The 72089-nt window shown below is 47.5% G+C and overlaps 2 long non-coding RNA genes and 1 pseudogene across 2 annotated transcripts; all 3 read left to right on the top strand.

Moving 5' to 3' along the window:
- Window positions 1-21545: 21545 nt before the first annotated feature.
- LOC146170745 (uncharacterized) lies at window positions 21546-24592 on the top strand (annotated as a pseudogene).
- Window positions 24593-28165: 3573 nt separating this feature from the next.
- On the top strand, window positions 28166-34675 carry LOC146170746 (uncharacterized). The gene is made up of 3 exons (XR_014703124.1): window positions 28166-28278; window positions 29650-29775; window positions 34353-34675. It is a non-coding gene; the product is annotated as an uncharacterized LOC146170746 (long non-coding RNA).
- A 2153-nt stretch (window positions 34676-36828) lies between these two features.
- LOC146170747 (uncharacterized) lies at window positions 36829-55385 on the top strand. Its single transcript, XR_014703123.1, has 6 exons — window positions 36829-37189; window positions 37847-37959; window positions 40396-40500; window positions 47966-48268; window positions 54233-54413; window positions 55036-55385. It is a non-coding gene; the product is annotated as an uncharacterized LOC146170747 (long non-coding RNA).
- Window positions 55386-72089: the final 16704 nt, after the last annotated feature.

Below are 72089 nucleotides of genomic sequence, written 5' to 3' on the forward strand. Positions count from 1 at the left end.
CAGCCCAACGGCCGTTTCAGCGCATCGGAATGGATTTCTTGGGTCCACTTACAGCATCGTCAGGCGGTAATCGGCATGTGATCGTCATGATCGACTACCACACCAAGTGGGTGGAAGCCGTCGCTACGCCAGAAGCCACTGCAGCGTGTGCAGCCAAAGCTTTCCTGGAGGCGATAGTTCTCCGGCACGGGGCTCCGGAACAGATTATCACGGATAGGGGACGCCACTTCGTAGCCGATATGATGGAGGAACTCTTTCGCTTGACCGAAACGAATCACACCCGGACAACTGCCTACCACCCCCAAACAAATGGCCTCTGCGAGCGTTTTAATCGAACTATAGCGGAAATCATAAGCCAGTACGTCTCCTCCGACCACCGTGACTGGGACCAATTCCTCCCGTTCGCGACGTTTGCTTATAACTCCTCGGTACATGAGACAACAGGCTATTCCCCGTTCTTTCTGCTATATGGGCGCGAGCCGACGCTGCCAATCGACGCAGCGCTCCAGATAAATCCTGAGGTTATCATGGCACCTTCGAACGAAGAGGTTCTGCGCCGATGGAACACTGCAAGGGAGCTGGTGCTAGAACGCGAAATGAGGGCACAGGAGACGAACAAAGAGCGCTATGACAAGACGCGCCGGACGCAGCAACTCACGGCAGGTGATCTCGTTTATGTGCGAAAACCAGTGGCAAAGCGGGGGCGAACTTCAAAGTTCCTTCATCCATACCATGGACCGTACCGGTTAGTGAGACAAACCGCAGAAAACGACTGGGAAGTTGAGAATCGTCGTGGACGCCGTGATGTGATAAACGTAAGCCGGCTTAAACCTTACGTTGACCGCGGCGAGAAGACCGAGACCGAGGTGACCAAGCAAGTTGTCTCCTGCCCCGAAGCCCAGTGCTCGGCCCGACAGGACCCTGCTACACCCGACTCGGATAGCGGCGACGAGTTCTTCGATGCACTAGATACAGTGCCGTGTGACAGTGAAGAACCACCCCAACAGCCAACCCTTCGGACAAGATCACGCCGCAGTGCAGTGCCACCCCGACGAGACGACTTCGTCTATTACTAGCCGTGCAGGCTGGATTCGACAGTGTTGTGCGTGTGTGCGCATGTGTGCCATTTATTGTTTTTTTTCATCATCGGGACCAGCGAGACTCGCTCACCGACAGAAGTGTGCGCGGGTATATGTGTGTGTGCGTGACTAAGACTGCCACAGTGCGAGCCAGGGACAAAAACTCTCAGACCGCGGCGACAGTGTGCTGTGACTAAATTATCCACTGACTCTAGGACATTAATTATGACAGCGACAAGATTGAGTGGACATCAGAACATTTTTACGAACTCCAAACTCTCGCACAGGTGATTTACCTCTGTGCTACATTGTGATGTGTGACTCTAGCTACATTGTGGTGTGTGACTAACTACATTGTGGTATGCGACTTTCTGTACTGTTGAAATGTGATATGAAAATTATTGTAAGGTGAGTGAGGACACTCACCCATCTTTTTCCACCGGGAAGGATTGTAACGTGGCGCACGCCACCTGGGAGTCGTGGAAAGAAATAAAGAAACGCGCTTGCTGCTCATCCCGACAGAGGGGGCAAGGACAGTCGAAAGGGAAGCAAAAATGTAGAAAGGACGAAAGGTTACGCAAGGAAGCAGCGTCCCTCGCTTTGCAGGGAGTACCCCTCCCCACGCCCTCGGCACTGAAGGGGGTATAAAGAGAACCAGAAAACGAGGCCAGAGCAACCTCGTCCGGGAGCGTTCGAGAGCGAGAGTCTTGGTTTGACCCTGACCTCCTCCCGAAGCGCCCGAACGAGCCGTCGGCGAAGACGCCAGCGACAGCTCCCCGCTGTCCTAAGTCTCGTCGTCGGAGTCGCTGCTGCAGACGCCAGTGACAGCTCCTCGCTGTCCTAAGTCTCGTAGCCCTAGCCACGACATCGACCAGTAGCTTTGTCGGGATCGGGAGCAGCTTGCGCTACAAAACGCAGTCTACTGAGTCGTACACTTTCCTCAGGACATCTCCGCGGGTACCCGTACTCGCGACAGAGGGCAACCCCGATCCGGATCATCCGATATTTATATATACCGATATTTATATCAACGTCCAGGATTTCCTGTCTGCAACTCACAAAATAATGAGGAAGATATTCACCACTTGTGGGTTTGCCCGCCACTGAAGCCGACAATATCGGCACCTGACGGCAGTGGGCCTTTCACCGAGCAACCCATCTTCGTACATTGCTTGCACGCAAGGGCCTTATCATCGTTCTCTCTTAAATTTTATTAGAACACAGCCAGTCTATTTTCTTTTATTTATTACGCCTTTTAATTTTTGTTTTACATATTCCTTTATGCCCTAGCTGAGGCAATAAACAATGTTATTGCCTTTGCCGCCGCGCTTAATATGTTGCGCTCCCACTCTTGCCTCTTCCCTGCGTCTTTCGGTGTCCTGAAGAGAGAGCATTTCACCTTGCGCGAGCGCTACCCGGTCTTGCACCCGGGCAAGAAACACGTGCTATCACGCTTACCCCGTTTTCTGGACATGACGCGATAACATATCCATAAAAAAGGCACACTTGCACACATGCTAGCTAATTTGCGCGCATTCCGGTTCGCGAGCGAAAAAAAGTGCACGTGGTGCACGAGCCTTGTCACGGCACCAACGGATCAGCGCGGCGCAGATTCGCAGTACGGAACAACCGCCGCAGCACCACGTACACAACGCGACCACGCTCCGAATGCGTACAGCGCCCCCTGCGCTTTCATCCGGGAAGCGGCCAACCGGTTCCATAGGGAACCCCGCTCGGACGGCAGACTAGCAAATACTTCTAGGGACTCTACTATAATGCCTCCCTCCATGGCCGCCGCCATTGCTGGGTTATCATAACCGCGCAGACCAATGATTTCTTACCATGGGAAGAAAGGGTTTGAAATAAGAAAGCAGTTAGCGCCGTCACGCGGCCGCACGCTTCTGCCCCCATTAGAGATTGTCTCAAGCGTCCTTTATTTCATACGCGCTCATAATTTGCCTTTCTATTGCGTTTAAAAAGCCATGCAAGGTGTATATAAAGTTATCCTTTTACTTTTAATAACAAGCTAAGAAACTACGGTAGGCTAACGGCTGCATAAATCAGCTTACCTGTCGCCATAGTCTCATTAGCATAATTCGGGCACCTCGCCACTTGGCGAAATTATGGCGGCCAAACGTCAGCATTTTCGGTAATGGCGACACATCAGTTACGTCATGACGCGTCAATTTGACGTAAACTAAATATGCTTGCGTATCACGTGTTTCACGTGACATAGCTCCAGCCAATCAAATTTGAGCATCCGCTCCTTCCCAGTATGCCATTATTTTCATCACATTGGTTAATCGAGCGTAAGTGTTCTCCAAACCACCATCAGTAACTTTGCTTCCACTCCAAAATCATTCGTATTTGTCATCCAGGCAATAAGGATAGCTCCGGTTGAAATCAATTTTCACGGCTGCGTCATTTTGACGTAACCGCTAAAAGTGCTTGCCTCAACTGATGGTTTCGCGCCACAAGTTTGATGCACGTGACTCTTTTAAGAGCCAATCAGAAAGACAATATGGCGCCGCCAGGGGAAGGCGAATATTGGGTGATTCTACATTCACACCAAATCGGTCTAGGGGCGGAGCTTCCGCTTTTCACGTGACCGTTGACGTCATGGCATCGGCAAAAAACACATAAAAAAAAAGCTTTGCTCCGGCGCGGCGGCTGCGCGGAAAGCGTCGGCGAGGTAAAGCGTGGCCCGCATGGAGCGTTTTTTGCACGCGAAAACGCGTCGCACGCCCGACGCCCGCGCCGGCGTCGACGATTTCACTCCCGCATGGTCAGCAGCCGAGCGGCGTTTTTTTTGCCGCCCAGTTGCGCGACGCACGCGCCCCCATCCGGCCGTGCGTAGAAGGTCGCGAACATCTTGTTTTCCCTGTCGCCGCAAGCTTCAAGTTGTGGTTTCCTCTCTTTCTTCTGGGTCAGGTGTGTCAAGGCAAGGCATCACTTCCAACAGATATGGATCTAAATGCAGAAGCCATAGCACAAGGGAGGTATCAGAGGTCCGCTGGCAAGGCTAGCAGCTCATACACAACCTCCGAGCTCAGCGTAAACACTCGTGGCCCCAGCGGACGGCCCACCTTTACCGAACTCTAACCTAAAAACCTAAAAAAAAAAGGAAATGCACGGTGCCCGATGCCCGGACCTTGCTGTCGTCGCCTCGTGCGCCCCCGCGACGAAAGACTACATTGCTGCTCGGCCGTTTCGGCCGAGAAACCCGAAACCCTCGGCGCCGTCGGAGCAGGGGTGTGAAACTCCCTATACCTCCCAGCGGCCACGAATTACAGACGCTAGCGCCAAACTCCCCATTATAGGATTATAGCGGGCGGGGGCGCGTAAAAAATGGACTTGACGGGGGAGGCCGTATAGCGGACTGGTCCAAAAAAACGGTGCGCTGAAGGGGGTGTCGGTAGGCTGCTTCAAGCAGCGCGGGTCGCGCGCTCGCGTGCGCCCGCGCCCGGGAAAACGCTCTGCCCGTGGATTTTCTACCGCATCATCGTTCTGCCGCGGCGCGACCATGCGACCGGCTCGCGGCAGGAACAGTGTGATGGAAAGAAAAACCACAAACATAGCGCTCTCGAGGGCGCAGGCGCTCGCGAGCAAGCGTACCCGACCGCAGCAAGAAATAGCACAGAGAACAGCAGATATCGTTTCTCTTTTTTATTAGCTGCACGTGAAACAGAAAATGAAAAGATGCGACAAGGTATCCCTCACACATGCGCACTTTACATAGCTAACAGTTTACAGTAGTGTTATGTGTTCTGCGCTAACATTGTAATCTTGCATGCTTGCTTTATCACTACAAAAGAACCCAGTTTGCCGGCACTGCTTCTGTCAGCACGTGTACAGTTGATATGAAATTAAATAAATGATGCACATATTCATTCTACGCATTCCATACCATCAAAGCAATGTAGAAACATGAGCAAATACCTGCGTTCTAGTTACCTAGTGCTTGGTATTTGATGCAAGTAATCACATGTCACTGCGCTATACATAACCAAAATGCATGATTAAAAATTTACACTACCCTTCCTGGAAGAACCGTCTTCTTCGAAACGCACGTCTCTCCACAGTACATGAAGGTAACAAGTTCAACAACACGAAACACAGCGGATATCGCCGACTGTAATGGCCAGCACAATGAGCAGACGAGATGGGTCCACGGAACTGGAGGTGCACGCAGACAAGTCTCTCGTCTCACGAAGGGGCGAAGAGCCAGCAGGAATGAGATGCACAGAGTAAAAGAACCGCGACGAAAAATCGCGACTTTGGCCGATAAGCCAACACGCAGAGAATTCACAGCGCTAGGCTACGCAGACGACCGGCGCAGACGACAGTTCTAATTCAAAACGAGCGGAGTCGTAACGGTTGCAGCGGTTCACGCGACGACGCAAGCCACGCAGCGCAGTCGGCGGCGCCGTCAGTGCGAGGGGAAAATTTAGGCGCGAGGGAGAAGTCCTCCTCTCAGCTTTTTCTTTCCTCCTTTCGCCCCCGCTTGGGAGAATTAGACGGGACGGAAGTGCCCCTGACTTTCCGCGGCATGGTCGGAGCGCCAAACCCCCGTCGTTCTTTCCGCTCTCGCGAGCTTCTCTCTCTCGGCCGGCGTGGGCGTGGCTCCAACCGGAATCACGTGACGGCTGCTCCGGCTCTCATTGGCCCTCTCCCGCTGCCGACTTCCGGCGTCGGCGCGTCGCCGGCGTTTTTATCTGTTCAGCCAGATCCCGACGATTTGGCAAAATCGTCCTCTCCGGCGGCAAAAAAACGCTCCGCTGCCGTCGACGCCGGCGAATCGCCCGGAAAAACGCTCCATGCGGGTCACGCTTAAGGCGGGGGTCCCACGGTGGCCATCTTGGAATTAGTTCAAATTCTGCCACCAGGCTACGCCACTGATTCAGGACTGAGAAAGTGCCTATCGGCCTTGCCCCCAGTTGGCCGAGGGGCCCAACCATTGCTTTGTAGAGAAGCTTTCTTTTGTTGGAGGGTGGGTTTTCAAATCCCCATTCTTCTCCCAGCCGTGCGCAGGGGGAAGCGTTCACCTGTTCTTAGCTTGACTACTGCGGATAGCAGGACTGTGGGGTGCTAGCTTGCCTTACCACGGCTGAACTTGAGCGGCGACGCGGACCGCCGCCGCTCGATTCGGCCATGACCGAATGTGCGTAACGTAAATGAAAAGTACCACCTCGTTTTGTTGTTCACTGTTCTGGATAGAGTGGAAGCTTGAGCGAGTTGATGATACATAGTCGATATATGTTCAGGATAGCTCAAGTGTATACCAAAAATGGAAAGGTGCGATATGATGGAAGATATTTATGTGGCCTTTGTATACTATACTTTGACTCACAAAAGATTTGCACCACTGCTAAAGGCAGGGGCTCCCTGGCCCATTCAAATGCGCACTGTAATAGGTAATTGTGCTCCGACGCACCCCTCGAATCGGCAAGGGCGACAGTGGGAGCACAATTGCCTATTATAGGTGGTGTGGATAGTGGTTATTCAAACAAAAGGAAGGAAAAGAGTGCTGCCGGCCCCTTCAACTGCTATGTAAAATCTGAAGCGCCCAAGCTGCAGCCGGCGGGAAAGCAAAATTATGGGGAGAGGAAAGCGAGGGGAAGTGCAGAGGGGAGCTATAACAAGAAATCACAGGGGGAGCTTTGTACATTAGTTACAAAGTACAAAAACAAAAAGGGAAACGCGTTTGCCTCGCTCGCGCGCAAGTGTCCAAGTGCTCTTGGTCCATGGCGCCCAGGCCTTTCACAGTACTAAAAACATTTTGTGAGACGAAGTATACATCTTTGGTGGTTTCGTCATGAACTCTGGCTGAAATCGACACCTGTATTGTCTTTCCTTTGATACCCATCTTTTGAGCTGTTATCGCTTTTGAAGTTATGGCATTTATAGTAGGATATTCTTGCGAGCTCTCTGGTGCAGAGCTACTTTTATCAAACGTTATTGCACATAATAAAATTGCAATAAAGTCGGTTTCAATCAACAGTAATCATTTTCTTTTTTCTTTTTTTTTTTTTAGTTCGGGCTTTTCTAACCATAGAAACTGACGTTGGTAACCTAATGAGCTGAGAAAAGGGCGATGGCCAATTTCATTTTACCTTAGAGAGGACAGTCGGCATTGCGAAATAGGTGTGAAATACCTACCAAAAGGGTAAGCACCACGCAGCTGCCGCAATGCATTCAGGCTAAATTTTGGGGGAAATGAATTGGAGAGGGGAGGGTAGCAGACAGTTATGAGGCAACGTCGCCAGTAGAAGCGGGTTAGTTTCGCAAGCGCGTTAGACCGCTCCTTCTCGACCCTTCCCCTTTGAATCTCCTCTGTACGCTTCATTGGTTAGATGTACGTCTTTGCTGCATTGCGAATCCAGTGTACTTTCTATATATTTATTTACTTATTTATTTATTCACTACCAGCATCACCTGCTTTCATAACAAGAATAGAACGGCAATCACTCGTGCTAACCACGGTAAAATGCATAACTGGCTGCCACTGAGGCATTCTTTGGAGTGAAAGGATTCGTTTCTGTGGTTGTATGTGCAACAAAAGAATAATGCAAGACGCCCTTCGGTTACTTACTGCCCCTAGAATTTGTCCGGACATGTACTTCCTCGCGCTGCCCTGATGTGGCCATTTGGCGTGCTCAACAACTTTCTTTTTTTTTTTTTTTTTTAGAGCCCAGCTCTTTGGCGCCCGTTCCTGCGTTTCGCGTCGCCGTCTGCGTTGTCCCTCGTAACCAGCTCCGCAGCCAGGGCAGCGCACGCTCCTGCCACCATTCGCCGCTGCGTGTCCCCCCCCCCCCCCTACCTTTTTCCTTTGTGGCGGCGACGGTGTTTTCCGGTGTAAGTGGATCGCGGTGCATACATCCTAAGCCGAAACGCAGAGCCACGTTGACTTGACTCGCTAGCGGCGTCAGCGGCATCAGTCAGTCGCTGCTATCTCTTCGCTGCGCAACGCTCCTACAGGTCCATACGCTGCATTACGCGAACTCCTGATCCACAAAGCTTCCTTCATGACAGTCAAGCACTGTTAGTGGAGTGTTTCTTGAAGAAATACGTGTGAAAAATAAAATAAAAAGTTGTCTTTGCCTCAATCTATCGAAAAGCTGGAACAGCCAATGAGATATGCTCAAATTTCGCATTAGGAAGTAACGTAATCGTCGGTAATTTTTCTGTTGTAATAAAAGTAGAAAAAAAAACGCGCGCGCTGATATATGTGGTTGTGCGTACTTTCCTTTTCATAACGCGCTGACCGCTTTCTTTTTTCCCTTGTGGGGGTGGGGGGGGGGGGGGTGGGGAGGCATTTCCATTGAAACACACGAGGCTACATAGTGTTGACGGTAAGCTAACCGCCCCTCCCCCTCCCCCATTTTTGTTTTTATTTAGAATAGCAGCTTGGGCGTGTTGCTTATGCATCTTGAGGTGACAGCGCGGAACGTGGACGGGAGCACAAGGTCAGAAGACGACACAACGAATAGATTGATGTTTTAGATTGAGCTCCTTGTGCTATATACAGCAACATGAGCAGGTGGGCTGAAGGCGAATGCACCAGCGCTGGTAGTAAGCGTACATTGGTAATGGTACTCCAGCTACAATAACTACCGCGAGCTCTAGTTTCAAGTCAGTCTGCGCTCTTGTTGCGACATTTTTAGCTATAAGGTGCGTTGAGAAAGCGGACTGCCATACTAGCAGCACTCGAGAGCGTGAGTGCAACATATTTCTGAAATATATTCAAAATATATGTAATGCCTCCCTGAGGGGTAATGTAAATAAAATAAATAAATAAACATATTCTGAGCAATAAGACGACCAGAAAAGTGCGACATCACGAGCAGTTATCTAAATATGCGCCGCTTTGCAACTAGCACATGTGTTTCTTGACAATGATTTCATAATTTGAAATTTGCCAGCCCCGGAATTCTTTTGACATGTCTGGGGATCGTACAATAAGATGCCCTTTTTGGTTCGTCTGCGGTTCCAATGAAGAAGGGGGGGGGGGGGGGGGGGATCGCCCCATTTAGACAAGTACTGGCGAACCTACACCGTTTGCAAACATTGTCCCCACGAATGTGTGAAGGGTTTGTTTCATCATTGATGGAAAAAAGAAAAACAGCCCGAGGAAACAGTACGGAAAATCGAAGAACTGACAAACATGGCTGTCAATCCTCACATTCCTTCTGTAGGTAAACCCTCGTAACTGCCATAAATAAAGCGGGTACTCCAAAGCACTTTCCATGCGCCGCGACGTCAACGCCGCCGTCACGGCAGGCGTCGCAAAAGGGGAATGCACCTGCATGTTCGTGGTGCTGGCTCGCTCACCCTCTCGCGCGGACTGAGAAAATTTGAAAACCGTGAAGAAAACTATTCTGTGAAGAAAAGAAGCAGGGGGAGCTAAGTGGACTTCAGGACGAGAAGAACGGAGTAGGGGACAGCCGCGCGGTCCCAACCCCTCGCTAGTTTTCGACGCGTGTAGCACGCGCCAGATATCTGGCAGGGACAGATCACAGCATCAGAGCTCGCGATGCACGCATGCGCAGACCGACTTTGGCTGACGCGTGCGACGACGTTAGCGCGGCAGTGCATGACGCATGTGTGTTTGGAGTCGGGGCTTATGTATTCCAGTAGTTCCCTTCACCCCACGCCACTTCTACCCCCAACATGACGCAATTTTGGATGTACTTTGGGGAAGTGGTATGCCTTTACACTTTCTTCAATAGCCACACTGAGAGAAAAAACTTGACGAATGCTAAGCAGCACAGGCATCGGAATGTATTCATTTTCATGTTATACAAAACATTTTCCCAGTGCATGCCCAGATTATTTTGGTCAATTTTGGTCAATCTAGTCTGAATTTACTAGCTTTTGTAGGCTTACAAAAAGCGGCTATGAGCTTTAGGCACACTGTCTCTCTGCAATGCTGTTTCTTGGGCTAGTTGGTGGAGTTTGCTCATTTTGACAAAGCGCAAAAAAGAGGCAGGGATGGTCGAGAGACATGGGACAAAGCGCTTTGCCTGTCCCTCGTGCCTGTATATTTTTAGCCCTTGCCCAAAATGACCAGTCCCTGTCCTTCTCTCTTCCTCTATCATGAGATAAATCATGGTGGCAATTCGTTGACCTCACCCCAATGTTTTGTTGTTTCACTATGCCATGCAGCGTTTCAGCAGGATTAGAGTTGAACAATGGCAGAGCTGGTTCAGGGCCCCTTGTTGCACCTAACCCTTATCCTCCTTTTTTTGTCCACACAAGAACTCCTTAGAATGACTTCCCAATCAGTCGGCTGAAGTATGCTCGCGAACGCTCAAGATGCAAGTTGATAGACCCTTGAAGCAATTTCTCTAAACCAAGAAAATGACAGATGCTGCGAATATTTATGCAGTTTCTTCTGCGGCGATGCTGTTTCAAGTCATTTTGTTTTTTGGACATTATGTTTCCATTCCCTCCCATTTATTTCCGATTTTATCATTGCAAAGGAGTGAAATTTGTTTTCCTATCACTAAAAAAAAAAAAGTTGTCTGCAAGGCGTGGTCGCCATTTGTTATCTGTGCACAGCAAAAATGGGTGATGTTCGCTACACGTGGGAACGAAGCTATAGCGATAACTCGGCGCGGTCAACTGTGGGTTTACCGCAAGGTCTCGACATACAGCTGTCTACATCGAATTGACGTGGTATTGTTATCAAAAATCATTTCGAAACGGATTGAACAGGTTCAGCCCAGTTCGTGAATGCACCTTCGTGCAAGACTCAGGCTCCTATCTCCTGAGGGAAGCAACAACTGCTGCCTTGGTAGATATTGCCGCGTGTCTTCTGCGTGTTTGCTTGGAATTGCTTTCGCACTGCTAGCTGTGCTACTATGCTTATATTTCTGAATCTTTTTGAGTAAGACCACGTGGCTCCTTGATGCTAAGCAGTAAGGATTACAACTAGCGTTAGTCTTTCGTTTTATTTTCTTTTACTGCTTTGCATGTTTGTTATCGGAAATGCTTTCAGTAAAAAAAGAAAAATGCCGCTGGTGACCTCGACGTCAAAACTGCGCGCCGAATCAGACTGTCATGTGATTTCCGCTCCACACATCGTCGCATATTTCATTTCGGTGGTGTCAATCGATATTCAGCCATTCGGAGGCAAAAATTCTGAGCCTCCTCTACTTACTTTACTAAAACTAACTGACGTGTTCGAAGGTGTGAAGAAAACGATGTCCTATGTCAAAACCAAACGCGACGTTTATTTACTTTTTTTTTTCCGGTACAAAACCGGAATGAGGTGCAAGAAACACCCAAAAAGCTTGGAATTTCACTGCGATGACTAATCGGGGATGTCCATGTGCGCTTGTAAAGGGAGGCTGTCATTGTGCTAATAAATACGTTCGATTTTTTTCATTGCGGCAGTCTAAAAACAGTGGCGATGTGCGTGTGCCGCGATGGATATCAGTACTCTGTTCTGCACGACCGCCCGATACAGACACGCGCTTCATTCCGTCAACCCACCACATGCACTAAATGTCCGCGAATCGTTTACGGTGCATTGCATAATAATAATAATAATAATAATAATAATAATAATAATAATAATAATAATAATAATAATAACAATAATAATAATAATAATAATAATAATAATATTAAAACAGACCCCTGGCCTTGAAACATGAATCCACGGCTTCGAGGCTTACTATTTTGAGCATAGCGTAGACGCACAGAGAAGTAGAGAGTGCCGGCTGTGCACGCGCATTAGCCCTACTTGGCCCCACTAATGCCACTGCGTGTGCGCCGAAGGAATCCGGTAATTCGGTTTACATGTAGGCAAGCACTTTTCTCTTGTCACAGTGAAATGCGCCCAGCTGCCCTCTCGGCGTCACTTTGTTTATGTTACGCTGTCTGCAGTCGAAACTTCTCTCTTTCCACGCAGCGTAGTGTGGTGAACTGTCCCACCTTTGCGAAGATGTCCATACACGCTTCGTAAGTGACCAAATACAATTAGACAGACGTACAACGGCTGTTACGTTTCATTACGGTGATTATCGGTGATGACGTCTGGTTTTTGATTATCTATGAGCACATATTTGTAATGTTTATAAGCATGAAAAGCACTGAACCAAAACAGTGTACATTCTCATTTCAGCTAACGCTCGACATTCGGTTCAGCAGCGTCGAATTCCTTCGTTTCTTTTTTTTTTCATCTGTACTCCGTATGCGACGTCGTCCTTTTGCAGTTGTATTTCTTGTAGCGGCTGCGAAGCTACATTCAAAACGGTGCTTTCCGAGAGGACGGCTGCACCTAAGCACACGTGTGCCACTGAAAGCTCTAGGGAACAGAGCACGCACCAACGGAGATGTGAAGGAGACAACCAGTCGATACCGCCGGCCGAAACTATTTCTTTTGGTCTACTGCCCTATTCCTTTTTCGACCAATATTTGAGAGTCGCATGACGCACATAGCATCTAAACGGTGGATCATACGCGTGGTATGCCAGCTAGCGTATCGTGATGTCACGTGCGAGCATTTTGCCAGCACACCATGCAGCATAACGTGGCGATATCCGTAGCACTCGCTGTCAAACACATAATGTCTACATTTTGCGAGAAATACCACTGGACCAACTGCGCGCACGGATGAAGAACCTCGTCCAAGCAACCTGCAATCTGTCAAGGCATGTCTTAATTTTGATAAATTTGCACTTTTGTCGCCAGCCGAAAAGCAAGCCCGATACATGTAAATTTACCGGAAGATTCTGCGCATTCTGTTTGGATTTTGCTAGCCGTGTCACTTGCTATCCGAGCCTGAAGCGCCTGGCGAAATACGAATGCGTGAGGGAAAAGTACAGGGCCAGAAGCATATTCAGAAAAGCACAAAATAGCGCAAAGCCCCTCAGCGATTGGGCGTGAAGGTTAGCGGCTTAGCACTGCAGGCGAGCGTCCACTGTTCGCACACAATGCAGGGGTGCAAAGGGCGATGCGGTGACCATTTGCAGGCTCTTCGTGCGAGCGAATAGCCCCCGCATAAACCACAGTGTATGCGCGCAAAACATGTGCACGCACGTAGTGTGCGTGTCATGTCTTGTCACCTAAAAAAAGCTTTCACTCCGTGGTCCTTCCCTAATGAACTGTTTGTGTTTCCACTTTGAGTAGATGCGTCTCCTTGTGCTAGGAACCAGCGGTGTCTCGCACCACGTTCTCAATCGAGTGGTGCCTCCAGGTATCCATTCATTCCTTTCACTCCACTGACACTCCCTGCTTTCCTCTATATCATGAATTGTAGCCTCTGCATCAGGTGAGAGAGTTGTCGAAATTCTTCCTCTATGGGATGTTTGAAACCGGATCTGCTGCAGAAAGAAGTTGTTTCGACAGGCAATGAATTTTTGAAAAGTGTGACACTCGCCTCACAAACAGCAATGCAAATAGCAACAAGCAAGACACTTCACAGCACAAAAGTAGTATAGGTGGGTTGCTGAAACCTAGAAGTCAGCAGAGCAAAACCCCTTCACCATGGCAGCCAAACCTGTTTTGAGGGCAGAAGTTGGGTGCAGCGCAGAATACTTCTATGTCCAGCCTGATGTCATGCGCGAACGTGTTGAGCAGAATTCCTTCACTATTGAGAGCCTGGAGGAGGTAGGGGCAGGGGAGGTGTTATGAATGGCACTCACAAACGGAGGGGTTCTTAATCCCATAATTGCGACAAGAAGAAGAGGGGTGCAGGAAATGTACGTGGCCATTATTACCACAATAGACGTCTCCTGCACTGCACCTGTTTTGTGCCCCCAAAACAGGTTTGGCCGCCATGGTGAAGGGGTTTTTGCACTGCAGAGAAGCTGACTTCTAGGTTTCTTGACTAGCTTCAGTACTTTGAAGGAGTGTAGTCACGCGCGCCTCTCCTGGCAATTGAATGAACTCACACTTTTGCTGCTTTTACCTAGATGGCGCTAGCAGTGAAAAACCTTTAATGACCGAATACAGGTGCAAATACTAATTATCACCATGGTTTGTGCTTCTTATTTTAACTTTATTTTACAGTAATACAATATTAAAAAAAAGCCAACTCAAACAAGGCTCACGTTGTTGAGTATGACGGCCTTCTCCATTGAATGTCGTGTACGAAAAATTGATTATATTTGAAGGCTCAGTATAATCGTGCTAATTGTATAAAGTGCAATTTGCGATCAGGGTTCACAAATAACGACTATTCTAGTTTAGCCATGCATGATTCCTAGGCTGTAGAATGAGCGGTTTTTCTGGTCAAGCTATGCGATGTGAGGCAGTATTACGGAAATCTTCAAATTGGAAAGGTAATTAAAAACGAACTAGCGAATAAATTTCGATGAAACTTCGTACACTCAACTATTATAATGTGCGCCCGAAGTGGTAAAAATTTTACTGCTGTGCACGTTGATAAAGCGCAGATATTCGTGCCCAAAATAGCCAAACTTTACCATGTTTAAAAGGCTGCCGATCAAAGACTGATTAAATTAAAACTAATTACGCTTCAGGTTTCATAATATAAGTACCCATTCTATGTGTAGGCCAAAGTAAACTGTTCTAAGTGCAGCAGTTTCTTCAGCGAACTAATCCGAAGTAGGGTATATCAACGACGCTAGCGAATTTGTCATCTGCAAAACCACCTCTCATGCAGTTGATAACGTTGACACACTAAAGCAGCGCACATCATTTGACAGAGAGTATATTAAGCTTTCGAATGATGCCTACATTGTGATGTTCGAAAAAGAACAACGCGCAGAATGCTCACGCAAACATTGCCTAAAATGGCACATTCGCGCTGCCGGAGTGGGACCCCCGCCTTAAGTCGCCTGCTTCAACTTTAGAGCCATAACGGCCGCTTGTGTACCCTGCACTCGTTGTAGCTAGCCAGCAGCGGGAACTTAAAATTCCTTATGCTAGCATAAGCAGACTTTCACTTTTTATTCACTTTTTTTTTTTGCAAATCTTCGCCGAAAGATCGCGCGAACCTCGTTCAGTTTCACACTATAATATAGCTGCTGCAATAGAAATGTGAGTGATGATTATACAAACGTACTATGTGCACTCGATGTGAGCTTAGAGATATTGTTCTTGAACGATACCTTTAATTGTGATCATTCGAACCGCGCATTTGCGGAGCTACGCCGATCATCAAAATTATAGGCTTCTATGCAGCTAATAAAATGGCACATTTTTAGCTGGCATGGCGTTTCGTCGGCACTTACCTCGATCATGCACAGAACCTTCATGATGAGGTCGTCATTAAATTCACCAGCTGGCACATATATATATATATATATATATATATATATATATATATATATATATATATATATATATATATATATATATATATATATATCCATTTTACTCTCGGGATCTTAATTTATTTCATTTTATACATATGTATATGGTCCTATACCTAATACCCCTTATCCGTTCTTATGCTGTGCTCATATTTTCTTCTAGCTGCAGCTCAGGTGTTTCATGCAGTCTTCAATACCATATCCTGGAGCAAAAAAAAATGGTTTGCTTCCACTCATTAACAATATTAATTAAACCGTTAAGAAAAAGAAATAAAGAAAATAAGCTAATTAGTACTGTTTACCATGTCTCTCACAGCAGCATTTTTATTATGCCTGCTCTCATTCGATCATACCGTTCTAATTTAAACAATTCAATTTTTTTTAACAGGACAAAAATCTTGACCAGCTAGTTAAGCTCGTGGGGCTATTCTGGACCTAACTGGCTCTAGCTGGAACCAACTGAGGATTTTCCCATAAACTATACCCTAAATGGTGAAGATTTCTGCTTGATATAATTAAAAACAAAATCTCAGAACTGAAAGCATAACCTCATGCCCTTCATAAATTTAGCAGAACATACAGTACCTGTAGCTTTCACACCATGCATCAACTTTTCTATGCAAGTAAAAGCAATCGATGCATTGATTTTCTCGAAGAAGGAATGATATGCAGGGAAGACTTCGAAGTCATTAAAAATTCAAGTTTATTTATTATGTACATTATTTACATTGAAATGAACACAATTTCATTACAGAGAACAAAAAAAAAATGAAGCCATATGCAGGAATTAAAGACAGAGATGAACTATGCATGCAATAAAAAATGCGCCAGAAACATACTCTAATTTCCAGATATATAGTCTGCACTGTCTATAAAAACCAGCTAAAGAAAGGATAATTCGCATATGGCATACATTGCGTGTGACTCAGGTGTATGCATAGCAATAATGGCATAACATGGTAAACACTCTTTTTTTTTTGGAAGTATTATGAGTGCTTTTCAATGCACACCATTGCCATCACGTGTGTAGGGCAAAGACCTCTGCCATATACATCAGCTAATTAACGGTTTCTTGTGCCAGCTGCACCCGCCTAGTCCTCACAAACTTCCTGATCCCATCCGCCCACCTTTCTGCCTCCCTCTGTGACGTTTGCCTTCTCTTGAAATGCAGTCAGTTACCCTATAGCAACCATCGGCTAGCTTGCCCGAATATTAAATGCCCTGCCATGTCCATTTCTTCTTGGTTTCAACTAGAATATTAATAACTCACGCTTATTCCTGACCACTCTCTGTGCTCACTTACTGTCTCTTAGTGTTAAACCTATCGTTTTCTATATCAAAACTGTCTGCATTGTCTAAAAGTTCTGTTGAAACCTTTTTCTTAGCCTTCTCATTGCTGCCCAATAGGCAGTACCGAAAAGATACAGCTGTCACATATACTATTTACTTCTTGAGGTATACTACTGGGCAGCTGTCATTCATGATCTGAGAGCTAGTACCTGCCAAATGTACTCCAAGTCAATTTTATTTTTCTAATTATTTGACTGCCATCGAAGAGACAGGCGATTGTTGTACCTGTACTTATAAGACATATTTCCTAACCACTTCCAGGTCCTTGCTACCTATTGTAAACTCCTATTTGCTATCCTAGCCTATTAAGTGTTACTTTCATTTCCTCCATATAAAATTTTAGCCCTATTGCTCTACCTTGCCTGTCTAAATTCGTCCCCTGAGTTACTTTGCAAGGCACCAGTATCAATGAATCACAGGTTACTGAGGCGTCATCCTATACCCTTCAGTTAAAAAAAAATAAAATAAATAAACGGCTGAATTATTTGGTGAAATGAGAGATAGGGCAAAACTGTGCCTTTCTAAGTCAATGATTGTAATGGGGTCATTTGTCGTGCAGTTGCCTTCGTTTAGGGAGAGGCTTCAGAGATGAACATTCCTTTACTGGTGAACTTTGTACATGCAAGCCAGAACTCTCTGGCACAGAACTGGCCAGCCTTCTAAAAGCACAGTAAAAAAATAATTCGTTTCGGAGAGAACTTCCTCGTTATGACAATGATAAAAAATTGAAGTGCACTTTCCCCAACCTTCCACAATTTTTCTATGCATTTCTGAAGGCCCTGGAGGAACTGCTGGCTCAGACACTGCAGCCCCAGAGGTTTCTGTTGAGTCTTTATGGCCATGGAATGTTGACGCGGTCGATGCCTTCGCATCAAGCTCTGTTCGTTTAAACTTTTCAGGACGCGTCATGGAATCGAAGACCAATGTAGCTGGTGTCGAACAGATAAAAGTTGGACCCACATATATGCTGTGACATATAAGAGGCACTTTACAGAAAAAAAAAAAAACATTTTCTCATGTCCTGCAAATTTTTGCCGCTGATGAATATATGCATAATACTGCTTTTACAACATATATATTGTAACAGCAAATTCAATTAACATCATTAAGCTGCCGTCAACACCATTTTTAATATTTTCTTCCCGCGCGCTTCAACAAAGAAATACTGAGTACTTCCGAAATACCGCGAAATACCGAGTGCATATGCATACGCGCACACGCACACACACACACACACACACACACAGATAGGGCTCTTGATATCATTCTTGAATCTATATGCATGTGCATGCAGATTTGTATATGTAGTTACAGGCGGTTACAGAAAGGCTAAATTACTAACGCTAGTTGAATGAAAAAAAAAAAAGAAAATCAGCTAGGTATAACCATCATCAATTTCAAATCTTTCACATACCGAGTTGTCATTCTTCCAGTATTCTTCGCCGAGGATGCAGATTTTTACAACTTCTTTCTCTACTCGGAAAGGCACGCGTCCATAAGAATTTTTCCGTCATATATGATGAATCATGGAGAACATGTAAAGAGGTACGCATTTATTAGATTCGTATAAATGACTCACATACACACACATGCACACTCTCTCTCTCTCTTTCGCGCGCACGCAAATAAATTTTGCGCAATCCTTGCTACAATCGAAAAGCGAAATTATTGCTCTTATGTGCAGTATAAAGTTCACATTACAGCATTGCACAGTTCGCCTTAATGCTGTCGTGCTGCAGCTAAATGGCGCAAGAAAAATCGAGTAATGCTTGCATGCGTATACACATACATATATTACTGGCTAGAAGCGCCGTCACTGTGAAAGGAACTTACCTTTGGGTGACGAATCGAACTCTCGTGAAGTCCGCACAGCTATACTTTACGTTGTCAGCCGAGATCTCTCCGACTTTTTACAATCTTCTTCGCATTTCAGGTATCAATGTCAGTAGCCTCCCTCCTCATGTATGTCGCTGAGTTAGCGTCGCAAAATGAGTTCCTGATGTTCAGGAGCGTCACTCGTGGTCGCGAGGAAACAGTGGAATGGATAGAGAAGATCGAGAAGCGCGCGCGCGGATCGACGGCCGGAAGGAAGGCGCGGAGCGCGCTTTTTTATGGTATGTATTTCTTGCCGACGCCATGACGTCACTGATCACGTGAAAAGCGGAGGCCCCGCCCCTGGACCGATTTGGTGTGAATGTAGCATCACCCGCGAATATTAGTATAGTGCCTAGAATATACTGACTAGTGTGTCGAGCGCGCCGGCTGGGATGGCTCGAATAGCAATGAAAGCCGCCGGCGGCCGCATAGCGGCGCTGTGGTGCATAGCGGCGCTGTGGCTTATCCATTTAGGCTGACTGCACGTGGGACGCACGTGGGACGCACGCTGCGATCGTCTGCTACGATAGCCTGTGCGGGAGTTTGGAATGTATGTGACGGGGTGACCGAGCTGTGCAGGCTCCCTGCTACGTGTGTGCGAGACGGCGTTAAATGCTGAATTGTCGTGATATCGTGGAGGATGCACGGCTATGCAGGGAAAAGTGATGTAGGCCTAGGCTAGCTCAGGTTCGGCGCTGCAACAGTGCTCCCTCATCCCGAACCGGTTCCTCCCTCTCATTCCACCGGCTCTCCTGTTGTCCCGCGCGGTGATGGCGCGAAGCTCAAAGAGGCGAGAGCGCACGGACGCACAGATGGTGCAATGCGACGGCTGCCAGAGATGGGTCTACCTCGACGAGACCGACTTTGAGGATCTTCAGACAGCCAATGCAGCGGTCTCGTTTACTTGCAAGCTGTGTGTGCGGTTGGAGGCGCTCAGTGCCAGGCTATGCGCGGCGGAGGAGGAGGTGAGGACACTTCGGCGAGACGCCGCTCGGGCACCGCAGCAGGCAAGGGGGTTACCGCTCACACACGGGGATGGAGCTGCCGACTTGGCGCCCGACCAGGGACCCCAGGTGAGTGTCCTGCCTAAACCTTCGACCCAGCCCAGCGGGGAGCTACCTGCAGTGGACACGGACGGCCCTATCGTGGGCCATGCCCCTTTGACAGGGGGTGGTGATGAGCACATCCAGCGGGAGCAAGCGGCGAGCGACCACCAGTCGACAGATGTTGACATGCTAAATAATAGCCTTTTGTGCACAACGGGAAGGCCGGCGAACAACGCCCAGGCAAGGACACTGAGCACTCAAACTGATGCACGCCCGACGTCGCAGCAGACCACCCCGTGCTCGAAATTGCACGCGGCTGGCACTGGGTCAGACGGCAGAAAGACGAAGGCTGGAGAAAGCGGGCAGAATATCGGTGCTCCGGGTGGCATCACGCCAGCGGCGAGCAGCGGTGGTCTACCAGACACCACAAGATCATCTGCCGGCCAGCAGCCCAGGCCCCGAAGTAAACGGAGGGACAACACCTTGAACGAAGGCAGGTGTGCTGGTCGGAAGGTGCCCCGTACGGGTGCGGGGGACGCCCTGGCCCCGACCTCACGGGAAATCTGTGTCATCGGGGACACAAACGTCCCACGCCTGGCGCGAGCCCTTCGCCGCCAGCTGGGCACTCGAGATTGCTTGAAATGGCGCTACGTCCGACGGGCGACGGTGCACGATGCGCAGTGTTTGCTGCGTCGTTATCAGAGCCACGGGCGGCTGCGCGATTCCCTGGTGGTGCTTCACGTTGGAGTGTTCGACATACTACAGGGTGTGGAGCCGGAAGTGGTGTGCAGTTCTATTCGTGACGATGTGTTCCCGTATGCGCCGAATTTGGTCATCTGTGCCCTTCCAGTGGTGTGTGCTGGGGATGTCGACCCAAGGCCGCGCGTTGCCCGGCTCAATGCCGAGCTGAAAACGTTGTGTACATCTATAGGCGCCACATTCGTGGAGGCCGCAGGATTGCAAGGAGACCGAGGATTGGCGAGGGATGGTCTGCATTACCGTGCTGAAGCAGCCCGACAAGTGGCGAACAAATTGGTGGAGCTTGCGCAGCGTTTTTTAGGCGGAGAGAGCGGGACACGGAAAACCCGCACGGAACATCGCCTACAGGGGCACAAGACCACGGCGCAGAGCAAGCAAATTCCCGTTTCTGGTCCGGCAGAACATGCTGGCATGAGCACCGAAAGCCTGTGCGCGCGCGGGCAGATGACAACGGGGGCCCTCGGAGAGGGGAACACTCCCCTGGCCCTCGGAAAGGTGGCCTCACCACCGCAGTTGTGCGCTCAGGGACGGGTGCCCTGGGTCCAGCCCACCAATCGGGACGGACCAGCATATCTGACACCACCTGCACCCCAGATACCTTTTCCGCCAATGCCAGTGTGGCCCGATCCTCGGTTTTATGGACCTGTGCCGACACAGAGTGTGCTGCAGAACCACTATTATCCGACGCTCGCCCAGCAGTCCGGGTCCCAAGCCCACCAAACGGACACCGGAATAGGCCGCGACCTCTACCACATAGTGGCCGAGATGGTCAGTCGCCACATGGCGCTACAGGTGCCCCGACCAGTGCAGTAGCAGGCCGCGGGCGGGCTCGCGTCCACCGGCGGAGAAAGGAGCAGCTGTGTTTTTCGGTGGGCTTCCTGAACCTACAGGGCGCTCGGCGGGAGCAGAAATGGGCCGAGCTGTACCGTGCTTTGGACATGGAGCGGTTTTCAGTGTATGGGGTGGTGGAAACGCACCTAAGAGACCTGGAAGAACCACCCATCGATGCCGAGTGGTGCTGGTCGGGGTGCAACAGGGATGCCCACAGCCGTAAAGGAGGCGGGGTCGGAGTATTGTGGCGACGGGATCTCCAATGGAAACGCGTAGAAGAAGGCTGCAGGGAACACTTGTGGGTGGAAGGTAAAGTGATGGGGCATCCCACTGTAGTGTGCGTGCTCTACCTGTCTCCGCAACATCTAGCCGAGAATTTACAGTTGATAGACTGTGTGCGCCGGGATGTGCGTCGCCTAGCCGCCAGCAGGCAAGTAATAATCCTCGGCGACTTCAATGGCCACCTTAGCGAGCTGGACGGCCGCACAGACGCTAACGGGCAACTTCTCCTGCAGCTGGCTGAGGAGTTCGACCTGACGGTCGCCAACCTTGAGCCACGATGTGAGGGGCAGGCAACATGGTGCGCGCGTGGTAGTTCAACAACTATTGACTACGCGTTGGTTTCGTCCAGCCTTATGCTTGCACTGCGGGAGATAGCAGTCGACGAGGGGGGTCTTGTCAGCCTCGGAAGCGACCACAACCGGTTACGACTCGTCTTTGGCAGCTACCGCAAGAAAGACGGAACCAGCTTACGTACCCCCCATCGGGCTGGCGCGTACCTTCCATGCCAGGCGACTGAGCGAGTGGTCGACGAGTTCGAGGCGTCCCCGGGGAGAATGGAGGCGCGGACCTATGACCAGTACATGTCTGCGCTACATGCAACAATTCTGGACCACATGGTTCGTGAAAGCTCACGTCCTCGTAGGAGGAGGAATCCGTGGTGGGACCGAGAGGTGGAAGTGGCGTGGCGGGAGCGGCGTGCAGCAAATCGCAACCACCGGATGACGATTAAGGAAGGTGTTCCGGATGTGATAGCGGCCGCTTGGGCAGACTACTTGCACCTAAAGCACAAGGTGCAGACACTGGTGCAGGCGAAACTCGCAGAGCACAACCTTCGGCTCATGAGGTCCCTGCGCGAGGAGGGCAAGACGGCAGCGCAGAAATTTTGGGGCTATGTGCGTTCAATGGACCGGCGGGATCCCCCGCTGCCCCCCATCATCGATGCGACGACAGGGCAGCCAGCTGAAAATCAGCAAGAGTACCTGACGGCATACTATGCCACCTTGTATGGACAGACGGTGGCATGTGAGGAGCCCGAAGAGGAGACCGTAACCTCGCCGATGGATGAGGGGTCTCCGGAAGAGATGGAGCCGCGGTGGGAGATCTCCAGCAAGACCATGGAGCGCGCCCTCACTCGCATAAGTGCTCGTACAGCCCCGGGACCTGATGAGGTGCCGGCTCGTTTGGTGAAGAGCCTCGGCCCGGAGTCAAGAGAACAGCTCGCTGGCCTCTTGACAGCTGTTATCAAGGGAGCACCAATCCCGAATGAATGGCGGCGGGGGCGAGTCGTTCTCATTCCAAAGAATAGAGAAGTGACGGGAAACCTGCCGGACTTCCGCCCGATTACAGTCACCAGTGTCGTGTACACTCTTTACCAGGGTTCTAAAGGAGTGGCTCAGTGGCTGGGTGGAGGCTCGCGGTGTGCTCACCGAACTGCAGAATGGCTTCCGGCCAGGCCGCCGGTTAGATGACAACTTATTTGTCATCACGCAGTGCGCAGGCATCGCGCGGAAGGAGGGGCGCTCGTTGTTGTGTTGCTTCATGGACGTCGAGAAAGCGTATGACAACGTGCCCCATGAGGCCTTGTTTGCGTGCCTGCTATCGCGCGGTCTCCCAAGGACACTCGTGTTGACCATCCGGCGCCTCTACAGGCGGAACTACATCACTGTGTACTTTGGTGATGTGCATTCAGAGCGCACAGTGGTGTCGAAAGGCCTTCGGCAGGGCTGCCCACTGTCGCCGCTCTTGTATCTGGTGTATGTGTCAAGCGTGGAGCGGGCCCTGCTTGCATCAAGCCTGGGATTTCGCCTGCGGCTCAGCACAAGCGGAGTCGACGAGGGCTGCCGACTGCCAGGACTTGCTTTCGCTGACGACCTGGTCGTGATGGCAGAATCGGCGAGGGACCTTCAGCGGCTCGTCGATATCTGCCACGCTGAAATCTCCTAGCTGGGGCTGCGGTTCAGCACTAAGAAAACGGCGGTTGTCCGGCTGGCTGGTGAGCGCGCGGGCGAGGACGAGATCACGCTGGGCGGGCACCATCTGACCACCTGCACAGCATATAAATACCTCGGAATACACCTCTCCGACGGGGCGGACATGTACTCTGTGCACGAAGCGGCGCTACGCCAGAGTGCTCTCCGGGCTCAGTGCATCCTCCGCCGCCGGTGCCTGTGGGGCTGCAGCCGTTATTTGATGGTGCGCGACCTTTGGAAGTTGGTGCACGTGCCGGCACTGTCGTTCGCCAACTCTGTGGTTTGCCTGTCGGCTGTTACGCGCGGATGGCTTGAGAGGCGACAACATGAGGTTGGGCGCATTGCCCTTGGCTGCCATGGCCAGGTTGCCATTGAGGCCATCCAGGGCGACGTAGGCTGGTCCACCTTCGAGGCACGGGAGGCGGCCAGCAAGTTGGCCTTTCGCGGCCGACTGCTCTTCTTGCCACGGGAGCGCTGGGCGAGGCGCGTGTTCGAGTATTTGGCTGCCACTTGCATCCGGACGGACTGGGCCAGGCGAGTTTACCAACTTGAGAAGAAGTTTGGCTTTTTCACCCACCCTATGGCGGCTGACTCTCCATCCAAATGGGCTGCTGAAGTGCGGCTGCGAGTCGGGGAGGCTGAGGGTGTCAGGTGGGCCAGGGATATGGAAGCCAAGTCCACGTTGGCGCTGTACCGGGAGCACAAGCAGAGCATCGGCCCGGTGCGATTCTACGACAACAGCATAGGCAGCGGCCTCCTTTTTGAGGCGCGGGCTGGTGCCTTGCGGACTTTGCTCTACCGGCGCCGTTTCGATCCTGCTGTGTCGTGTACTCTATGCAGGGTGTGTGGCACTGAGGACGAATCGGTGGAGCATTTAGCCTTGCGCTGCCCTCGTCTCTCCATGCCGGCCATAGAGGGCGCCACACTCCCACAGGCGCTCGGTTTCCCCTCAACCCCACCCGCAACAGTGGACGGCGCCGCCGGAGACAGCGCGGCCGCTGACAAAGCATTGCTTAAAGCAACTGCGGCGACGACGAGAAGGCTCGCCGAATGGTGGAGTGCAGTTCGCCAACTGTGATGAAGTTTGGGCCGGGTGTGGGGGTGTGAGTGTGTGGTGAGGGTGGGCGCGGTTGTGGGGTGTGTCCAGGTGAAGTGCTGCGTGTGACTCTTTGTCTTGATGTCTCTTTAGACAATTGTGTGTGTGTGTGTGTGGTTTTTTTTTATTATTAGCTGGGACACCAATCTGGTGTCCACCCGTTACAAAGGGACTAGCTAACATTATCATCATCATCATCAGTGCGAGCCGGTTTCTCACGCACATTGCGCCGCGCTGCTGAGAGTTGGAAAGGGAGCTTTAGAGCTCTTTCAGGAACTTAGGATTGATATAACGTTTTAACATGCTAATGTTAATATCGAATTGCTTTGTGCAGATTGCTCGAACTTGAAAGCTCAATCGGTACGTTAGCCACACGCTAACCCGGTAAACGCACATGAGAGCTTTCGCGTTTGGAGGAATTCAAACTCAAAGAATACAAGTCACGAAACACAGATTCGGTTTAATAGAACGAAGGCAGCATGTTTAATCAAAGGTGACAATGCGAGTGGAAGACAATGCTGGCATGTTCTTCCCACTTGTCCAGATATCCTAAAAAGTCTTCCAAGAAACGCATGTCTGGGCTACCCGGCTTAAGTGCACGCTTGGTTATCCTGGAGGTCATTACTCGTATCAGGCGATTGATTAGCTTGACGAAGTCTTCTGTTGGTTGCACTCGAGTGTATATAGTCTCCACATGCCGCCGGTGCAAAAAATTCCTTTAATAACCTCATCTCCAAAAAGTTCAACCTTCATCTGCAATGCAAGGTCAACCTTCATCTTTTCAATGTTATTGGGTCTTAAGCATAAGCTAGGTTGTCATCCACGGAAGGTATCCGCATCCATGTAACCGGAATGAGAATGTCCTCAAACGGATGACGGCCTCCGTGGTGGTTAAAAGTGTCTGCAGTGTAGCCTGGCTGCCACTCTGTTCACCCACAATGCCCGCTTCACTGGAGCCGGAGGAGTCGTTGCAGTCTTGAAAGCCAACTTCGAGAAAACAGGAGCCCTCGTTGATTTCCGAGCCCGAATCGCCGCGGGTCCGGTCCCTGCGTCCCGCTTATTGGCGTTTACGAGCTGGTTGCTGCTCGCATATGTTTCTTTCCTTCCTTTTTGGTGCCGTCTTGGGCACAAGGTGTGGAGGGTATAATATGTTAACGTTTTGAAAATAACGATGTTAAAATAACCATCTTCTACATGCTTCTGTTTCGCACCCCAGTTATGTAACCCCCCTCACATAATACTCCAATCGGAGCCCGTGAGGTACTTGAATAAATAAATAAATAAAAAAAAACAGAACACAAACGAGGAACCTTTACTTACAGCGGCTAATTAAGGTACATCGCGGCCTGCGATTGCACAAGGTTTTGCCGAAGTCACCATCTTTTGAATGAAGAAGCTGACGAAGTTTTTTTTTTTTTTTTCTCAGATACACATTATGCACGAGACGCGGCCGGTTAATCGCGATGAAGCTCGTTGGTAATGCCGCGCTTACGGTGAAACATGCGCCTAATATATAACTGCATCCATATGACATATGTGTAGCGCAAAAGGACAATCGAGGGACACAGAAAAGGTACACAACACAGGTGCTGTCTGTAGCGCCTGTGTACACTCTTTGTGCTACACACTGCCATGGAGCACCGTTACCGACTCGCCCAGGTTTGCATCCTTGTGAATATAACTGCATGCTCTAAAAATGTTTCTCGCCAACAAAAGCAGTTGCCGTTTACCTTCCGTCATTTCTATCGATGCTTGTACAGAATGCGTACTTACGTAGCATCAGATAGCGCAGTAATACGTACGCTCCTTGTTCTAGCGGTAGCCCCGTTTGCCAAAAAAGCAAGTCTTCTCTGTGCACCACCGCTTTCTTTTTGGCATTTTTCTCTGCAGTCTAGTGAGAGGCACTGGGGAAACAACAATCGGGAACCGCGCTTCACCCCTGGCGACACAGTAAAAAAAGAAGGGATACAGGCGAGCACGTACGCGCGCACAAAACGAGAAAAAAAACACCGATGCAATCGTCGCCGAGCAGGTAGAAGTGCGGAACGACTCGCATGAGCAAACACCAACACCGTAAATAAACTACTGCACCTTAGTGAAAGCAAAAGACGCGCAGAAGCAGGTTTAACACGCACGCACAACACCAACAGATTGCCGTATTCTGAAGAGAGAAAACTGCGTCGTCTGCTCAGGTGGCACCCTCCCGACAAGCAGCGCCCTCTGCCGCTAACGATTGGCTTTCATTGCAAATAGCGCCATCCTCACCCATAGGGAAGCGCGGGGGCTCGTCACACTAGCCAGTATATTCTAGGCACTATAATATTAGAGTCCCTAGAAGTATTTGCTCTAGGGACCCTACGAATATCGAGGATCGGGCCCCGAGTTATAGTTGTTCTAGAATTGAGAAGTGTGCCGTCTTCGGCGCGCGGCAATGGGAGCGACGTGGTCGCCGGAGCGATGAAAAGCGTAGGTGGCGCTGTCAGCCGTAGGAGCGTAAAGTCCCTTCGCATCACAAGCGCGCGCGCCGCAGAGGAAACGCTTGGGGCGTCTGCTTCTGCGGCTCGTTTCCTGTGTGAATTTTGTTGCATCGCGTTGCTTCTCTGGCTGTTGTACTATGGCGCGTTGTTGGGCAAAGAGCGATGATTGGTCAAGCAGGAAAACACATGTTTGCAGAGAGCACAGTAACAGTTCCGTCCGTCTCCCTTCTTTTACTGAATGCTCTTTTACTTCCTTTCGTTCTTCCTTCTTGCTCATTGCGCGCTCTTTCTGCTGCCTTTCCTATTCGAAACCTTCCCTTCTCGAAATACACTCAAAGCATGGTTGACTCAAAGCATGGTTTCCTATAAGCAACAGCACCGCGGAAGGCCTTCGGGTAACAATTTGCAGTCCACAGTCGACCTCGTTGACTACTTATCTACAAAACGCGGTTTTACATACATTATCACATCGAGAATAAGCCAAGACAAACTAGAAAACCTCTTCGGCATCGTGAGGCAATTTAATGGCTGCAACGATCATCCCACGCCAGCTCAATTTTTAGTGACAGTTAATGCCCTGGCATTTTACAACTTACCCAGACGGCCACTGACGTCCGACGGACAGCCGAACTCGGCCGCAACTCGGCGGCCGATTTCGGACGTCCGCCGGAATTCCGGCGTACGTACGAAAGCGGATGGTCGAATCCGTTCGCCCAGCGGACAGCCGCCGTACGTCCGCCACTGGATTTGGTTTTACACAGCTATGATATAGTTTGTAGTCGTCGTGCTCGTCTGAACTGCGTATAAATCAGTAATGCCGTCAAGTCTGCATTATATGATGCCAGAGCGAATCGATGCGATAGAAAGCGTTTCCATTAAACAGTTTTTTTTTTATTTTCCGCATGTTTCATCGTTGAATTCTTCCATCAAAAATTTTTGATTAAAAGTTAAATGACCATTAAACATTTTTCTATCATGATGCTTCGGTGAAATTTTAATCAGTGGCTGAACAGACGCAGAAGCAGCAAGCTCAAAAAGAACGAAACCGAACCTATCCTAAAAAAAAATCTGAAATGAGCCAGTCCAATCCACCTGATGGCTTCACGTTTCCTTGTTCTGCATTTTCTGCGCAGTTACAAATACCTACGGCTGTAATGCACTGCTAGCATTGTTTTTGCTGTGGCTTGGTGCGGCTGGCACACTTTGTTCACCCGCCGATTCCAAAGTAAGTATTTCACCGAACTTTTGTTTCTTTAGTGGAACTTTTCGATGCACCGATAGTGGTGAGCTTTTGGGCAGCCGAACGGTCGAGTATTTTAGGCGAGACTGAAAGGATGGCTCCGCGCCGACTAACTAAAGTGCAGCCTCAAGTCTGAGGGCCATCTTTCTCGGCATTACTGGACGCTGCGCCAGTAAGCCGCGCTACTTCTCTGTCTCTGATAAAGGAGTGCCCGCCCAAGCTTTAAAGGAGTTAATTTGTTAACCATGCGCAACGTGCTGAGTTGTAAAAACTATACGAGAAAACTTTTGCACTCCTCGAGCCCATCGTGCGACATGCCTACACTTGTGAAAACGTCGCGAGTTTTTTTTTTTTTTTTTTCTCCTTTTCTTTCTTTTTTTTTTTTTTTAATGGACAGCCGCTGATCTTTCTCTCTCGAGCTTTACGGCAACTACAGTTTCTAGAAGGAACGGCTGTAGCTACTAAATAACTAAAGGTTTAGTACTCTCCTTCAGCTTTGACAAACCAGGACAACACCTTGCGTATGTTGGTTATGCATGTGGGATCGAACCGCGCAAAACAACCGGACAAGGAGATGAGAGAAAAAAAAAAGTCAGCACTTGTCTTTTTCTTGACCCGTTGTTCTGCGCGGTTCTGGCAGGAATTTGACATACCGCCGCCGCGATACAGTTGGGCTGTGAGCTCTGGTGCCTGCAACGCCTTCTCTTATGCAAAACAGGCATACTGGGAGGCCATGCAAGCCGCGGGCTCAAAAAAAAAAAAAAAAACGAGTTGAGCAAAAGTGAGATGAAAACAAAATTGTTGTTGCTTTGACCTTACAGATATTCAAAGGCTCCTCAGAACTTCATTGCATTATTGACAGCGAGATAATGCCAAAGCTACACTAGAGCCATGCAGCACCTTATAGTGCATGATACTGAGCTTATGTCTCGCACTGAAAGCTCTTACCATGTTCTTAGATTATCATATTAAAGTAGCTTTAAACCCATGCTTGTTAATACAGTGATAGCCATAAATTGAATCTAGGGCATCATGCTCACATACAAGGCTTCTGATAACTGCTGGTCACATGATGTGGGCTATAGCAGAAACCTGTACCTGGTCATCTTACAAGCATTTGTGCAATTGATGCTTTTAATGTGTTGTAAAAGTTTTTGTGTTCTGTTTCTGTATGGGAATGCTTTCCTTATTGAAGGCTAACATTTGGCTTGCTACAGCAAAGCCTCTACCTAGTCATCCTAAAAACAGCACCGCAGTTGGTGCTTTTAGTATGTTGTAAAAGTATTTGTGTTCTGCTTCTGTATGGCAATGCTTTTCTCGTTGAAGACTAGCATGAGGCTTTCAAAAATTTTTCAGATGCCATTTGCTGTAGCCGATTTCGTAAGCCAACAGGAAGCAGCACTTTGAACATGGAAAACTGTCATCCACGGGGGAAAAACAGCAACATCCCTTTGCATTCTCATTTCTTTGGTATGGCTAAAAGTGAGTATTGTATCATTATCTATATTATTAATATTGAATCATGATTGTCAGTGTTGAAGTTGTTTGAGCGTGATGATTTTAAACACACAGGACATCCCTTCGACATTAAGGTTTTAGCTTGTTTACATGTAGGATATAGAACTGGTTTCAACAAACTTTATGCAGCAAATTCTTTTTACTTTGTCCACCATGTTACTTTTTGTCATTGTCCGTTGAAGTAAATAACCAGTATTTTACGTTTACACAGTCGTCCACTCTTAGCTTGAATGGGAATGTGTGGCATGCAGTTTGCAAAATAGCAATGCATCCATCACAGCCATGCATCAAGGCTAAGTGGCTTGTGCGTAGAGGGACTAGCCGCTCCAGCTTCACGTCATCTGCCTCTTTGCTCCGGTGTGCAGACGTGCATTGAGGCAAAGTGGTTTATGTGTAGAGAAACCAGGAGCTTCTTTGTCACATCTGGCTGTTTGTTACGGTGTGCAGATGCACATCGAGGCAAAATGGCTGATGTGTAAAGGGACCAGGAGCTGCTGCTTAACGTTCTTCGCCTCTTTACTACAGTGCACAGCCGTGCATTGATGCTAAGTGGCTTGTGCATGGAGGGCCCAGGAGCTGCAGCTTCACGTCTGCCTCTTCGCTCAGGTACGCAGGTGCGTATTGAGGCAAAATGGCTTATGCATAGAGGGACCAGGAGCTGCTGTGTTGCGTAGTCTGTATATTTGCTATGGTGCGTATTGAAGTAAAGGTACCATGTGTAAAGGTACCATGAGCTGCTGCGTCATGTCGTCTGCCTCTTTACTATGGTGCGCAGGCATGCATCAAGGCAAAGTGGCTTATGCATAGAAGGACCAGGAACTGTTGCTTCACATCTGCTATGATGCGCAGCTGCGTATTGTGGGTGGTGGTGGAAAACATTGCCATCAGATACAAATACAGGAGGTTACTCACTAGCTGACCCTGAGGGGGCCTGTCCTGACAAAAACAAGGGGTCCCTAGTTTGGGACCCCAGTGGTGGTAGAGGGACTAGAGGCTGGTACTTCATGCTGTCTGCCTCTTCGCTACGGTGTGCAGCTGTGATGGATGCAGTGGCATCTCAAAAAGTGCATGCCACGCACTCGCATGTTCAGCCTGAGTGGACGACTGTGTACCTGCTATAGCTTTGTTATTCATAGAATAAACCTAGGCCAAGTTGGATAAATTATAGCTCACCTCATATGTGGTCAGCAAAGAAAAGCCACTCCAGAAAATCTGATGCATTTACTGTCATAGGATTCTTATTCATATACATGCTACTGACAAGTCAGATTCTTTACCCTCAGAAATGCCAGAAAAATAACCAAGGGTGCGTCTGCAATAGTCTAGCTTGCTCTTTCTCTGCAGACTTGAGTCAGATGTGTGTTCCATTGCTGTGGGTGGGACAGGTGTGAATCTTTGATTTTAAGCTTGCAACAAGTATGTTATTGTAGTTTAAAGGCAAAACGGTACTAATAATCGCAGCCCCCCGTGGCCTTTATCCCCCTTTTAATAGTGTTGCTAGACACTGAATTATTAGTTTACTCTGCACTGTTTCTGTCTAGTTAATGTGCGGAGATGTACATATATTTATATGACTTGGAGTTGTCGACTTTGCACTTAGAAACATTGTAGCGTTATCTGGTGTGTTGCTTTCATTTCTTTAATGATTTCTGTAAGGGATCGGTGGGTATGCAAGGCACCATTATTAGTCTGCTCTTTTTGGGTCACCTGTTCAATGCCCAGCTGCGGCCGTCTCCCACTTGCCCTCGGACAGGAGGCGGAGAGACGCGCACAGAGAGGCAGCTACAGCAGCTACAGTGCTTAACGGAAACGTAGGCAGAGAGGGAAAGAAGTCCCCTCTTCCGAGGACTTTGCTGTCGCACTCGAAGACGCGGGGACAGGCAGTTTGTTCTCGTTGCTGTGTCATGTAGGGGGCTCATTTTTATTTAAGGAGCTTTACGAGCAGTATACAACTAAGGGGTCCTTAGTACTAAACGTACTAAGGGGTCCTTAGTACGCTGACTGGACCCATGACCCGGAGGCAGCACAGCTTTGAAACGAGCACCTCTTTTGGAAGAACTGCTTATCGTTCAAAGAAAAAACACTGTCAGGTTGAAGGGTGTAAGGCCCGCTTCCTTGTTGGGGAGCCCATAAAAGTGACAATTATTCAGTGCAGGCGCGCTGAGTGGGGTCTCGTTGAGGATTCCAACCCTGGATGTCAACAATGGTGGGAGATGGCGGCGTTGAAAAAGGGCAAGTGTGTAACAGTGACAGTATGATGCGGAGCGGGAGGATGTGGGTTGGCTCTTCTGATGTGGTCCGCAATGGTGCTGACTCGGACGCCAATAATTGCAATAATTGCCCTGTAAAAGGAGCCACCAAGGATGCAAGCTTTGGGCAATGGTTGCGCACGTGGGACACCGTTTTGATGGGTTCTAATTTTTTTTTTTTTCTTAGGGGAGAGAGTTTGGCATGTGACCTAGTGAGCCAATCATTTCGAGGTCCATTCTCTAAATTCTGTTTGTTGTGAAACGAATTTGTTGTCCCTTTTGCATTGCTTGTATTAGGGAGAGGGTGAAGAACTTATGAAAGTGGAAAGACATGCCAAAATGTTTGTTAGCCAGTCATATGTGAGTTCGTTGTCATTGGGGATGAGAAATGTGGGCGGAGTCCCGAAGTTAATGAAACGGCCCCGCGGCCTGGAGAACTCGTTCTGAGCTAAATTTTGATCTCTTTCCTCTTCGGCATAGATCATGGTCATTGTTTCACCTGTTGTAAATACGTACATTCATGTATAAAATTTTCAGTTCATCTTCCTCTCCGTGTGCAAGTTGTTGTGGCCAGATGCAGTAAATTCACTATTTTCATTTCTATATAACGTGCCTTTCTGAAGATGGTGAGCTCTTTTGTCTAGTCCTGTAAGAAAGCAGCAAAGCGCTCCCAAATCTTCCACAAAACTGTGTGATATCTTTAATACTAACTGCGGCTTGGTGTCACTCAAAACATGTAGTTGAGGTAGATTTCTTCCCCCCCCCCTCTTTTTGTTCGTTCAAATGAGGACCAGCGGACACTAACTCTTGCTTTTGTAATGCCCTAGGCCCCGCCTTAAGGCAGTACTCCAATGTCAATACCATTTTTATAGCTATGGCTGTCCAACAGCACTAATGTCTTTTATACACTTCTTTTACTAATCTCTTACCCAAGTGGTGGCTTATACTGCGGGGGTGAAAGTCTCTGGACAGTATGTGTAGATTTTGTACTAGAATCGCGATGTAAACGAATTGTGACCTTATTTCTCTTGCACACATGAAAGAACTAACGTTCAACTTTCACATCGACAAGTATGGTCCGAGTTTCCTGGTTGATGTGAAAGTTATGTGCTTTGATTGCAGTTTGTGTAGTCCACACACTTGTCCCCGATATTACATAGGGGCAAATTAGGCGCCTTTACAGGGGCAGTTTCTTTGGCGCCCACTACCTTCCCCATAAATAAGCTACAGTGTTTCTTGTGAACAGCTGGCTGCATTTATAAATACCATTTTTTTTTGTAATTTGTTGTGCGTAGTTGAGAAATCCATGACATACATGCACAGCTGGTTGCCAGAATTATGCAACCATATTTCAGTAACTAACATCCATGCTGCATGCTGCCGGTAATACATCAGGAGTTTGTGGTTGTCAGCTTTTTGTGTTTTGTGTGACTATAAGCCTTGCTATTGTAATGTCACATATAGCGCTGTGGGTAAACAAATAACTTTACTTTTAACTCTTGTAGAAGCATGAACACTGCGCAATCACTGCGGCGGGCTATGCTTCCACATTGGGCTTTAGCCACATGTCAAATGTCTATCTTTATTCTGCTGCAGCAGCTTGCATGTTATCAGATAAGTTACTTCGTCGCAGCTGCTCTAAGGAGACGCTTTCTAGACGCTTGTAGCCTAGATGTTGATGTCGATATACCCCCGACACGCCCAGGGAATGTCTTCGGTAGAGGGCACATGGAAACCAGCGAAATGTGCAGTTTACAGAACAAAAAGGTAACAATTTTAAATGATGTTATTATTGATCACTTCTTTTCAGAGCAGGAACAATGACTTTAGAAATCTGCCTGTTAAACCGCTCAAAATGCAGGTTTCTGCTGCCAATGCATACCTGTGTAATACTGCAATGCTCTGGCTGTGCTTTATGTTCATATACAGCATCCTTTATGCTTAGTTTCTCTGCATGTGCACTCCATGTCTTGGGCATTGCTGAGGGCGCATAGCAGCAAGCATAACATGCCATGTTTGGTCAGAGTGGCATGTTCAAAAAGACGACATAAAAACATTAAAATACTGAATGCCAGGTTCTGGTCAAACTACGTTTGTATCTTTTGTTATTCTGTATGGGTTTTGCTGCAGTTATATGACCTTTCTATATAGTATGTGACAGTTCTGAATGGAGATGCATGCGTACAGTGCCACCTGGAAAAAGCAATTGAGAGAAACTGGCAGTTGCCCTTGGAGATGTGTAATCAAAGTTCAGCACAGATAACTTGAATTTCATTTTCCCTTCTATTGCAGGAGGAGCCCAGCCTGCTCTTTCCATCTTAGGCCTGAAAGACCAGCAACAGCTGATCGAGCAAATGCACAGGATAGTAACTGCTCCTGGAATCCCGGCCTGCGGAGGCCGCCCACAGAGAACTCGATCATCTCCTCGCTAATTCCGAAATATTAGGTTTCAATAAATACCTTTTCCTCCACCACCTCCCCAAGGGAAGGGCTGTCACGGGCAAGGATAATTAAAAAAAAATTATTCAAGCAGATTCTTAATACTCCAGTTGGCCTGCATTTTACCATGCCATTCCTTAACATCGATATTTTTTTAGTGTAGACTATTTATGCATTCAGTTTTTGCAATAAAGCAAAAAAAAAAAATGCTTTTTTTACAACCTCGCATGCTGGTATGCCTATGCACTTAGCATGTTTTCAGGAATGGCGCATTTGTGTAAAGCTCAGCTAGCATATGTGCCTCTTTGATGGAAGTTTTAATTGCACACTACTGTTCAGTGCTTTGTGTGTGAAAGTAAAGCAGACAACAGGAAACTTGAACCTGTTGCATATTCTATTGTCTGCTTTACTCTCACGACAAAGGCATTGAGCACTAGTATGTGACTGAAATTTCCATGGCACATGCTTGCTGAGCTTTACACGAATGTTATTGGCAAGTTTTTACACCAATAGCGGGCCCTGCAAGCATGTTCCGGGAAACGTCCGAATGTCCGCCTCTGGCTGCCCGTCGGACGTCCGTGGGACGCGATCCGGATCCACGAACGATAGTCCGACGGACGTCCGCTGTACGTATATCGAACATAACCGGACTTCCGTCGGATGTCCGAAGGTCCGAAAAAGGACGTCCGTTGGTCGACCGTCGGACGTCTATGGCCGTCTGGGTTAGCGAAGCCCCCAAAGACCGGAAGTTGCAATGATGAAATTGTAAATGCCTTACTTGGAATTAGCCGTACAAGGCTTCTTTCAAATCCTATTGATGAGCTTGACCGTTTGGTTGACGAGGGAAGGCTCTAGGACGTCGAAGCTACTTTGAATTCCCTTCCTTCAGATGACCACAGATACGTCACTAGGCACAGTTCTAGCCGTCTCATAGCTTATATTGCAGGATATGTCCCTAGAAAGTTCATGAAGAAGTCAAAATGCAGTACTTGCTCCGCTTATCTCATTTCAAGCAAATATAGTGCGCGGCACAAAAAGAAGAAAATCAAATTATCTCAAACTTCGACCACGGAGGTCTTCTTTATCCGTCCTCGGAGCTTGCAAAGCTCGTGCACACGCTGAAAGAGTCTTTCACGGTTTTTTTTTTAGTTCAAGAAAGATTAACGCAAAAAGCATGCGTGAATTTGCTTTATTGTTTCTGCAAAGCGCAGAGGTTTCCAAGTTTGGTTGCCCTACTCATATGACAAAGAAATGACACTTAACATAGTGAAGTTCTACGTCCTCATGCGATTGCGTTTTTATGCCAAGTCGCTAAACCAAGAGCAGACCTCTAAAGCAGAGCAGGTAAAGCACCTAAAGCTGAGGAGGTGCAAGTAATCGTGTTTGAGGACTTATAGTCATTCTGCCTTTCTCTTATGTGTTTTCAAAATTAGCAGCTTAATTTATTCACGGCCTAGTACAGTTCATTAATATTCTCATATAGTTCGATCTGTACAGTTTTATACGTTTTACAATATTCTTGCACTAAGTCGCGATTTTTTTTTTCACGTCGTCCATTATGTGGTTTCGTTCATTGCTATGTGCTCTCATTCATTCATTTCGTTTTGAGTAGGACTGCCAGTTCATATGTATTCGCCTACATTTAAATAAAGTCATCAGTAAGCGCTGGCATAATTTCTGTCTTCAAGCAATCTTCGCATACCTCTATTTACATGTGGCGCAAAAAGTACGCTAGCCTAGCCTAAAACACCATTCACTGCGTTTTCAGTACGTGCGAGCGTCGATGGAAGACTTCAGTCTAGCCCGCATAAACCGGTGCATCCAATAATAAAAATTTACATGATCATAGAAATATGTTAGACATTCGTCATTGAATCTCCCGCTAGTGTTCGAGAAATAAAGCCCCCAATACGTTCAGGAAATATATCTTGCCGTTGCTTGTCAGTTTGTCGGCAATCTGTATCTTACATTGCCTGTATTTGTATTGCCGTTCCCTGACGACGGCCGCTTATTTTATAGGGAACTAGTTGTTTTGTCACATTTAGACAAGCGTGTGGGAGCTAAAGCGACACAATTTATTGCTACGCGCCTTCGGAGTCCGATTGAACTAGCGGTGACGAAGGCGGTTCACCCAGCTGTCTGCTCCGCGCTCGCTGCGCTCCTCCTGCACACAGCGCCCTCTCTCCTGTCATCGCTGAAACGACCAGCTCGCCGGCGGCAGACGCACACCGAGTCGCAGCAACGCTATAGCAACGCTGGCCGGCTGGCCCTCTGCTGATCCGGTTGGCGCGAAAAACTGACAACAGCCGAAGCCAACCGCAGCCACAGCCAGTCCCATGCTTTCAAATGTTTCAAATGCTGAAATCGTTGTTGAAACCGTTGAAACGGTATGTGCGTGCGGCGTGTGTAGCGCGTTTGGTCGTACTACATTCTGTGAATACAGGACAATTTGTCTTTTCTGTGACTTCATTACTCTGTCGTGCACGTGATTTTAGTATGGATCGGCATTCGCGTGACTGCCACTGCGCAGTCTTCGCCGGTTTCGCGCGCTCTGCAGCAAGAGTCGCCGAGTTCTTTTGTTTCAGCACAGTCATTGTGAGTAAAAGTCCTGCATCCATACTGCATTTTGCTGGAGAGTGGAGGCGAGTGTGGGTGCTGTTCCTAGCTCCTGCGGCACATTATTTCGAAGCGTGAGTAAAAGTGCTTCCATATTTTCAGTTTGACCTGTGTTCACTCTCATGTGGGGAACTTTGTAAGCTGCCATTTTTCCTCAATCGCTGCCATTGTGTACGCAGCTGAAAACACAAGTCTCGTTCGCAGTCGGCGCAAAAGCTTTAGTGGCCTACAACTCCCCTTTCATCAAGGCGAAACTACGCAGCGACAGAAAGAAAACAAAAGCCTATTTAATCGCTTCTATGCATTTTTCTTTTCACAAACATGTTTCGTCACTAGCCATGCAAGACTGCAGCTAGTATTGCTTTTGTCAGTCACTTGTGCAGTGAATCTGAATAGTGGGCTTAACATACATCTGGAAGAGCACTGGAGAGTTGAGAAAGGCAGACTGAGCAATTCATGATAACTACATGCAGTTTATATTTTGCATGATGAAAGCTGCTTGTCAAAGGGAGAGGTCAGAGCTGTTAAGTCGTTCTGAATTTTGATTTTCACTGTAGCGTTGGTATGCTATGAGAGTGTCTTGCTTGTCACATAAAGGAAAGGACTATGCACCAACTAGCCCAGCAATCAGTTTTAATTGACTGTATCTTGCTTGGTTTCTCACATATTTTTGTTGCCTGTTTTAAGCAAATATCAAGGTGTGTTACAGCTTTATATTGTGTCCTTTGTAGATGCTGTCTGGAAACAGGCCGACATGTATTTGGCATCAGACATAGACCTACATTCTGCAGTTATGGCTAGGCTCAAAAGCTGCCCCTACACGTTTGACCACCACCATGAATAGGTACTTTTTTCTGTGTTTCATAATTTATTTCTCACATGTTTATTTTATAGGGATTTTATAAGCCCAGCCTTCATGTTCAGGGTAAGCTTGTTCACAGTGTTATAGTGTTTATCAAAGTCTGGAATTCCCCGATAATTAATTTATTATTTATTTAAGAATGCTGCATGCAAGAATGTTGCATCAGTTCTAAACCCCAATGACTTATACGAACGATTCCTCGAAAAAATAATTGAATTGTATAATATTGCATTCCCTACCGTCACAATAAAAGAAGAGCAAAAGGGCTAGGAAACCTTGGGTTACATGCGACTTAGTGATAAGAATAAAAGCGCGAAATGCTCTTTTCCATGAGTTCCTATCATGCAGAGAGAAATTATTATTTCAGGAATACAAAAAGATCCGTAACAAGTTAGGTAATGATATTGTAACGAGTACAAGGCAGCGATCACTGATCGGAACAGTTCCACGCGCTACACTCAGTTTCGTCCTCTTTGTCCTCTGTTCTTTTTCCTCTTTTCAGAGAGGCAGGCGGCATTACCCCCCCTCTTCGAGAGCGGCGACTCGACGCTGGGAATATCCTCAGATTATGCACACAGGAGAAGCAGGGAACACAAAGCTGCACACGCGCAAAAGGTCACTGCCTCTCATAATACGGTTTCATCCGCACTACATGAACAGTTTCAGCACTTGAGCGCCGCCGTGTTGAAGGTCGCTGGCTCCGAGCAACAACTTCGTAAGTCACGTTACTAAGACGCCGAATGACCTCGTATGGCCCAGAGTAACGGCGAAGTAGTTTCTCGGAGAGTCCTCGACGGCGCACTGGTGTCCACACCCATACAAGATCGCCAGGTTGGTAGTGAACGTCTCGGTGTCGGAGGTTGTACCGACTAGCATCGCGATGTTGTTGTTGTTGAATACGGCATCGTGCGAGCTGGCGCGCTTCTTCGGCCCGCTGAAGAGGGGGGGTAATGCCGCCTGCCTCTCTGAAAAGAGGAAAAAGAACAGAGGACAAAGAGGACGAAACTGAGTGTAGCGCGTGGAACTGTTCCGATCAGCGATCACTGATCGGAACAGTTCCACGCGCTACACTCAGTTTCGTCCTCTTTGTCCTCTGTTCTTTTTCCTCTTTTCAGAGAGGCAGGCGGCAATATAAAGAAAGCATGTATCCACTACTATGCAACAAATTTGCTGACATTTATTATGATCCTCAAAAGACATGGCGTGTTGTTAAAAGCTTACTTGGTAAACACTATACAGTTTTATCTGCTGAATTAAAGATTGATAGCTCTCAGTAATGTGTTCAATAGACATTTTTTAACTTTTGGATCTTTTACTACTTTTGGTGCTTATGATTTCGATAAGTATATTTAGTGTAACCTGACTAAGTCCATGTTTATTTATCCAGTCACAGAAACCGAAATTGTTCACCTTGTTAATGACCTTAAAAATAACAGTTCATGTGGTTTCGATGGTATTATGGGGGCACCAATCAAAGCGGCTTCTGATATTCTATCTGAAGTGTTATGTCACTTAACTAATCAGGTGTTATCTACAGGAATATTTCCAGATAAAATGAAAATTGTTAAAGTCATAGTTCTACACAAAGGGGGTGCCGTCGATTGTATCCGTAACTATCGTCCTATATCAGTCCTCCCACTGTTTTCCAAGATAGTAGAAAAAGTAATTAATCTAAGGCTAACTAAGCACTTGACTGAAAATGCCTTGCTCTCTGCAGCCCAGTATGGTTTCCAGAGAGGTAAGTCAACTGAATCTGCTCTATTATTCATTAAAGATAAAATAGCACATAATATAGATGTGCAGTTGTGTACTATAGGAATTTTTCTGGATTTCAACAAAGCTTTCTACTCAATTAAGCATGAAGTACTTTTTGAAAAACTGCCACAGTACAGAATAAGAGGCGTTTCACTTCAAATGCTCCAAAGCTACTTGTCAAACCGTTCTCAGTTTGTCGTTATAAATGCTTTTGCCTCGGATTCTGAATTCATAAAATACGGTGTTCCTAAAGGTTCCATCCTAGGCCCTTTATTATTTCTTATATATATAAATGGATATCATTGCTGTCCCTGGAACTTCCAATATCTTGCTCTATGCCGATGACACGAGCGCCTTTTTTTCCTCGCTAAGCTTACCCTCTCTAGTGTCTGCAGCTAACAAATGGCTTGAAGATCTGTTGAGATGGCTTTGTGCAAACCAGCTGATGTTAAATGTTAATAAAACGAAATATATAATTTTTTCAGCTGTCAATAAACCAACAAATAAAAATATCACACTTTCGTTCCAATCTATCTCCTTAGAACGTGTTTCAGTGCATAAGTATTTAGGTGTTCTATTTCACGAAAACCTCCGCTGGTTTTATCATGTAGACTGTTGTATCATGTAGACTATTTCACCTCATATTCTTTTTCATGTGTGCAGGCATCTTCCTGGTTAGAGATGGAGCAGAGATGGGCAATTCATGCAGAAACCCTCATATTGGATAGTAGTTCACCTGTACCAAGGCTTCATTTATGTTTACTTGAGGTAAACCAATTCATGTGCATTAATTAGATCTGTTAGTACCTCACATTCTTTTTACATGTTGCAGGCATCTTGGCGACTGCTGCGTCCTGCTTAAAGGGACACTAAAGAGAAAAGTGAAGTGGGCTTGCATCGATAGAATTCCAGTTCCCAGTTACATAAAAGCCACTCTTTCTGAAAACAGAGCTGTTATGAGGTAGTAAAGAGGAAGAACAGGAATACAGGTATCGCCGCCACGGCCGAAATGGCCGAGGCTCGCAACTACAAACCACGTGACTCGTAAGGGATCCCGGAGGCTGACAAATGCAAATTGCGTTGATTGCTTGAATCCGTAGTCGGTTTTGTCTCGAATATGATAACATGCTTTTATCACACGTAAACGATGACGAAAAGACAAAAAGACAACGTAAATGCTTCAAGGCAAATATAAAAATATACTAATTTCGTCCGCTTGTTGGTACATGTTGCTAGTCTCTCAGCTAACACGGTGCTATAGGCGTCCACTCCAGTTTCGGTTATGTTCCGGCTCAGGCACTTTGTGCGTGCTCGGATAGTTTGGTTTGGGCCTGCGGCGCCTGAAATACGAGCTCGGAGCAGCAGATGCGCCTGCCCTAAGTGCATATCGAATGAAGATCATGACACGGCACGGCACGCACCTTCGAAGTATTCTCTGCTCCCCACGTGCCAGCAATCACGGAGTCTCCTCTTGCGTCATAGTGTGCGTCATCCTACCCTACTACGTAGTAGGAGAAAACAGTTTGAATTCGACCGGCGGGAACAAAAAAAACCTCAACTTCTTATCGCAATATCTCAGCAATAATTCGATTTTTGCTGCCGGATATACGGCGACAATGTCACCAAAAGTTGTTTATTAGATTTTGATAGCATATTTGGGTGTCTTTAGTGTCCCTTTAAGACTGGAGCACAGAATGGCAGTTGTGTTGATTGTTTCTGATAAGCTGGTGTAAATGCATTTCATTTTTATTTGTTCACTTTCTTTTGCATTTGGGCATGCATCAGGCTGAATATAAGTCTCCTTGTCTCCATTCCCTTTGGCTAATGATGAGTTCTACCATCGTTCTGGTTTAATGAAGAGAGCTGCCTGCTAATTTTAATTAGCATTTTATTTAAAACATTAGTTAGTGGCAAGTTGGTTTTGCATACTCTAGATTGTAGTGCTTTACTAACAGGGATGAGTTAAGAAGAGCTCTCACTAGCAACTGTGTTATTGCCCTCAACCAGATTATATAGGTGCTAGGTCCAGAACAACAAAATGAAAAGCCAACGCATCACTTCACGTATCCATGGCACGGTTATCACATTTCTTTCTCATTCCTCCAATCTTGCATCTTATCATTGGCATTCAGAAATGACATTTCTTTTTGCTAATGTACACAGAGGGGTTACTGACACGTCTGCGCCGCATTTTCAGATCGCCAGAGCGCCTACTATCACCCTTGCGGTGGTGCCCTGGCACTTGCGAAGAATAGCTCTTTCAAGGGAAGGGGTTCAGCACTTGCACTGGCTACAGTGTAAGGCAAGTTCCCCTAAATTTGGGCCCCTTAGGTGTCTTTTATGTTCTTGCAATCGTGTTCAGACACCTCCCTGTTTGGCCTGTGTAGATGTTGCCGCTCAGCAGGGGAACTGAATACACCATGTTTTTGCAATCTACGAGACGCAGATGGTGCCTCATCACTCAGTCAGGCTGACATTTGATGTCGGAATTCACACCTTTGCACAACTGATGCAGTTTCTTCAGGGCCGAGAGGAAAATATCTATGACCGCTCTATTTCTTATCTTTTTCAATTTGTATGATACCACATGTAAGTAAGGTACCACACCTACCTTTCTTCAAGATTCATTTGTGGTGGGCCCCTTTCGTATTTGTTTAAGTATGCTGTCCACAACAGCAATTAGGGGATGAGGTGGATATCCGGCTTGATCCAGATGATGCACTTGCCTCTGAAAAGCTTCTTCTTTATGGTGCCCATGACTTTTCAAGAGTGCTGATAAAGCAGTACTTCACTATGGCTCTTTACAAGCTTCATGTGAGCTGAGGCATACGGAAGGACTGGTTTGTTACCCCTCGGTTGACAGGCCCAGCACACATGTTGAGAGCTGAAGTACAGTAACTCTTCTTGTTATTCAGGAGCTGCTTGGAACTTACCTGAATTCCACCTTTCCATATTTCGGAGACCACATTGTTTCTCAACGAAACGGGATTTGTATTGGTTCTTGTGTCGCACCCATCTTGAGCGACATATGCCTTGCGGTAAATGACGGCAAGATACAGGAATGATGCGCTAAGTTTGGAAGAGACTAATTTTTAGATTTGTTGACGTTGGTTATCCTCAATGACGACAACGGTTGTGCGAACACATGAGTGTCTGAACCTTTATCAATGCTTGCAGATTGTCTTCGACCACTGACGGTGACTCACGAGCGCCTGGCCGACAGTCGCATTAGGTTCGTAGATTTGGGACCATACTTCGGCTCTCAACACGTTTTTATTTATTTATTTATTCAAGTTACTCACAGGCCCCTTCAACATGGGAGCACTGTGTGAGTGGGGCAGTCCATACATGAAGTTATAAACAGAGCAAAAACAACGATTTGAGAGAAGCGTTATACAATAGTTAGCAAGAAGTACTGAGCAGAATACACTTAAAATTTTTCCCCACTTTTTGTCCCTCCCTTTAACATAAAAACAGAAGTTATACATTGGTTATTATTATACAATATAGAATAACTATACAACGTTCAAAATGTGCCAGTAGGGAAAGGAACACAATCCGGCACTGTGTTTAAAAGAGCATAATTTTGTTCATGGTAGACAGTAGTAAAAGTGATTTTCCGTAAGAGCACATAAAAGCATGACATTAGGTGAGGATCGTGGTTATCATATCTCGAAACGTGGCAGGATTTCTGGTGTTAGTAACATCGTCAGGAAGGCTGTTCCAATGATTTATGGCACGTGGAAGGGCAGACATGTTAAACGTTTTAGTACGACCAAAAATATGCGCAAAGCTGCTATGATTGTGGCGACGATGTGATGTACGAGATGGCCGTGATAAAGCTAATGCGTGGCTGTGAGGACTGAAAACCATTTGATGAAATAAGCAAAGAAGTGCTACTGTACGACGTGACGCTTGCTGGGCCTGTGAGCCGAGGGGTAGAAACCAGTCCCCCGTATGCCTCAGCTCACTCGAAGTAAAATTAAAGAGCCATTCTGAAGACGTGCTTCATGAGCACTCTTGAAAAGTCATGGGAACCGTAAAGAAGAAGCCTTTCAGAGGCAAGTGCGTTGTCTGGAGCAAGCCGGATATCCAGCTCATCTCCTAATTGCTGTTGCGGAGAACATACTTAAAAAATCGCAAAAGGGGCCCACCAGATATGAATGTCGAAGAAAGGTAGCTGCGATATCATGCCTACATGCGGTACCACACAAATTCAAAAAGATAGAAAATATAGTGGGAGTTGATATTTTCTTCTGGGCCCAAAAGAAAGCTGCATCAATTGTGCAAAGGTGTAAATTCTGACACCGAATGTAACCCGGCTGCGTAACAAGGCACCGTCCGTGCCTCATAGATTATAAAAACAATGGGGTGTGTTCAGTTCCCCTGTCATACGGCAACATCTACATAGGCCAGACAGTGAGGTACGTGAATACAACATTGTAAGAACATAAAAGAAATCTAAGGAGTCCAAGCACAGGGGAACTTGCCTTACATTGTAGCCAGTGCAAGGACTGCACCCCTTCCCTTGACAGAGCAACTATTCTCTCAAGTATCAGGACACCACCACAAAGGTGATAATGGAGGCTCTGGTGATCTCAAAATGCACAGATAAATGTGTCGTAGCCCCTCTGTGTGCATTAGCGAAAAATAAATGTCATTTCTGACCACCAATGATCAGATGAAAGATTGGAGGAACGGGACACAAAGGTGATAAAATTGTGCCACGGATGTGTAAAGCGATGTGTTGGTTCTATTTTTTAAACCTGCTGCGTATGTAATGTGGTTCAGGGCAATATGTATGGAATAGAGCTGTTAGTCAGTGCTTGTGTTTGCGTTCTTCTTATCTCGTCCCTGTTACTACTGTACTGCAATCCCCAGTGAGCATTTGTGGGGTAGGCGAGGCACGGTCTTCCGCCCCGCCGCCACTTCGCGGATGCAGCGTCCTCGCTAGCGACCCGCGGAGGGGAAGAAAGGGACAAAGGACGGGGACGACACAGCGTTACTAAATGCTATTTATTGCACTTGCAAATAATACAGAGCATGCCGGCTAGCTATACGTCAACAAGTTTTTCCTTAGAAGGGCAAGGCTACGTAAGAAAGACTTTTGACTCACTGGCTGAGGAATGGGGGTGCGACTTCGGCTGTGGACAGTTGCACGCACCGTGAATATGGCGGCCGGGATCTCCTGTGCCCGCCACATTCTTCGGACAAAGCCATACCACGGCGTCTGTCGCAGAAGGCGGTGAGAGCGTTCGGTATTTACTGGTCGCTTCGCTGCTCGTAACCAGAAGACGGGCGGTCGTGCATGACGGGTCCTCCCGTGTGCACTGCATACTCCGTGCCCGCTATCCCCCGGAATTTGCCGGGAGAGGCGGCGGGAGACGACCGCTCTCGTTGCCGGCTGGATCCAGAAGCCCCCTCTCGTCTTCTCGCGGGAACCCGCGCAGGCGTCTTGGTGGCGCACCCATTGCTGATTCTCCTTCCTCCAAGGGGAGGTATTTACCTCCTCTCCCAGCCGGCGTTGCCACGGGGCAAAGGGGTCGACAACTGGTTTTCCACATCCCTCCCTCCTTAAATGTGCAGCTATGGTTGTTAAGAGCTGCTCCTTGGGTGCCATCCGCGGGGTACACATGAGGCTTGCAATAACGATCGCCGGGCAGCTCGCACAGGCAGGACACTCATCCGACGAGCAGCAAGGTGGAAGGGGCCCCCGCTGTCCATCGGCAGGTCCCAAAAGCCAGCGTGACAGGAGGGTGTTGTTCCCGCTGATGAGCCTTTGTTGGCAGGAAGGGGGTTGGCCTCCCCTCCTGTTAAGCCGGACTGGTTTCGTGAGACTCCGCAGCTTCAGTGATTCACGGTCGCAGCGTAGCAGGCAGGAACGAGACAATGGCAGCAGGCCCAGGCGGCTTCACTTGATATCTGCACAACCCTCCAGATCTCCAAAAAGGCTGAATAAATTGAACAAAATGACCATTTGGTAAAATGCGGGCCAATGCGAGTGCCAAACAATTTTATCCAGCACCGCACTGCGTTCCGCTAATCCGAACGAAGCACGAGCATCCGCGGTTCGTTTGCCTGCATAATAATTTGGTTCCACGAAATTTCCGATTCGCCTTCTCAGCCCAAAGATACCCAGTTCATTCAAACGAAGTTAGCTTTCTCTAATTCAGCAAGATGTTTGGCTACAGCGAGGTCAACAACAACAAAAAACAAAAACAAACAAGCAAAACACATTTGCTCATCCCGTATGCCACGGTTAGACTGTCCTCCGATGTGCGACAGGCAGCTCCCAAAAAGAGCCTTAAGCCTACTCGCTCTAGCGCTAAGGACAATAGCTAGAATGCAACGCTGCGAGGATGTGCATCTCCGCCAAGAAACCCAGGGTGCCCCTAACCGCCCGCTGCCATCCAAAGGCAACTTCTGAGCGAACGGCGCCCACCGCGTCCAGCGGTGTCGGAGCGCCCCGGTGCTTTCCGGCAATCATGGCTGCAATACCACTCAGCCGATTGCAGCACCTGGCTCCCAGAGCCAAAGAGACAGAAGAGGAAATATTTAAAACTGTATACAAGAAAAGTAGGGCCACCGTCCCGCCTGAGGCACTCACTCGCTTCCGGCGTGCTGTTCTCCGTGGACGGCTCGGTCTCGCACTCCATGTACGGACCTCGTGGCTGCACCTCTCAAAGGTCTCGCCACAGACATAAAAACACACACACACAAAAATATTGCTCCACACACGCACAAATACATGCACGACCATTTGTTCTCGCTGCAACTCCTCTCACCTCGCCGTTAAGAAAGCATATTAGCCTTGCTAGCATAGCGATGTCGGGTCAGGCCTAAAGTTAAAAGTCCGGGCAGGCACTCCACGCCGCAAACTGACTATCGTCCTTTGTCCCTAGGGAGGGGCAAGTAGCTCAGTAGCTCAAGTGCTTCTGCACGAGGGAACCACGTTGAGGCGCCATTGTGGCGGTTTACGTGAGGGGACAGTATTCCGCCCCGTCGCCACTCTGCAGGTGCAACGTCCTCGCTAGTGACCCGCGGAGGGAACAAAGGGACAAGGACGTGGACGTGGACTACACAGCATTACTACTCGAATGCTATTTATTGCACTTGCAAATAATACAGAGCATGCCGGCTAGCTATACATCAACAAGGCTTTCCTTGGAAGGTCAAGGCTACGTAAGAAGAACTTTTGACTCACCGGCTGGGGAATGGGGGTGCCCAAGATACAAGTGCTGAACATGAAGCAGACTCTGCATCTATTATTGTTCAGGCTTGCTATTCTTACATTGGTGCTTTTTAAGTTTTTAAGTTTTCAGTGCAAAACTTCTTGCCTACAATTTAGGCAGTAAAATGTGTGTTCACAATAGTAAATGTGAAGTGTTAGTTTTCTTATGCTTAGTTGCACACACCACAATATTTCCACTGGTATTACAGGTCAGCTCTCATAGTTGCCATGCATTTGTTACAGCCATCATGTAGTTTGCATGTCTACATCACTTGCTACTGAAGCGTTTCTCTCCTGCTTTTGTCACAACCTCTTGGGACAGCACTATTTTCGGGATAGCATATTGAATGATTTTTATGCAAAATGTTAATGATAATTTTTAACCAGTGCCAATATAGAACAGCCATCCAGCTATTTAGTGTGAGCGCAGAGGCCGTTTTTTCTGTGCTTGTGTGCATTACAAAGGAGCTAACCTGCGAAAAGATCCAGATGTTTGATCCACCGTAAGGCATAAGGGCACAGAAAATGTGGCCGTTGTCCACGTTGGGATCACTGAATGGCCAGTATAGTCAGGATAAAACCTTGCTTGGCTGCAGAGGTGCACCAAATAGTGCACGATTTCTTATTGCAGTGATCAGGAGAGGATTTAGCGAAAAAGCTATGAACGTTAGCGTATGTCTTGAAATGTTCATGCAAGAAGTCTTTTAGCCACTTTTAGTGAACATTAGCACAGCTACAGGAAGGCTTCAGGCCTGCTACAGCTAGATAACAGCTATGACTAGACTTCTAGACTTTCTACTAGACTTCTACTAGGTCAGAGGTCAAATCGGCATCAGACATTGGGTTTTTGCGAGAATGCAGGTAATAGTGCTGCAGCACTAAAAACAGCTGTGTCTCAATTTCGATCCTATGTCACGGGAGCAGTTTTATTCGGCGGGTTTTCCTCAGTTCTGGGTTAAAGCACCGGTGACGGCAACACAGAATTGCATACATTCTACGTAGCTGCCCATGCCACGTCCGGAACGCCGTGGCTACAAGTGGCCCGGCACCTCGGCGCTTTCACCATGGCCGAGCTTGTCACCACCCGAGTCGCGGCGGTGACTGCCAGAGCATCTTGAGGCCGGGTGCGTTTGGCTGAGGAGCCTTTCAGCGCAACAAACGCAGTAAGCGGCAGCAGTGACGCCCGCGGTGTGGGCCCCTGGTGCCTCAGCAACATTGTTGGGCAGGTGTCATCCGCCACAGTCGAGTACCGCCGGGGCCAATTAGGCACCGATGGCATCTGAAAGACACGTCAGCGGCACCGCGGTAAGCGAGGGTCGATTCGCTAGCGAATTACAGGGCAACAGAATGCACCCATGTGAGGCGCACGCGGGACGCTGGCCCAATACCAACCAATATGTAGCGCTGCTAAGCAAACGAACGTGCTGTAGCTATTCAGGCTAGTTATTCTGGATAGTTCCTTCCTATACTCTAAAGGCCCCAATATAGTCCGACGTAACGCGCGCGCGCGCATGTCGGCCTTCGCGACGTTACGTCGGCGAAAAACCGAGGTCTATAGTCCAACATCACGGCGTGATGGACGTAGCGAGCGCGAGCCGGCGCGGCCCAACGTCGCCGACGCGCAAATAGAATCTCGCCTATTTCGCGCCGACCGCGCCAGCCGCGTCGGCCACGCATCCCAGCATTCCTCACGCACAGTGAAGATGGCGGCTTGCATGTAGACAGCGACCGCGCGCGCATTTCAGACATGAATAATGCCACAGCAGCTTACTGGGCCCAGCCAGACGCCCGACACATTCGTCTAAGAAGGCTCGATCAAACATTAACATTTTATGTTCCGCGTGATATTCCGCGTCATCAGGCATGCTTACTACATAGACTTCGTTTAAACGTGGCTTTCACGCACAATTGTACTTAATTTAATTGGACAGATGGGCTCGCCGGAATGTTCAACTTGTGGCATCCCAGAGACTGTGGAGCATATATTATTGGTGTGCCCAGCGTATGCGCGCGAAAGAAGTGTGCTAGCGGCTTCCTTGAAGCGTTTAGACAAGAGGTCTCTGTCGGAGGAACTGCTGCTGGGCGCTTGGCAGGACAAGGGGAAGGGTGTCCAGGCAGTGCGTGCTCTTTGCCGTTTTTTGTGCGCCAGTGGACTTGATTCGCGCTTGTGAAACAAGCTACTGTGTCTGTATATGTATTTCATATGCCTTCTCCCACATCGTCGCCCATCATGACCTTCTTTCTTCTCTCCTTCCCCTTCCCCAGTGCAGAGTAGCAGGCCAGATTTGAATTATTCCGGCCAACCTCTCTGCCTTTTCCTTTCAATAAATACATATATCTATCTGTGAGTTCTTCGCTGCGGTGCGTGTGCCATACACGTTTTAATGCATTGCTCTAGGAGGTGTAACGATGGTGTTGTTTCACTTATCTGCAGTACATTCAGTTGAAGATTACCAAAATCTGCGGAAGCGGCTTCGCATAGAGTTGTGACCTGTACACGCTGGAATCGAAGGCCGTACTCGATTTGGCCACACGGAACGTCAGCGGCTCAACAATCAGGGAATTCGCGAAATTTATGGAATTCTACAGGAACTGCGGCTGGCCGAGAAAGTGATCCTCATTACTGTGTAATCTATAACTCTTCTGTAATCGTACAGATACTTAAATTATGATTAGTTTTCAGTAAAACACGCACGTACATAATCATCGTTCCGTCTGTAGCCGTCGTCGACGCGGGCTCAGACCGTTCCTGGTCTGGATGTCTCCACGGCTGGCTGTACATGCTATGTGCCATTTGTACATTCGCAGTAAACACATCGCACCATTGCCTTGATCACAACAGTAATTAGCGCCTAGACAGGCAACCAGTTCCTCCCTGCAGGTGCCCTGTTGTCTGCTTGAAAATGCACACCGAAAACGTACCAGACCTCGAGACATGCGCGCCGCGGCGCCCTGCATGCCAGCCTCGCCGGACTGTAGAAGCAGCAGTTTTTTGACGCGCCCGTCGTAGCCCACGTACCGTAGCCGACGTCGCGGGCTCTGCCAGTCGCGTCGAAAACGTCGGACTATATTGGGGCCTTAATGCAGCGTACGCATAACAATAAATTGGCAGTGGTTTAGCTCCGGTTAAACCAAGTTGAGTTGCGAAAGCAACAGCTGCGTTGGCTACGCTTAGGACAGCTTAGGCTACGTGCTGAGCAGCGGCCGGGCTCTCCTCCATATTTGGTTGATTCTGGCCACGTGCTGCAATCTATAGGAGCTTTGCGCTGGAGTTTTGAGTAGGGTGGCGCCGCCTCATGGCTGGCAAGGAAAGTCTTGCTGACTAGTACAACAGCGGCCCTGCCTATGCTGCAGTGTGTATCTCGCAGTCTTTCTACATAGACTCGCGCTTCTTTCTGCTCCTTGGTGAGCGTGAAAAGACTCATCATGTTTCATGGACATATCATGAACCGGCAGTAGTCTAAAATTATAAAAAAAAAAATATGCTGCGGCTGCCTTTTGGCGAAATTGTCAAAGCATGCGGCATCGATCTTGCCGTGTACGTCTCCGTCTGGAAACATCGTCACAAAATAACGGCTTGAGGGGCTAGTTGGTGCATCATCGTATTCAGATATGTGGCGCAAACAAACACAAACACAAGAGAAGATACACAACACACGCGCACACTACCAACTGTAAGAAGAACCGAAAACACTTCCTCTTCTACACTCAGGCACGTCTCAACTTCCTCTTCTTCTCATCTTCCTCTTCTTTGCCAAGGGGAAAATGGCACTCTCTTCCTCGCAGACCATAACCTTGTCCAAACATGGCGGTGACCAATCTCTTCTTCCTCTTCTTCTTTACCAAGGGGATAGTGACACTTTCTTCCTCTCAGCCCAAAAAACATCGACCAAACATGACAGTCACAAATTCTATACTGTCTTGTAAATCCACACCTCTGCATTGCCCGGTAACTCCTACCACGCTGGACAGGCAAATATCACCACATAGTCACAAGTCATACACTAAAAACACCACCACACAAATACAGCAAATACAGTAGGACATGTCCATCTACACCCCATAACTTAAGTAGTCCCTATGTATTGAGAAACTTTATCTTGCCAACATCCAAGAAGCCACGAGGCCCATGTACTTGAGGGGAAAAAATTCTGTAAACTCCCATGGCCCCAAAAACGTAAGATGAGTCCAAGAATAACAACTTTAGGCCAAGAATAACAGCTTGAGGCCCGATAATAATCTCGTTCTTTGCATAACTCAAGAGGATTGCTCAATAAAATTAAATTCTAATTAAATTAAATTAAATTAAATTTTAGAGGCGTATTGGATACAGAAGAAAGATGAGTGATGCATTAGTGAAGCTTCGTTGAGCTTACGTAGAAAAGAATTTAATTTGGACTCATCTTACGTTTTTGGGTCCATGGGAGTTTACAGAATTTTTTCCCCTCAAGTACATGGGCCTCGTGGCTTCTTAGATGTTGGCAAGATAAAGTTTCTCAATACATAGGGACTACTTAAGTTATGGGGTGTAGATGGACATGTCCTACTGTATTTGCTGTATTTGTGTGGTGGTGTTTTTAGTGTATGACTTGTGACTATGTGGTGATATTTGCCTGTCCAGCGTGGTAGGAGTTACTGGGCAATGCAGAGGTGTGGATTTACAAGACAGTATAGAATTTGTGACTGTCATGTTTGGTCGATGTTTTTTGGGCTGAGAGGAAGAAAGTGTCACTATCCCCTTGGTAAAGAAGAAGTAGAGGAAGAAGAGATTGGTCACCGCCATGTTTGGACAAGGTTATGGTCTGCGAGGAAGAGAGTGCCATTTTCCCCTTGGCAAAGAAGAGGAAGATGAGAAGAAGAGGAAGTTGAGACGTGCCTGAGTGCAGAAGAGGAAGTATTTTCCAGTTCTTCTTACAGTTGGTAGTGTGCGCGTGTGTTGTGTATCTTCTCTTGTGTTTGTGTTTGTTTGCGCCACATATCTGAATACAAAAACATCGTCACCGCCGCTACATTGCCGCTTACGTCATAGGGTGCCACAGACAAGTTAATAATTTCATTGTTCGACTCTACTGCTCTATTTCACAGCCGCACGAAGTGGGGCTACTGTGTGACTGGTACGGGTCATAAGGTGCATGCGTGCTCTGGTGCAAGAGAAACGTCTTTCGCCCTACACTGGACGCTCAGCCAGCTATGTGCGCATGTTTATTTGTGATCGCGAGAGAAACCGTTCATTATGCTACAGTTTTCGGCAGCTGCCTGCTCAAGTATAAAAACTGCATGTATACGCCAAGCAACGAAAGGGTAGGACGGCAAACTAGAGCTCACCTAAAACGCTCGCTGTCTCAATGAGAACAACCATTCACTTTCAAGAAGAAACAGAATAGATGGCATTTGGCGCATATTTATAATTAAAGCAGCCGACAGTAGCATTTCGATCATTATGCAGCGCGCGTAATTGCTGAGCTTACCATGCGCTTCTAGTGTGTGATGTCCCCACTGCACCAACAGGCAAAAGCTCTGGCTCGAGAGCTGCAAGCGCATAAGTTCAAGTAGATAGGCAGTTGAGCAGTTGAACGATGTCAGCGTGCCTTCAGTGATATCTGTACCTAACGACGAACACCAGAACTCCTGCCGCGGCAAAATTCGAACGTTTCTGCAGACCCAGCTTCAGCTTTCTGTCTGAGTTTTCAGTATGCGGACTGTATTTCCAAACGTTACGTGTGCAATTTATCAGCTAAATGGGACGTAAAAAGCAAAAACCAGTGCAGGATCAACTTAATATTTCAGGGATGTCATGCTAGATGGCATGACAGCAGTTGCTAGGCAACGGCGCAAGGAGCGTTACGACCATGGTGCGGCCACCGCCAAAGCGAAAATGCGGCTTTGCGGCCAATGTAGCTCTGGCTGCAAAAAATAAAACCAAGTAAAGACGTTAGACACTTCTCCAAACTCCTTCCCAGTCTCACAATGACAAACTGTCACTCGTTTAACGATGCCGAGCAATGTTAGAGTTCTTTTGTACGTCATGTTCAATTTAACCGGAGCTAAAAATGTCTTATTTTACGCGATAGTGGATACAGCTCTTCCCCACCAAAGGACACCGTTGCCGTCACCTGACATCTCACCAAAAGTTTTCAAAGGTATCGGAAAAAATTGTGAGCATTTAAGCATGGTTTGCGACAAAACTAGTGATTCGAGCGCAAGCTGTGTTAATCACGGTAGTGCATTGAGAGTAGTCGCGATAGCACCTTTAAAACTGACTTTTCAATAATCGATTTCTGCGATTTCTCTTAAGTATATTTATTTAAGTTGGGTTTTGGGAAAGAGGGTGATTGGATAGGTGTTTGGATACTTTTGCATGAAAATCACTGAATAATGGACAAATTCCCCTAATGGGATCAGGGACACACCTTTTTCAAGGCCAAGCAGCCTGACAGGTTGATCTTGGCTGATAGATGACGTAGCGAAGCTTTCGCATCAAAACACTCACGCTATCGCGTCAGCACAAGTCGGTGATTAATTTTTAAGCAATAACTTTATAATGCGAGGTAAGCCAAGGTCACCGTGCGCTTCCAATGACTTTGAAACAGCTTCAAGGTCAAGTTGCAACTTGAGCCACAACCACTTTGGGTAGCTATGTTCCTGCGAAAAGTTAAGGTCGAGGCCAAAGGTCAACTGACGTGGGAAGTAGCTTAGCGCGTAAGCAGCTACGTGCTACGTGCGAGTCACATGATCAGTGAAGTCAATCTCGAGTATATTAGAGGCACACCGCGTGCCTCGGCCCCTGCCGTGCCATGAACTCTGAGGAAGAGCAACTGAGCAGCCGTGTTCGTTACATCGTATATAGGTCGGCTGCATCTGAGACGAAACTGTGCGGTGATGAGAATGACCTAAAGCCCAAAGAGCGGCGGAAACTTCGGAACAATGTGAGGAGCATCTTGCAAAACACCGCCGCGACGATGCGGGAAGATGTGAGTGAAGAGCAGCACAGATGGTTGCCGCCGCTTCTGCATCGTCATGCTTCAGCTGTCACTTCATTCTAGGTTTAACCGAAGCTAAACCACAGCCAAGTTTTTCCTAAGACTTGTTTACGCAATGCTGCAAGAATTCGAGCTGCTTTTAATTTATGTGTCTGACCCTATACACCAGTTTTCTTACGGCGGAGGGGATGATTACAAAATGTGGGTCGGGGAGCATTTTAAGAGCACGCTTCCTTTTTGTGACTGCTTTTTCTTTGACATGGTAATATGCGGTCATTTGCATGTCCAGCGCAAGACGGCGTCCAGTCAAGGAGCGGGTTTCCAGATTCATTGACGACACCGGCACCAAGCATCGACGCCATCGACGCTCGAGAGCACGGTCCCTGCCTCACACCGCCTGGCGACGTTAGCGGTGCTCAAATTGTATATGACACCTCGGCTGAAGTGGCGCTGCGTGTAGGAGGGTAAAGGTATGTTGCATTGACTGCGTTTCGTGCCAACATTATTTGCATCGGGCTCCAGCCTACTCTTCGCTCTTCTGTGCAGTGCATTTTAACGGCAAGACTGCTGCACATGACATAAAGTTTGGCGTCTAGTTGAGCAGTTGGTCTACGCTGCTTATGGCTAATGCGCAGGTGGTCGCCGCAGCGAAAGCGCAATTTGTTAAGGCACTAGTGTGTACACAGTGAAGACCGCTCAATGTAGGTGGCATTAAAACACTTCAGTGAATATCTATTTTACCGCTTCCCCAGGATTGTGTTTAGCGACTATTATATATTTATGGGAGGAGGAGGTGTTATAGAAGTAAGCAATTTTTTTTTCATCACAGTAAAACGCTTTATTAACGTTAAGGGGATGCCTCAAAAAACTAAGCGCTGTGTGCAGTCAGATCACCTCCAGGCAACAAGCACCCACATTCTTTGGGCCTTAACCCTTAATTTTTTAATGTAAAACAGCGCAAAGAGACGAAGGACAAATGGACAGAAAGCACGCAAAGGAGCGCTCGCCTTTGTCCTTCCTGTTCCTTTGTTCTTCTTCCCTTTGTGCTGTTTTACATCCAAAAATAAAGTACTACCTTCTCGTCCAATACAGCATCCTACGGCCTTAACCCTAACTGGCGAGCAGGCGAGTGAGCGAGCTACTGCTGCACGCATACCCCTGCTTAAGGTGGCGGTCCCACTCCAGCGGAGAAGAGACGACATTTTTGGTGATATTCATACCCCCACTGCGCCTCACTCGTTTAGTTTATAAATGTGACTTTAATATATTTGTAAAGTTTATTTCCTCTCCTTTCTAATGGTGCATTTGGTTTATAAATAGCTGCAACAATGTTTAAGCTGTAAAGGAAAACACAAAGGTAAGAAACGGTTTTTCAGCTCTACTTGTCTCGGGAAAAGCATAATTGTGCAAAATCTTTCGCACCTAGAAAAAAACCGTTCGAGGTGTTTTGAGATTAGATGTTAATGAACAAAGTTAAGCATTTTTATTACTGTGTATCGCATAGTTTATTAGTCACGCGTCTGTGAAAAGTGTATAAAACAGGTAATTATACATACAATAACTTTCAAGATATGCATCCTGCTGCTGAGATTTTTTGCGCAGTTGGAGGTCGTACATAGTTCGCTTTTTCCTGAAAATATTATCTGTCTGCTTCATTTAGTGTAAAAGTTATTTGTGATCAAACTTAGCGTTTTTTGTAAAATGGCTAAAAGTAAATGCTAAACTGTTCAAGTAATACGCTTTTATCTGTGCTGAAATTTCGCATGGAAAAACTTTACACCTCGCTGTCAGAAGATAAGCATCGGTTTTGTTCTACAACTCTCGAGGAATGTGCACTGTCAGGGTGATTTCAGCTAATTTTTTCGTGGTTCACTTGAAGCGCGCGAGCTCTTCATGAAATATTTTAAGCATGATTGAAATGCTTCATGGCTTGTTTGTTTCTGGCGAATATAACTTAAAGGTTCGGGCTTTAGACACCTTTAGCTCGTAGACACCTTTGCGAGAACTGATCGACGCGACAATGCGCTGCGCCTGCTTGAAGTGCGTGTCCAGAAGCCGAATGAGAGTGTGGCTATGTTTGCGGAAGACATGGCTCGCCTTTTTCGCCGTGCCGACCCTGATATGAGTGAGCCAAAAAAGTTACGGCATCTCATGCACGGTGTCAAAGAACAGGTGTTTGCCGGCTTAGTACGCAACCCACCTAAAACCGTGAGTGAGTTCATTAAGGACGCTACGGCTATAGAGCGAGCCCTCCAAGATCGGTGCCGCCAGTACAACCGACCAGCCAGCTGTTCCCCGACGACTGCGGCGGCGCTGACTGCAACAGATCAGACCACTCTTCGAGACATGATTAGAGAAATTGTCCTTGAGGAGTTGCAGTGAATTACGGTTACGAAAGCTCAGTCGTCAGAGGCCCTCGTGCAGGCTTTAAGGATTGAAATTCGGTGCTCCCTATCACCGTCTGCCCAGTGCAACGAGTTTCATCCAGTCGACAATGCGGCAGCCATTTCTGAACCACCATACCACGTTCCACAACCGGTCAACTACACGGGCCAACATTCCTGCACCTTATCACGAGCCGCAATCTGAGAGCTACGCCGCGGTCCTACGTCGCCCGCCTCCAGACCACGCCTCATCGAGCTCACCAAGCCGTCAGGAGACGCAATTCTTCCTGGGGCCTCAGTGGGCACCTTCCAGGCGCTCTCAACCACGCCTAACGGACAGGTGGCGCAGTTATGACAGCCGGCCACTCTGTTTCTACTGCGGACAACCTGGCCACGTATATCGGTACCGCCGTTACCGCGAAGAGGGGCAGGCCTTTCCGTCTGCTTCTGCTCGCCGCCGCTTCGACGCTGACACTGCCCAAACCGAGGACGGCCTTCCGGTCAGCAGGGAAACCGAATCCCCGGGCTTCCGCCGCCGCTCCTCCCCATCGCCACAGCGTTATTCTCCGCCGATGCGTCGTGGCAATGCTGACGTTGGCGGACGGCGGTCCCCTAGCCCTCACCGGGGAAACTAACAGCCGCAACCTCGCGAGGGGAGGTTGCACACAGTCTAAAAGTGTCAAAACCCTCACCACCGCTGCAACTGCCGACAGCCCGTGCTTCTGACGCTGTCGTTAGTATTGACATTGCCGCACTACCGCCGAAAATGCCGCCTACATTACCACCGAAAATGCCGCACCAGATGAGCAGCCCCGACGACGAAGCTGACACCGCTGACCTTGCCGCACTTCCGCCGAAAATGCCGAAAGAGACGAGCAACCCAGATAACGTTAGCGCTGACCTCGCCGTTTCCATTGATGGGCTGGAGGTATGTACATGCTCTGGTGGATACCGGGGCGGATTTTTCAATTATTTGCCAGAAACTGGCTGACACGCTGCGCAAAGTAAAAACCGAATGGACTGGGCCAATAATAAGAAGTGCTGGGGGCCAGCTACTGGCACCGACAGGGAAGTGCACTGCCCTGATAGGAATAGGAAACGCGGTGTTTGTTGGCAGCTTCGTTATTCTCCCTGACTGTTGCAAAGATCTCATCTTGGGCATGGACTTTCTGCGTCTTCATGGGGCTGTAATCAGCATTCGTGACAGCGTCGTTGCCTTCACCAACAATCATGAAGACCTTGGTTATGCGGAGGTACCACTGATGCCCTTACGCGTCGGCAATGAGACAGTGACATTACCTCCGCGATCATGCTCTCTTGTTGAAGTGAAGTGCGACATGGCGCATACCGGCGATGGTATGCACCATGCTCTTTGCGTGGCGTCGCCATGCGTGGCGTCAAAGCTGCTCTTTGACGCCACGCATGAGGTAGCGCATCTTTTTGTCCTCGGACATTGTAGGATCCGCACGCTTAAACAGGCGCGTCATGTCTTCGATATACGCCGCGATGGTTTCGTTAGGCATTTGGATCAGAGTGTGTAGAGCGCGTTCGGCCTGTTCGCGGCGATCTGAGCTTCCGTAAGTTGCTGCAAGATGACGTTTGAACTCACTCCAAGACGACAGCTGCTCTTCATGGTTCTCGAACCACGTCCGAGCGCCATCCTCGAGGCTGAAATATACATTTGGAAGCCGTGCGGCGTCATCCCAGAGGTTGAATGTAGCTACCCTTTCGTAGTGCTGCAACCAGTCGTCGACGTCTTCATAGGTGTCCCCGTGAAAGGTCTGTGGGACGCGGGGGTCTTGCAACGTCACGTAGGTGGGGTCGCGCCAGGCATTGCGACGACATCGTGGCTACTGGTAGTCACGCCCGAGGGGGAAAACTCAGGTGGTAGGCCTCGTTGCCTGCGGCTAGTGCGGTGAATGGGCGTTTCCTCGAATATATGACCAGCACTCCTGCTTAGCGTAGGGGTACGGGACATCAGACCTGGCCTCCACCAGATTTGTCATGGTGTTGGCGACTGGGGCTAGGTTAACAGAGCCGGTACAGGTAGAATTACACGGTACAAGGTTTAGGTACATCCTGCGAGTCCGGAGCCGATTCACTTCAACGTCGTTTTTTTCACTCCGAGCGCCCCCTGGCAATATAATATAATTTCAAAGAGTGTCTTCCTAGCAGAAATTGCACGAATACTTGTACCCTCTGCCACTTTACTGGTACAGATAAAATGTTTCGACAGTCTGCCAAGTACAACTTGAAAACCTGAACATGCACAAGCATGCCTCTTCAACCTTCCTACTGAAGTTCCTATATAGTGCGAGCAGTGCAGGCTCCAAAGAAAAGGAGAAAAAATGATATAGTGGGCGGCCGAAGATAATCACCAGCGTTTCAGTCATCTTTCTTTTTTTTTCCTAATGTTGTGTTCCGGTGATGATAGTAAAGCTAACGGGCCACAATAGCTGCCGGGGATTTTTTCGGTGAATGGGCAAGTAGGAAACAGCCATGTGAAGCTTCTCCAATACAAAAATGTGATGTTGAATCGGGTTTTGCCACTGTGTTTCCGTCATACCCTTCACTAAAAATTGAAAAAAAAAAAACAAACAAAAAACGACGAGGCTCAACGCTTCTGAACCGAATGTCGAGCTTTAGCTCAAATGAGAGAAACCACTGTAATCAAGAGTTCGACGAAATGCAGTCTGGTCAGGTGGTGGCATAAAAAAATATACAGGGTCACTGACCAAGTCAAAGTTTCATGAAAACGTACTAACGTTTTGGAAGCCCTACAGCTTCGTTGTTCACAATGGAGAAACCAGACAAAAAGCATTCGTTTATATCTTCTTCAAGACTTGATCAGTGGCCCTATATATATATATTTTTTTTATGAGAGAAAACACTGAATTGGTTTCCCGTTTGATGCTTTTATTTGCGGTCATTTTATTTATTTTATACGTGTATGATGTCCCGTCCTCTTCCTAGCTAATTCCGCTTCGTGAAGGGGGATATACCGCGGATATTCCAAAGCATTACGCCGTCTACGGTAAACCGTTATTGCATTCGGCAGGGAAACTGGTTCGGCGTTCATTTTTGCTATAATGCTCAACCTGCCTAGCATCACCCGCTACTGCGCTTTGCCGCTGTGGCCGGGGGCGTGGAGCATGCGGTCTAGTTTGCCCGGGCACAACGAAGACGGCGATGTTGCTATGGTGATGGCACTGTTTACGATTCTTAGAAAAACGCGCCACTCGCGCAAGTGAGCAACAGAGCTAATGCTCTAAAAGCCCGTCGGCAGGCAGAGCGTTTCCAAAAGAATGGGGCACTTATCTCGAGTAAGGTAGATACTGTGTCACCGAGGCGTCCACTCACCCGCCGCCTCAACGCTCAATTTGTTGACTTTATGTTTGAACCTTGTTTTGAAGCAACTCGACTTCCTGTGCTCTGAAAGGTGTCCGATCATGTTAGCAAAAGTGACATAAAAGCATGTGAGAATTTCGAAGCATACAAAGAACGTGCTTCCGTTTGACCACATGAAGCAAAACCACTGTACTGCATTGGTATGGAAAAATTCACAAATTATAGCACATGCCAAATCGGACAGAATGCGATCTGATCGATGCGTCTAATCGTTTGACATTTGCAGGAAAACATTTGGTAAGCATGGGCGCTCTTGCATGGAGTAAAAATTGGGCTCTGATTATTATGTTCCAAATGTGTGAATGTACAAGTAAGTGCCACATCACGAAATTATTTACTACCAACACATGAAGCCGAAAGGCGGGCTCAACACTAAAGTATACTTGTTGCAAACGTGTGTGTGCCCTGTGAAATGAGTACAATAAAGTCAGCCTCCAAGCTAATAATGAACAGTAGTCCACCCAATATATTGGTTCAGAAAGCGCATGCATCATCACGGGAAGCTGCAGCAGGACAGGTCAGCGTCTTCCATAGCATATGCTACTTTTCACATCAGATTTCAGTGTCGAGTTGATTGTTAAAATTTTATTCTAATTGCCTGAAAATACTGTGTGTTCCTTTAATTGCACACACACACTCACACACACACACACGCAAACGCGCGCGCGTGGATTGAATAAATAAAATGAGGACACTGTGTGGAGCACCCAATTGGGAGAGGAGAAGTGGCTGCCATAAGCGCCTACAAAACTGTCCCCGTGAGGTCCTTTCTTCCTTTACTACCCCCTCTCCCCTTCCCCCATTTCCCACATAGTTTAGTGTGAATGCGCCTCCTCAGTGCTGAAGAGAACATGAATACATGCCGGCCCCCTGCGCGATACATAGCCTCTTGGTGGATTTCACATCTATTTCGAAATATCGATTCAGCTCAAAAGGAAAAAATGGGCAATCATTCACTTATTTGCACATTGTAACTTACCAGCTCTAGTTTCCAAGATTGGACAAGCACGAACAAAAAATAAACAAGGGCGACTGTTGACTGAAGTTCAGCTAATTATAGCTACATTATCATATTTGTAATCACGTTTGATAAAGCAAATTTCTGTTGGCCGCAAGAGCTGGCAGCTTCCACTCCAATCAAGGAGTGTTCCGATCCCTACTATATCTATGGCATCAACAATAGGGAGGTTTAGAATATGGTACCCCTACCGCTTAGGGGGACAGGGTAATAGCGCGGGTGACAGTAGGAGCACAATTCTCTATTATAGTGTGCACGCTCCGCTATTACTCTATCCCACTTACGGATAGGGTCGCCGTATTCTAAAGCTCGCTAATGATCACTCGATTGCACAGCCCTAAAGACGAGGATCAAAAGAACGCAAGACAGGCGCCGACTTCAACTAAGGTTCATTCACGAAGTCTGCAGAAATAATGCCATTCGCTTTTCCTTTTCACTCGCACTAAGATTGCATTGTGAAATCATGTTGACACCCTGTTTTATTTGTGTTCAGTCAAGCTAGCCTACTGCAGTCCAGTCCAACCCCCTCACACTCGGCGGTGAAGAGCAATCGGGTTCGTGGCTCTACAGCGGAAATTATACTTCATCTCATAAGATATCTGCAGCACTACGAAAGGTAGAGGAGCCCTTTCAATTGTGCTCCCAAGTGCCTCTCGCCCGTGCACACTATAATAGAGAATTGTGCTCCTACTGTCACCCCCGCCAATTTGGGGGGGGGGGCGAGAGGCGCTTAGGAGCACAATTGTCTATTGTACGCGTGATCTTGCATGGTTGGACCAGCTGGAGTGCCTCTGCCTTTCCCTGTGCTGCAAACATCTTGTGAGACGAAGTATAGGCAAGAGAGAGAAGGCTCTTGTCCCATTTTCGGGGCGCATATTGTTCGAAGTAGTGGTGCGGTGGGGTGAAGAGGGGAGTTATATGGGGCAGCCCATGCTGCGCAGGACGGGGACAAAAGTCCTCCCCTTCTCTGCCTGGACACTGATGTGGAGCCGCAAAAACTTTCGAAAGTCCGCGCAGCAACACAAGAAAAGCCTTCAGGCAGCGCAAGTCGAGAGGGCTGGGTGGCTGGGTACTCAATTCCCCAGTCATGGTTTACTGGCGTAGCCTGGTGGCAGAATCTGAACTACTTCCAAGATGGCGACCGTGGAACCGCCACCTTAAGTCGCACAATTTAGCGCAGCAATATGCTTCGGTTTGAGCTTGAACAAACGGCTGCCATGTCACTGAAAATGTTGTGATAGGCGATGGTATCGGCATGTGTGTTTAGCAGCAGCTATGAAAAGTGTCCCTTGTTGGCTTTTCACGGCAGATTATGCGTTGCTGTGCAGCTGGGCCTGCTAAATTGTTTCAAGCAAAGAGCACTTTACAATTCCTCTTCACGGCAAATTGCGCGCAGCCTATGTGCCCAGTAATACAGGCATCTCTTAAGGTCAACTTGCAGCCTGACATGACCTTCGGGATTTTTCATAGGAGTACTGAAACTTGCGCTGTAAAAATTCTGCTGGGACATCTCAAGGTGGCTATTGAACTAAGAACGTGCTAAATCCTCACGTTCCGTTCTCGAGCCGCGCATGAACACTGCTGTGTACATAGAATGTACGCATCTGTGTTGTTACTGCCTGTCCTTTGCTGGCTGTGGGAACAAATATAAGGCCCCAGATTGTAAGGTTAATGACAAATTTGACAATTAGCCAATGGGTGGCGCAAACTGCGAAAGTTACTCGCTCGCAAAGAGCACGAAGCTTACAAACAGCTCGAGCAGACAAGGTTCCTGAGCACTGGTTTTTCTTTCTCAGATTTTTATGATAGTCTGCACGTGGCAAAGAAAAAAATCACTGGTGCCTAATCTAGTTATTTTAACATGTGAAGACTACCCTCGAAAACAGGTGGTACAGTAAAACCTCGTTAAGCCGTAGTCCAGTGCAAGCAGCATCCTGCGCAGTAGGTTCTCCCTGTAGAGCTGCTTGACAGCTCTAATGATGCCCTGGTCCAAGGGCTGGGCAATCGCTGTGGTGTTTGGGGGCAAAAACACCAGCTTCAGCGCCTTGAGGCCATCCACCGCCATCCACCGCTCTGCTCTTCTCCTGTCATCATGCTCGAGCGCAAACACGTCCTACTGTCAGCAGGACGTGCTTGCGCAACACGTCTCTCACCTACCTCTCCCCAAACACATACCGGAAAGATTCAGTGCATTTCCGAAATAGATGGCCAAACGAGGGAATTTCCGTGAGCTTTTTGCAGCACTTTGTCCTGAACGTCCGATGCCTTATTGTAAAAAGCTCTGATTGTTGTGTATAGCTGCGACAGCCACATGAACATTGCAGCGATGCAGTACGCTAGAGGTAATGAAATATTTTTGGAGTCTCGCCCTGCGGACACGGCACCCAAGCTACAGAAACTTGATGTAAGCTGTTTCAAGGCCTTCAAAGATGCCTTCAATGACGCATGTTGTGAGTGGATGTTTAGCTACCCTTTCAGTCATATCAAAATGGAGAATGTTGGTGATAGAAATTATTTAAACGATCAGTATACACCTAGGCCTAGCGACGACTAGGGACAGTCACGCACGGCGCCGTCGTTCGCCGCGCTTGCGCGCCCCATTCCCGCAGTAAAGTGTAACATACCTCAGCCTGCTCGTGGCATCTCGTGCTGCAAGCGTTGCAAACTCGTGTACAGTAGACTCCCGTTAAGACGAACTCGCTTAAGATGAACTCTTCCGACGAAGACCGGTCCCTACAGTTAACGAGGCGTCCACGCCACCGACTTTTCCACCCACCGACACCACGGAGCGACGGTACCCTCAGCGCAGCAAGGCCAAAGGACCATCTGGATCAACGCAGCTGGAGGACTGACTACCAGGCTATCCTGTTTTCGGCCATCACCCTAGTGCTTTCTGGCTACTACCATGCCAGTCCACCCTTGACTCTGAATTTTGGCGGGCCGGCCTGCTACCTTCCCGAGCCGCTCATGACAGATGACGAAGAAGCGTTGCCACCGCCTATTCCTGCCTTCGTACCTTCCTTCATCTGGCAACCACGCGGGACTATCAGCGCTGGAAATCTGCGTAGTCTACATAAAACGCGGCCGTTCTTGTGCCAGTTGGGGCACGCCACCGCCATGAATGTGGTCATGAAAACGCCCTTTCTACTGCAGGTTAGTTACTTACCTCAACCTTGCATTCGTTCGAGCGATCCATTCTTTTTTGCGGTGTCGTGCCCCCTTGACACTCTTGATCCTTGGCGTAGACTGATTTGTCACTCATGTTTTGCATACTGCGTTAATGCCTATCTCACATTGTTACTGCTTGGGCTGTCCGGGGACATTGAGCTGAATCCAGGTCCGAACACTGACTCACGCGCATCGCTTGAATCCATTTCATCGGCAATTGCACGCATCGAGCTCACCCAGAACAATATACTGTCCGAAGTTTCGGTAATACGAGACGCTCAAGAAAGCATAGAAAACATGGTTTGTAGTCTTTCGAATCGCGTTGATGCGCTTGAAAAGATTGTGGATAGTTACCAATCCGAGGAAAACAGCTCTAGATCGGCCACTAAACTTACCATCGAGAAGTCATAGATATCAAGACACTTACGAGGAAATGTGACGACTCTGAAAATCGTCTTCGTCGCACAAACCTGCTCTTTCTTGGTATCAGGGATGTAAAGGGCGAAACTTGGGCGGAGACGGAGTGAAATGTTATCACGTTTTGCTCTGAGATACTTGGTTTAAATATCGATAGCTCTGAAATTGAGCGAGCCCATAGACTTGGTCGCTTCCGAGAATCAAAGAATCGGCCCGTTATAGTTAAGCTAGCCAATTACAAAACAAAGTGTAACATCCTCTCTGCTGGGCCCAAGTTGAAAGATTTGCCGTATTCAGTACGCGAAGATTACACGGCGCGTGTTCGATTTGCTCGGGGAAAACTATTTGCATATGGGCAGCAGAGTTCTCCTAATTTCAAGATGCGCTTTGATAAGCTTATGATTGGCAATAAAATGTACATGTATGACGATGACTCCGACTCCGTGCATTAAAAACATAGCAGTCACCGCGAAAACACCGGCACATGGTCTCCCCGCCATATCAGCCTGTTCAAGCTCCCACCAGTGCGCCTGCGTGTCGAACTATGTCTGTCGTGCTCGCAAACCTTCGTAGTTTCATACCGAAGAAGGAAACTGTGGAAACTATCTTAAAAGACAATCAAAGCAATATTGCGGTATTCACCGAAACATGGTTGACTCCGGACATCAGTAATGATGAACTGCTTGACGACATGTCATCTTTCACCGTTCATAGGCTCGACAGGGCCTATCGTAGGGGCGGTGGCGTTCTTGTACTGATAAAATCGGTTATACATTCCTTCACTATTGATGTTACATGTCACCATGAAATTCTCTGTGCAAACTTTTCGCCTCCCGGAAGCACAAATATACTGATTGCCTGTTATCGCCCACCGGATTGTGATACCTCTTTTACTAACGACCTGCACTTGGTCCTTCTTGATTTGAATTTTCGCTTTTCTAACGCCAATTATATTCTTTGTGGCGATTTTAACTTTCCAGATATCGATTGGATGAGCTTATCTGCATCCTCCCGCTGTTCCAAAGATTTTATTGACCTCGCTCTTATGTTTAATTTTGCCCAAACTGTAAGCATGCCAACTCGCAATAATAACACACTGGATCTAGTTCTTTCCACCAATCCCGATTTGATACGGTCAATGCAATGTGTCAGTGAGTGAGCGATCACAAAATGCTGCTATTTGACTTATCCTTCCCAGCCCCTGTTCGACAGAAATCCATAAAACACATACGTGACTACAGGCGGGCAGACGTGTCTGGTATTAACGAAGAGTTAGAAATATTTTACCATTCCTTCCGTGAAACTGCCTCTCTAAAATCTGTGAACGAAAACTGGCTGTTATTTAAGCACAAACTTTTATCACTCATTCATAAGTACGTTCCTCTAGTTTCTATTCGCGGTAATACAGAAAACCCGTGGTGCTCGAACGCTTTGAGAAAGCTATCCCGAAAGAAAAAACGCCTTTTTCGTGCAGCGAAGACATCACATTATGAACTTAAATGGGAAAAATATTTTACTTGCCTAAAGGAATACATACAGCTTTTGAGACAATCAAAGAAAAAGTTTCTTCACCAGGACCTACTCTGCATTCTTCGTACCAACCCCCCAAAATTCTGGAATATTCTTGCACCTACGCGTAGTAAAAGCCATAACATTTCCCTACTTAATCACGACAACTCCCCAGTGCCGACTGATCAGCGTTCCGATGTCATGAATTCATACTTCTCTTCTATTTTCACTCGAGAACCTACCCTGAACACACCCAACCTACCTCCTTTAAACTTTGCTCAGATGCCCCCCATTCACATCACTTCTGAAGGAATTGAAAAATTGATCGACAGCTTAAAGCTGTCAAGTAGCCCTGGCCCTGACAATATACCTGCGAAAGTGCTTAAGTCCACCAAATTTATTTCCAGCCTTATCTTTCAGATCATATTCACCCAGTCCTTAGTTAGCAGTTCAATTCCGGATGACTGGAAACTAAGTAGAGTATCCCCAGTGTTCTAACCAGGAAACCACTCCGATCCATCCAATTATCGCCCTATTTCGTTAACTTGCATAGTCTGTAAAATAATGGAACACATCATCTACTCCCAAGTTGCAAGCCACCTCACTAAACCTTGAGAAAACTGTATTTATGCGTATTACGAGAAAGAAGATGCCTCTGGACTTTGTCTACACCCTTAAAAATATACATGTGACTAAAGTAAATAAATACAAGTATTTAGGCGTAATAATTAACGACCAGCTAACATGGAGTGATCACATTTCCCATATAACTTCATCTGCAATGAAAAATCTGGGTTTTTTAAGACACAAGTTGAAAGGTGCCCCAAGTAGCGTAAAAAAATTAGCTTATGAATCTATTATTCGGCCAAAACTCGAGTACGCTGCCGTGGTGTGGGACCCTCACACGAAAAAAGACATCGCGCGGGTAGAAAAAGTTCAAAGGCGGGCCGTACGCTTCATCTATAACAAATATCGAAATTCTGATTCTCCATCTTTCCTTATGGAAACGAACAAAATAAAACAGCTCTGTACCCGACGAAAGATAGCAAGATTAGAATTTTTACACTCCTTAATTCAAGGGAAGCTCGGAATATTGGCAACACTTTATTTCACACCATCCCTCACTCGAAAAACAAGACACACACACAATTATAGCTTAACTCCCCATTTCGCCAGAACCAACGTTCACAAATTCTCCTTTTTTCCACGAACTATCGAGGACTGGAATGTGCTGCCTGGGGAGGTTTTCACTTGTGAAAAATTCAGGGAAGCCATTGGCAATGTTTTTGACCACTGAGAGAGTTTTTGTCCGGATGTTTGCAATGTTTTTGACCTCTGAGAGAGTTATTGTCGTTTTTTTTTCTTTTCTTTTCTTTTCTTTTCTTTCTTTCTTTCTTTTGCTAGCGACATAATCAGAATGGCCATCTGTACCAATTTATGCTTCCAGGTAATTTGTAGAAGTGTATCTGTGCATGACACGCAAAAATTTCTCCTTTTCTTTATTTCTTCTTAACACTGTTTTTGCCCATCCTGCTTGGACCAAAGAGGTCTGCAGTATCATGTAAATAAATAAAATAAATAAATAACTCATTTTTCTTTAAGAACCAGCATGGCTTCCGCCCCGGTCTTTCCTGCGAGACTCAGCTCTTTGAATTCACTACTGACCTTCACTTTAACCTTGACTCATCTTTCCATACCGATGTCATATTTTTGGACTTTTCCAAAGCATTTGATCGCGTCCCTCACAAAAGACTAATGTTTAAACTTTCACGCCTTTGTATTGATCCATTAACTTTATCCTGGATTAACTGCTTCCTCACGAACCGCTTTCAATACACTGTCATCGGAGGGCATCATTCCGCCACACACGAAGTAATCTCGGGCGTGCCGCAAGGATCCGTGCTTGGGCCATTGCTGTTCCTTATCTTTATAAATGACCTCCCCTCTGGTATAGCATCATCCATTCGCCTGTTCGCCGACGACTGCGTCTTATACCGTTGCATTTCTTCTCACGATGACCAAGTAACCCTTCAAAACGACTTACGTAAAATTGATACCTGGTGCTCAGACTGGATGATGGAACTGAACGTAACCAAATGCAAATTCATGCAGGTGTCACGTAAACGTTCTAATATTTCCTATACATATTCACTAAAGGCAACTATCGTATCACAGGTTGAAACTTACAGGTATCTCGGCGTCCTAATCAGCAGTAAACTAACATGGAATGAGCATATCACCAAACTAGCTACTGACACTTCGAGAACTCTGGGCTTTATTAGAAGGTCATTTTCACTATCACCGCCATCCATTCACAAACTTGCTTACGAAACTTTCATTCGCCCAAAGCTCGAATACGCATCTGCAATTTGGTCCCCTCATCAAATGTACTTAATTAATGAAATTGAATCCATCCAGAATCGCGCTGTCCGTTTTATAACTTCAACTTACGACTTTCGTTTCAGCATCAGCAGTATTAAGACATCTCTCGGTATCAGCCCTTTAGCCCTAAGACGCAACATTTCTCGCCTATGCCTGTTTCATAACCTGTACCACAACTTCCACCATCTCCGTGATTCTCTGTTAGTTCCACCATTGCGCACATCATCTCGTCTGTTCAACTTCATGAGCATCCAGCGCTTACATGGATCTACTAACGCCTTTAATAAGTCTTTTCTACCAGCTGCAATTCAAGAATGGAACCAGCTTCCCGAACACATTGTAACTTAACGTGACTCTACTAGATTTAAAGAACGCTTGACATGTCATTTCGCTTCATAACCGATTGTTTCCTCTTCCTTTTTATTTGCAGTGCCTCCTTCATTTGAATTGTTGTATTTGAGCATTTTGACTTTTTGTACCTATGTTTAGACCATGAACGATTGCTATCTTTATGTGTTACCTCCCCCCCCCCCCCCCCTTATGTAATACCCCACCCGGGGCCTTTAAGGATATAATAAATGATGATGATGATGAGATGAACAATGGAGGTCGTTTCTTTGGTTTCCCATAGAGTCTATGCAAAAAAAATCCGCTTAAGATGAACACTTTGCAATCGCTAATCGGTTGAGAGGAATTTTCACGGCCGGCCGCACCCCACCCGCGCAGCTTACTCGACCGTCCGAACAGCGCTTCAGCGGAAAGAAAAAAAAAAAAGCTTTTCAGTGCCACGACCATCCGTGCCGCCGACGCACGCAGACCAAAGCACGTCGGCGTCGGAAATGCAATTCTACGAAGGCGGAAGAGTGCCGCTGCTCGTCCTCTCCCACCGTTCCCCCGCTCACTCCTTTTGTCCCCACAGTAGGAGTAGGTTCGCGTTTCGCGTCGCGCCGGCTGTCTTGGTACGACCTCGGGCAAGGACGAAACAGAGCGCAGAGATGAAGAGAGAGAGAGAGAGAGAGAAAAAAGAGCATGCGCGGCCCGGCCAGCAAAAATAGCGAAACGCGGGAAAAAAAAACAGTCAGAAGAAAAAGCAGCCAATGATGTTTCCCAATGATCACGTGATAGTGTCGTCATGCCAGTGCTACCGAGCTCCGCGCCTTTGCTGACCGCCAACGACGCCTACTACACAGTGCACAGATCCATTGTTCGTGGCGGGTGTGCGCGTCGTGTCCCGCAATTTTCTACCAGGCTGTACGCTGTCACCTCGCCACTTCCAGAGACAGAAGAGAAAAGTTCTCATTGTTGTTGACAACTGTCCCGGACACGGCCACGTCGCCGGACTTCATGCCATCCGACTGGAGTTTCTACCAGCGAATACAACGGCGAAGCTGCAGCCTATGGACCAGGGAGTAATAAGTAGCTTGAAGAGGCACTATCGTCGCTCTCTGCTGCAAAGGATGCTGATTTGCATGGAGAGCAGTAAGGAGTACACAGTTAACCTGTTAAGTGCTGTCCACTTACTGACGAGCGCCTGGGAGCAGGTTACTCAAGCCACTATTGCCAACGCCTTCCGCCATGCAAGATTTGTGGCGCTTAGTGATTGCTCAGTGCAGAATGACTGCGATACTATGAATGAGGACCACACTGCAAACTTGGAGGATAGAAGCATTGTTTCTGCGCTGAGCAGTAAGGGTGTGTTCATTGACATCAGTCCGTATGTCAGCATTGACGAAAGTGTGGAAACGTGTAGGGCTGACACACTGGACGCTATGATTGAAGAAGTGCTTGACCTACCATCGGAACCAGCTGCTGAAGATGACAGCTTGAATATTATGCCAGAATCTGCACTAGTTACCTGTGATGCAGCTGATGCCTGCCTAGACACTTTAGTGCAGTTTTTTGAACAGTGAGGGCACTGAAGGGCATCTTCAAAAGTTCAGCGAGATGTCTGCTTTTGTAGCAGGCCGTCGATTTTCACGACAGACACAAAAAAAAAATAACAGACTGGGTAACAGTCAACAATGCCTGATGCCTTACTACTGCAAAGTGTAGTAGACAATCATTAGTCCAATAAATGCTTGTATTGCAGTTTATTTTTCTGAAAGGCCATTTTATTCATTTGTTCTCATATACGAGGTATTTGTACACATTCTGCATGCTCAAACATCATTTTTGGAAGCACTCCTGATTAGACGAACTTCTGATTAGACGAACAATTTTCATGGTCCCTTGGAGTTCGTCTTAAAGGGAGTCTACTGTACTTTCATTACAGCTAAGGCCGCGCATTTGTTGACATTCTGCTCAGCAACAAGCCGTTCAAACGATACTGCAGGCAGGACAAGGCTTCAGTACGCAGTCGCTGCGCTGTCGGCTGTAATCGAAGACGTCGGGCGGCACAGTAGACACCGCATAGTCTATACATCGATCTTTGAACGTGATACAGTGGGCTAATGAATAATTTTGTGAAGCAGACCCGCTCGTACGTTTCGCGCACTCTGGTGCCGACGAGCAGCCTCCGTCAACAGACGCCGCCATAACCTCGGCTAATGACTCAAATCGAGGTCGCCAAGCTCGGTTTGCAATAACCGCGGTTAGTGGTGTAACCATGGTTTGGTCCGCCGTGTAACGTGGGCTGACCACGGTTCCGCATAACCGCGGTTACGCTGTTACGCTGTTACGCTGCGTGAACTGGCAAATTCCTCAGTGTGCGAGCGAGGACGGGTTAACATGGATGGATGGGTGGAATATAGGAGCGTCCCCTTTGAAACGGGGTGGTAGCAGTAGCTATCATGCTCATTTTTCTCCATATATCTTAATTATTGATTTAGAATGGTTAACTAAACCATCATTCTATTTATTAAATTTTGCTCCTACATTACTAACATTATGTCACTTCTCTGCTTTTAAGCCACCAATCTTCCAGCCGTTTTTTGCTAGTTTCCACCGCCGGTTTAGTCACCCGGCCACTGTTATCTCTAAACCCCAGAGCTTTAGGAACAGTGATTGCGCCTGCATCAACTTCCGGATGGATACCATTGCATTCGAGTATAATATGGTCAATTGTTTCACTGGAGTTTCCACATACAGCACATGCGTCATCTCCATTGTTAAACTTCTTTTTGTAGCTGCGTGTTCTAAGGCACCCTGATCTAGCTTCAAAAAGTAGGGCACTGCCTCTTGAGTTATCAAAGAAATCTTCCTTCCTGATCTGCATTTTCCACTTTCGGTATAATTCCACACTCTGTTTCTTTTCCATAGAATTTATCCAATTTTTACCTTCTGTTTTTTTCACCTGTTGCTTAATGCTCTTTATTTCTCCGTGTTTCTGACTAGCATACTTACTAGTTAGTTTCCTAGTTCTTTTCCTCCATTGTGAGTCAACGGTTTTTAAGTACAGGTATTTAAATACTTTAGCTGCCCATCTGTTACTGTCAAATTTCCTCAGGCGTTTCTCATGTAATATATTACTCTGAGCTTCCCGTACTTCGAACGATGCCCAGCCCATATCTCCTTGTACCGCCTCATTTGTGGTTTTTCTGTGGGCCCCTAGTGCTAATCGTCCGACGGCTCTCTGATGTATTTCTGATGTCTACTGTAACTCTGATTTTAGGCACAAAACCGCATTTCCGAAAGTAAGCCTGGGCACCATATTTACTTTCCAAATACCCCTCAAAACTTCATACCTATTGTGTTTACCCATACCCCCAAATATTTATATTCTGCTACTCTAGGTATTTCAAGGCCTTGAATTTTAAGACCCTGATCAGTTGAGCCGTTGAAAATCATCAGACCCGACTTAACTGCGCTGAAACTGAAGCCTAGAGCGTCCCCTTCGTCTCCGCAATACTTAACTAGAGTTT

This window comes from Amblyomma maculatum, unplaced genomic scaffold, assembly GCF_055883805.1.
Source record: "Amblyomma maculatum isolate TAMU_Amacu unplaced genomic scaffold, ASM5588380v1 scaffold_56, whole genome shotgun sequence".
Lineage (NCBI taxonomy): Eukaryota > Metazoa > Arthropoda > Arachnida > Ixodida > Ixodidae > Amblyomma > Amblyomma maculatum.